Here is a 72,089-nt window from a genome sequence, read left to right as displayed (position 1 = left end):
GAGTATATATACAGTATATAGCCTGCAGTGATAACAATCCCCTTAAACAATCTCCTGTTGTTTTTGGTCTCTTAAGAGCAATTTGATTTGTAATTAGGACATGGAATGCTCAACTGTTGCATACGATCTAATCAAATGTAATGTTTATCCTTTGAAAGACAATTTATTCAGCATCATAACCAAAAAGTCAAAAGAAAAAAAAACAACTGAGATTAAAGTGGACCTATCATCAGGTAGATTTTTCATTTTGAAGTGAATCTCAAGGCATTAAAAAAAAAAATATGCATTACATCTCTGTAATACATACACATTTCTCCAAGTGTCATCCCTTTAAAGACCCTGAAAGCACAGAAATGCACATAGGGCCAGATTCACAGTGGAGATACGGCGGCGTATCTGCTGATACGCCGTCGTATCTCTGTTTCTATCTATGCGACTGATTCATAGAATCAGTTACGCATAGATAGCCATAAGATCCGACAGGTGTAATTGTTTTACACTGTCGGATCTTAAGATGCAATACCGCGGCCGCCGCTGGGGGGAGTTTGCGTCGTAAACCAGCGTCGGGTATGCAAATTAGGAGTTACGGCGATTCCCGACGGTTTTTCGCGTTCGCTACGTCGCCGCTAGTCTAGTTTCCCGTCGCAAAGTTAGTCTTTTTTTTGGTGCCTTAACTTTACACAGCAATCGTATTGCTGTATAAAGTATGGCCATCATTCCCGCGTCGAAATTTAAAAAATAACGTCGTTTGCGTAAGCCGTCCGGGAATACGGAATTACGCTACGTGCATCGCCGTTCGAAAAAATGACGTCACGGCGCGCAATGCACGGCGGGAGTTCGGAAACGGAGCATGCGCGGTAGGTCCGGCGCGGGAGCGCGCCTAATTTAAATGGCACACGCCTATTTAAATTGGCCCGCCTTACGCCGGAGGCCGCCGGCGTAGGTTTTCATCGCAAGTGCTTGGTGAATCAGGCACTTGCGATGAAAAATTGCGGCGGTGTAACGTATCTACGATACGTTACGCCGCCGCTGCCCTACGTGAATCTGGCCCTTAGCTTTTAGCTGTTTCACCTCCTTCCAGTCCAGGCAATGTTTTAATTTTTAGTTCTGTCACCCTTTGAATGACAATTACTTAGCCATGCAACACTGCACCCAAATATTTTTTTTTTTTTTTTTTTTTTAGACAGATAGATCTTTTTTTTGTTTAATCACTTTCTGTTATATAGTTTTGCAAATATTATTTTTCCATACATTTCGTCTACATTTGTTTACCATACTTTCTGTTATATAGTTTTGCAAATATAATTTTTTTCATAAATTTAGGCTACATTTCCTTGATGAACAAATAGGTGTAAATTATTTAGTCTGTATTAAAGTTATAGGCCCGGATTCAGATACATTGGCGCATTTTTAGGCAAGCGTAGCGTATCTCTTTTACGCTACGCCGACGCAAGTCAGAGAGGCAAGCATGGTATTCAGAAAGCAAATGCTCCCAACGATGCGCCGGCGTAACATAAATTAGTCGGCGTAAGCAGGCCTAAGTCAAAGTAGGAAGGAAGTGGGCGTGATCCATTTAGATCAGGGATATGCAATTAGCGGACCTCCAGCTGTTTCAGAACTACAAGTCCCATGAGGCATAGCAAGACTCTGACAGCCACAAGCATGACACCCAGAGGCAGAGGCATGATGGGACTTGTAGTTTTGCAACAGCTGGAGGTCCGCTAATTGCATATCCCTGATTTTGATGAAGCGTGACCCCATGCAAATGAAGGGCTGAATGAACGGCGCATGCGCCGTGACGTCAACGTATGTCCCGCGCCCCTCTGCCCATGCTCACAACTACGCCCGGCGTAACCCCTAAGATACGCTGGCCCACTGCCTACGCCCAGTGCATAAATACGCCCAGACATGCGCCCGTCAAGTGCAAAAGTACACAAGCATTTTTTTTACTGCTAGTACTTTTGTCTCTTGAGGTATGTCTGCACCAGGGACTACTAAGGACCGCAGGATGAAAAACTTCAGCCCTGAGGGCTATAATTATTGATACCCTCTCCAAATACGGCATGTGCCTCTATGGAGCACAGAGTCGCACGACCAGCAAGGTCCAAAGAGAAATTTTTTTGTTGGAGATCACCACGCAGGTGAATGCCCTTGGCGTGGCGGCTAGGAAACCCAAGCATATAGTTAAAAAAATAAACGATCTGCGGCGTCTGGTAAAAGAGAAGCTGGCGGCGATCAGGAGGCATGCCAGTGGCACAGGGGGTGGACCAGCCGCTATGTTCTCCCTGACTGCTGATGATCTGGTCATTGCCAGGTGCCTGGAGAGGGAGATGGTTGAGGGCCTGGAGGGCTTTGATTCAGTTGATCAGCCCTTGAGGACAGGTAAGTGTGTTTTATCTTCTTTCCAGTGTGTAGCATGTGTGGGGGGGGGGCAAGGGAACATGTGACACGTGGGTGGGTCCACCAACATGTGAATGTTTTGTGTCATCCACAGATGTGCTGGAGGGAGCTGTGCTGTCGGTGGCTGATGTGCGACCCACGCCATCCGTGGTGGAGAGTGCCCATACCTCACCTCTTGAGGAAGTAGAGGAGGAGCACGTTGGTATTGAGGATGCTTTATACCTTGTGGAGGAGACCCCCATACCTGGACCCTCCCAAACCTCCTCCCCCATCAGGGATAGCCCCTCAAGGGCCACCACCCCCATCAGGGTTAGCCCCTCAAGGGCCACCCCCTACAGCCGGCCCCAAGCCTCTCCTGCCCCCAGGAAGGCTACAAGAAAACAGGGGTGATCCAGAGGAATTGGAAGATCATCTGGCGAGGGACCAGGCCAGGCAGACTCTCCATATGGGTGCCCTAGTGGGTGATCTGCACCGTGTGGCAGAGAGCCTGGCCTCTTCTGCCCAGAGCCAGGCTGCCTGTACCCTAGCTGTGCAGCAGGCCCTCACCCAGCAGGCTGAACAGAATTCCGCCATCACTGACAGCCTGCAGGATGTGGTTGGAAACGGCACAGCATTTGTGACCTGTCTGGGGGAGCTGCAGGCCACCACATCAGGCCTTGTGACTGAGGTACGGAGCCTGGCAGCTTCCGTACAAGAGGAGGGGAGGCAGACAAGGCGCCACCTGTGCACCACCACCACCCGTTAGCTGCGGATGCAGGCTGCGACCAATATTTTCCTCCACCGCATAGCCCTAGAATTGGAGGGCAGCCAGGCAGCCAGGGAGAGACCGGGGGATGTTCCGCCACCAGACGCCCCACCCCCCCACCTGAGGCTCCCCCAGGCAACTGCTGCCCAGGAGCCTAGGCACCAGGCGTAGCCCACGACAGGGCAGATGATTTTTTCTTGTGCATCTTTTATGCTGAAGTGCTGAGTTTTTGGATTTATTTGTATACTCAGGTGATGAGTGTTTTTATTATTTACACTCAGGTTATGATTTCTTTTGTATAATACCTGCACACAGGGAGTAGTGCAGGCTACAGTGTGACTGGTGTGTGAATGTGGGGGTGACACTCCTGCCAGCAAAGGAGTGTCATCCTCGTCGGGGAGAAGTTATCCCCACGACCGTGTGAATGTGGTATGAATGGACAGCGACATAATTGGAGCCTTGGCACGGCGTTGCTGCTCCCAAGTCCTGCATTGTGGACTTGGGCTAATCCAATGTGATGTGGTGTGTGTGAGCTAGGGACCACAGTGGTGTGCATGCGTGCATTGTCTGTGTGCCATGATGAATGTGTGTGTTTAATGTGCAAAGATGCATTCCACGAGACAACTCCTGACTGCTGTTTCCTCAGCAGATGGGGTAGCCTTGGGCAGGGGGTGACTGTGTGGTTTGGGGGTCAGGTCACCACGTATGTCAATCTTCAGGCCCTTTCTCATGGCGTAGTTGTGTAAAATGCAACATGCACCGATGATCTGGCACACAAAGTTTGGGGAATACAACAGGGTCCCCCCGGACTTATCCAGGCATCGGAAACGGGACTTCAGGATGCCAAATGTGCGTTCAACCACTGCACAGGTACGTATGTGTGCAGCATTGTAGTTTATCTCTCCTCTGGTTTGGTGATTGCGGTATGGAGTCATGAGATGGGGCCCAAGTGCATATGCCGCGTCACCTGGAAGGGAAAAGACAGGAGGATGTTAGTCGTGCATGTGCCCCTCTTGATGTCTGCATCATGGGGTCGGACAGTCATGCCTGACACCCATGTCATTCACCAACCAGCCAGCTGTCACTGTACACATTCTGTTCGAATTCTGTTGGGATGGTGCTTTGACGGTATATGTAGCTGTCATGGCTGGCCCCTGGATGTTTGGCACGGACGTGCCATATGAGGCATTGGGCATCAGCTATCACCTGTACGTTGATGGAATGCCAATGCTTACGATTGCAGTATATGTGCTCTGTGGCACGGAGGGGCCGTAGTGCCACATGTGTGCAATCAATGGCCCCCACGGTGCGTGGGAATCCTGCAATTCTGAAGAAATCTGCCATCGCCTTCTGCCGCAGGTGCTCATGGGTGGGTTTGATGAAGTGGTGGGACATGCGTCTGAGGTTTGCGGGGACAACCTGGTGCACACATCTGCTCATGGTGGATTGTGACATCCCAGCCACTACTCCACTTGTTCTTTGAAAAGAAAGGAAATGCAGTGTTGCCAGTACCTTGACCAGTGGCTGCACTGCATGTACGCGGTGTGTCTTGCTGGTGATGTCATCATGCAGGGCTGTGGCTAATTCCAGGATGGCATCAGGGCTGAATCTGAAGATGCGATACACCTCTGATTCACCCATGCCAAAGACATCAATGCGCATGCGGAATATAGTCTCCCGTGCCCGTAGACACAGTAGTGCTATGACCACGGCTGCCCCTGGCATGTTGGCATACAGATGTGTTGTCCTGCAAGTGTTGTTGCTCAGCTCGTTTGTAATGGTGCTGCTGTAGCTGCTCTCAGCTGACCTGTGCAAGTCTGGTGCAAAGTTACCCCTGCTTTAATGAGGGGTAACTTTACTCCGGACATTGCACTTACCGCGCACTTAGCCTGCGCCGGCCAAAATGTACGTTACAGAATCGGCGTATCTCTCACTCATTTGCATATTTGAATAGGAAATCAATGGGAGCGGCAGATGCGTCCAGCGTAAATATGCGCCTAAGATACGCTGGCGTAAGAAATTTACATCGGTCGGAAGAAGCCTCTTTTTCCAGCGTATCTTGTATTTTGGGTACGGGGCACAGATACGACGGGCGCATATTTACACTTACGCGGCGTATATCGAGATACGTCGGCGTAAGTGCTTTCTGAATCGGGCCATAGAGTCTACAATTTTTGTTATTTACAGTATATTTGAAAATTGATCAATCCTTATATTTCGACTGCCTATGTCATATCTTGAGGCCATTAAATGTAAGGTCAGTACAAATACCCCCAAAATGAGGGGGTCCCTAAGCAGCTACGTCAGCTCAATGCTTTCGATGTGAACATAGCCTAAGCACAGCCCCATTCCCTACGGCTTACGTAAACAACGTAAAATTTGACGGCTGTTCCGACGTCCATACCTTAACATTGGTTCATATAGCAGGGGTAACTTTACGCCGGTCGTACGCCTTACGTAAACAGCATATATTAATGCGCCGGCCGTAGTACGTTCGTGAATCGGCGTATCTAGCTCATTTACATATTCTACGGAAAGCGCCCCTAGCGGCAAGCGTAAATATGCACCCTAGATACGACGGCGTACTAAGACTTACATCGGTCGGATGAAGCAGAAATTCAGGCGTATCTTGTTCCCTGAATACCGCGCATAGATACGACGGCGCATCCTTTAACTCCCCCTTACGCCGGCGATCAATAGATTGTTGCGTTTTTGCTCAGAAGTTGCTCTATTTCTTCTCTGTTCTGTTCACTTCCTGCTTGTCTGATTTTACTGACCTCCCTGTACATATAACCCCTCATGCACAAAACATGCCTCCTCCTGTACATGTTTCCCCCTCCCCCTGTACATGTTAGCCCCCTTACGCTACATAGCTGATTAGAGTGCTTCCAGAAAGAGGTCTGTTTCTTACCTGGCAGCAGTCACCCCAGCAGAGTGAGGGATCTGACTTTGTTAACACAGAGCAGCTGCAAGTTCAGTGCAGAATCACTGGGGCATAGGCGGATTTCAGGTGTGACCCTTGCGACCCCTGATGCTACACCTATGCCCAGAGGTCACACAATAACTATCCAGGATCACATGCGACCCTTGGGTTTCTCAGGTTAGGCCAGGTTGGGGTTTTGAAGCACAGTTAAGATTTTATTTTTGAAATGATTTATCCATAGGGAAAAAATGGAGGGGGGGGGGGACATGTCTTCACGAGAACATGAAATACATAAAAAAGCATTAGTCAGCCAAACAAAATTGCCACAGTGAGTCAGCAGACAATGTGCAATACTGAAGGTATTATGAGTAAAGAAGGCAATAAAATGGCAACAATAAGCCTGAAGAATTCGCTTGAAAACGGTACTACAGGCAAAGAGGCTGCCATCAGATTGTGGAAGATTGTTGACTCACTGTGGGTGGAGAGGATTTCCATTGTGCTGGTATATATGCATTCACCAAAGAATGATGGTATTTGCTCTTAGAGAGGGAGGCAAGTAGAGGGTTCCTGTTTGAGGAAGAGATCTTGAATACATTTATAGACACCCTACCAGAAGGTGTAGATCAACAGACAGGGCCAAAAGATGTGCAAGAGTGTTCCTCTAGCTGTTCCACATCGCAGGCAATCAGGACATACATTGGGAAAAACAGTATGCGGTATATCCCCTATGGGGCCCTATACGACCTGGTGAGTAGTTTAAACCCTGATTCCTGCAGTCGAGAGGAGGTGGAAGAAGAGAATAAATTCCCTTTTTCTCATGGTTTAGGTCTTTGGCTTAACCTTTTCTCCCCATGCCACCAGGAATGGTGGGCTGTAATTGTTTTGGGGAGAGATCAGTTTAGAGTAAGCAAAGGAAAGACCATTTCTGAGAGCACATTAAGATTTTTTATGCTGTCTGTGTTTGGTTGGATACATTTCCTCTCACTTCCTGAGAAAGGAAAAGACTTTGAGGACAGAGACATCGATATAAACAATTTGGTCAGGTAAAATGTGCTGTTAGCAACTGACAGCTCTCAAAGTGCCTAGGAGTTCCAGCATGTATGTCTTTCCTAAATATCAGTTAAAAAAACCTGGGAGCATTAGGAGTGCTGAATTTAATCGTTGCATCGATGCATCGTGATTTGGGGGTCCCCGATGCAGCATCGATGCATGTGACCCCATTAATCGATGTCGGGTGACGTCATCCCGACTTGCCCCGCCCCTCCCGGGAGAGCGCTCTGTGTATATTAAAATACCCGTTTTGTAATACATGCTGTTATAATCCATTAAGTGGCCACCGCTGCATGTGCTTTTTAAAATATACAGTGTTTCATACCTGCATTTCTGTCTGTATACAGTGTATATTCCGCTCATGTGACTGTTCGCTCCGGCCTGCCTCTCACCTCCCACGTCTCTCCTGATGTCAGCCCTCTCTTCTGATCTGCTAGCTAAAGTCGGTGGGCGGGGCTGAAAACTCCCACTGACGTCAGGAAAGAGGAGAACGAGAGACGAGAGGTGAGAGGCGGGCCGGACAGAGTCACATGAGTGAAATATACAGTTATACACAGACAGAATTGCAGGTATGAGAAGCTGCATATATTTTAAAAAACACATACAGCGGTGGCCACTTAATGGATTATAACGGCATGTATTACAAAACAGGTATTTTAACAGCAGTATGATTTCTCCTCCTACACATGCACTGTGTTGACATTTCCCCGGCTTCCAAGTTTGCACATTCCATTGTGTTAAACTCCTAGTGTGCTGAAATGTGCAAACTTGGAAGCCCAGGGAAATTTCAACACAGGGATAGCACAGGGAACTTCACAGGGCTGTTTGCTGTGGATTCTAATCCCTCCTGGCCTCCCACCAGCCACATGCGTGAATTCCTGTACCCTGTAGTGCACCGGATTAGTGCACTTTTTAAAGCGGAGTTCCACCGTTTTTTCGTTTATTAGAAGTCAGCAGCTACAAAAAGTGTAGCTGCTGACTTTTATTAAACAGACCCTTACCTGTCCCACGGTCCAGCGATGCGGCCGCACGGAGCCCCGTACCTTTCCCCGCTCCTCTCCTCGACGTCGTCATATCTACTGTGGGCACCCGGCCATGATAGCTTGCGGCTCCACGACCAGTCGCACACTGCCATTGGCCAGCCAATCTTAAGGGACCTGTGTTGTGTCCCAGAAGATCGCTGGCAGGGAGGAGTCACCTAAGGCGAAAGGAGGAGTCACCTAAGTGGCCGGGACAGAAAGTCTCACTAGAAAGAGGACACAATATTTTTTAATCACGAAATTCATCGTAATTTAAAAATGAAAAGAAAAGAAATACAAAGCAGTGCATTCTCTCTTACAAAGTCACAGATTAACAGTCCTACATGTTTCACCTAGAATAGTCCCTTAAGAAGACCTAATCTAGGCGAAACATGTAGGACTGTAAATCTGTGACTTTGTAGGAGAGAATGCACTGCATTGTTATTTATTTTCTCTTCCATTTTTTAATTATACAATGAATTTCGTGAATAAAAAATATTGTTTTTTTTATGAATCTTTATTTCTTTAAATATTGTTAAATTTTCAAAAATAGCACCCCTAAAAATCACAATTCTCTTTCCCGAATTGGGGTTTTTCCATACTCCTGCTGACTTTCATCATCCAAATCATTGTAATAGCTCAAAAACAGCATTTTTTTTATTTGTCCGTAAACACACAGATCCACCCTCCCTGTCAGAGGTGATGAGACAGACCGATGTGTGTTCCCAGTACAGAGGAACACAGATCTAAGTCTCATACCCTTGTGAGTCCCTCCCCCCTACAGTTAGAAATCACTCAATAGGGAACATATTTAACCCCTTCAGCGCCCCTAGTGTTAACCCCTTTCCTGCCATTACATTTATACAGTAATCAGTGCAGTTTTTTTTAGCACTTATTGCTGTATAAATGTAAATGGTCCCAAAATGTGTGTCAAAAGTGTCGATATTGTCCGTCGCAATGTCACGGTCACAATAAAAATTGCAGATTTATAGCAGCCAATAGGGGCGCACACGCACACGTGCCCCCCCCGCTCGCCCCTGACACCGACGTGCATGCCCAGCGGGGCGACGATCACCGCCGGGGCCCCCCGTGATCGCCTTGTTACAGAGCGAGAACCGGGAGCTGTGTGTGTAAACACCTCCTGTCAGGGAGAGAAAATGCCTGATTGTCTGTTCATACAATGTATGAACAGCGATCAGTCATCCTTCCCCTAGTGAGTCCACCCCCCCTTCAGTTAGAACACACCCAGGGAACATACTTAAACCGCCCTTCCTCACCCCCTAGTGTTAACCCATTCCCTGCCAGTGGCCTTTTTATAGTAATCAATGCATTTTTATAGCACTGATCGCTATAAAAATGCCAATGGTCCCAAAAATGTGTCAAAAGTGTCCAAAGTGTCCATAATTTCACAGTACCGATAAAAATCGCTGATCGCCGCCATTACTAGTAAAAACAAAATATTAATAAAAATGCCATAAAACTATCCCCTATTTTGTAAACGCTATAACTTTTGCGCAAACCAATCAATAAACGCTTATTGCGTTTTTTTAACGAAAAATATGTAGAAGAATACATATTGACCTAAACTGAGGAAAAAAATTATAGCAAAAAGTAAAAAATATTCATTTTTTTCAAAATTGTCGCTCTATTTAAGTTTATAGCGCAAAAACTAAAAACCGCAGAGGTGATCAAATACCACCAAAAGAAAGCTCTATTTGTGGGAAAAAAGGACGCCAATTTTGTTTGGGAATGAACAAAAAATGTAGCGCTTAAAATAAAATGTGAGATACCAGGTGAGGCACCAACAATAGGAAGTGCATGTGAACATATCAAATGACATATAAATGGTCAAAAGTAAAATTCCATAGGCAAAAAAGTATAATCAAGTCTCTGGTGGGAACTTGCAGTGAACATCAATTGAACAATTGGTGAAAGATGTAGAGTGGACTGATGTCCAGTAATTGAAAAAACAACAGGTGGTCAAGTTGTCTGCAGAAATCTGTACAAATCGCAATCACATCAGATATATGGTAGGTGTAAATACGCTTACCAGATACGTTGGACTCTGATACTATACAGCAAAAGAGTCAAAAGGGCGTTGTGGTCATTTGGAAACCGGGACCACTAACCGGGTAGAGGATGGACGCTGTAGTTGGGACTCCAACCAGGATGGACACTGGGAACCAGCGATGTTTCAACGGCGTACTGTAGAACCGCAACAGCTTCCTGATGAAATCCTTAGGCCATATATCCAGGGGTGCACACATATCATACCCTATGCCCCTGTTGAACGCCTGCTGAAGAAGTGGATACCAGGGAGCTAGCTGCTGCCATAACAACGATATTCTACTTCAAAGAGCTGGCGTATAACGACGGCGGGCAGTCTATAAGTAGTTAAATTAATTACTTAAAGTTAACTGATTGCTTTTAAAAATGATTAAAAATTGAATTTAATCTATCATATAATGTTCCTCTACTTTCACTTTCGGTTTTAAAGGACATACATGAAGTTCCGGGTGAGAGGTGAGTCGGGAAGACTCACAGAACAAAAACAAAGAAATCCAGGGCAGTGTTTTGTTTTTAAAATTAATCTGATTGGTTCTGAGGAGTTTTAGACACACAGTAATGACAGCTTAGACCACCGTGAAAATCTCCCAGTATGATGGTTATAAGGAAACAGGCAACCAGGAAGTGTGGAGATCACAGCAGAATTACAGCTACTTCAAAGCAAAAACGAACAATGAGGACATGAAACCAGTACTGCAGTAAGGTAAAGGAAGCTATTTAGCTAAAAAAAAAAATTCCTTTAGTGACACTTTAAATCTCCATTCTCCATATACCGAAGAACAATGAATGGAACTCTATCAATTAACACACACACTCACAGCCCACTTTGTGCAACCCTTCATAAAATGCAAGCCACGTGTGAAGCCTGCAGGCGGCCTCCACAGATTTATCTCTTCTTGACACAGCAGATCAGTGACTAGAGAAGAGTCGGTCATGTAACTGGCTTATCTTCTATTTTTTTTTTTCTGTTTTATTCTTCATCTGTCCTGGACCTCAAATCTAGCAGAGGAAAATACGCATTTGCAAAACACATCTCGGTGCAGCTTTAAACAATCTTTTAATAGAAACCTCAGTGGCTTCTACATAAATTATGCAATTTCAAAACGACAATTAGCGAGACAATGAATTTAAAAATGTTTTTTTTATACTGAAAATATAAACAAAAATGTACCAGCTACCTAATTTATCAGGAGTGCATTCAAATAGATGAGAACACCACAGTTGAATGAATTCAGTAAGAATGTATTTATCACAAGTAGCAGGGCTTGAATGCTGGCAGTGAATTAACAAGAGTACTAGACAATGATTCCAATGTAAAGCGGCATAGTGAAAAGGGTGATTAGTCAGACTGGAAACCCTGACGCTTAAATTATCAGGACGGCTTAGTGCTCTGTTCTTATACAGAATACTTAAAAAAATGATGAGCAGAGGTAGTCTATCATTGTTTAGTATCACATATATTTGTTATGTCCATTATCCTAAGAAAATATATATACATATATGAATATACCGTATAAATACAGTATATATTTTGCTTGTTATCTAATTAATCCCTTTGGCACATTTTCAAATGGCCTACTGCATTCAAATTGATTGACAATTAAGATTAACAAAATGTTCTAGTTTGGGTGCATGTATTCTATTACATTATTTAAAAAGGCAATATAGAGAAAACATGTTCCTTTTAAAGTAAGCAGTAGTAATATACATTAGATTTTGAACTCTTGACAGACATGTAAAACATCATGAATGTTTTTTCCTATGCAACTAGTGTGTAAATCTGATTTTGGCTTAGTATCAACCTGTTGTAATACAAGTTTGGATGCCTGAAGCCCATTTAAATAAATGGGAGCTGAATCTATCAAATCAAAAATTAAAATTTTCTGGGCTAATCGGCAAAGAGTTGTAAATATAATTGATTTGGGTTGGGCACTGCCCTGGAGCACCAGTGCAAATTATTTATACTGTATCCCTTTTTCCTTGTAAATGTCACTTTAGCTGTAGCATATCCTACAGTAAGAATGAAAAAATGATTGCGTTCCCCTCAATACGCAAACCAGACCCCTTTGAGTCTAGTATGGATTTTAAGGGTATCCCCATGCAAAATATGTGAGGGTCCCCCTTAAAATCCATACCAGACCCACTTCTGAGCATAGAGCCTGGCTGGCCAGGAAAGGGAGGTGGAGTGATCGTGCACCCCCCTGGACCATACCAGAACAAGTGCCCTCAACATTGGAGGTGTGTTACCAAGGGGGAGCCCCCTGCAAAATCACCTTGTCCCCATGTTGATAAAGACAAGGGCCTCTTCCCCACAACTCTGACCTGCTGATTGTGGTGTTTTTATCAGAATCTGAAAGTAAATGAGCAAGGGTTACATAATGCCCCTTCTCGGTCATAAGAAAAAAAATGTAATCTAGAAATAAAGACACCCAAACATTTGAAAAGTCTTATATTAAAAAATAGACATCCCCCAGAAGTCCTCTGCTGTAAATCCATCATCAATCATGGTGCCTGCCACCAGCTGAGTTATCGAAATAAAAAGTCTGATAGACCAGGCATACATGATACATACAATGATAACAATGGTACTCCTACCAAATGGCAACTCCTTGAGCTATCGTCGGCTATATAAGGGAAGGGGCTGTATCAGGAACATCATGTCAGCTGTCAGAAAGATTGTGCCAGATGTAAGGCTCGTGCTGAATATACACACAATGGGATATGCATAGATGTAGGGGAATTTTTATTTATTTTGTGTTGCTGTAAGTCAGGGATATGCAATTAGCGGACCTCCAGGTGTTGCAAAACTACCAGTTCCATCATGCCTCTGCCTCTGGGTGTCATGTTTGTGGCTGTCAGAGTCTTGCTATGCCTCATGGGACTTGTAGTTCTGCAGCAGCAGGAGGTCCGCTAATTGCATATCCCTACTGTAAGTGCTTGTTCACATTAGATGCATTTAGGCTATACTGGCAGCAGTGGCAGCTATTTTCAGTGCAGTCCAAATGCATAGACAAGGCAAAATGCCTTGTTTCCTATGTTCAAGGGGATACATCCAAGAGGCACTTAAATTCATATTGATATAAAGCTTAAATCAAAAGTAGGAGCGCCAGAGCAAAGTCATCAGATGTTTTTTCACCTAAATGCATAGATTGCATTAAGGTGAAAAAATGTTTTTCTTTACAACTCCTTTAATTTCAGGGGAAAAGCATGTTCCCTTATCACTACGATGAATGATACTGTGTGGAAATTACATTTCAAATAAACTTTGATGAAAAAAAATGAACAGTGCAATGTGCCAGGGTCAACGCATTGGCACTGTCTCCCAACACACACCAGTGGCCGTGCAAACAGCAAACCTGGTGTTAACAAGCTTTTAAATATATTCCCACATTTCCTGTCTGGTAAAATTGTTGTCACTGGGACAGTAAGTGAGGGGAAATCTCTCCAAATGGAGCCCCAAATAGTGGTAACCCTAACACAGGTTCCAATCTTTCCCAACAAAACCAAAAAAGGTTTGGGCTCAATATACCATTTTATCTCTGCAGATATGACAGAATTGGGTTTTACAACTTAGTAATTCAGTACTATGCATTGTAAACATTCTTCTAGAGAAAATGCTTTTATTTTCTATTAGTCCATTGATTTATCTTTTCAGCCTATTCAATGAGATGAGACAGGATAATGATGCTCAGTTTGAAACGCTTATACAGTAGCTATAAAGTAGTTCAAGTCAATTTGCAGAAGCAAAAACCATATATTGAGAGGCTCAACAGATGACACCAGAAGGCTGGCTGTGCCAGGAGTAGGAAAGATTTCCAGTCTGTGGAGAGCTCCACTTATAATGGAGGTTTTTGTAAACACTAAAAACGTTCTAAAGGTTCATTTTAATTTTTACTTGGCTTCTCCTGAGAGCTGCCTTGACTTCTTTATTTTTTAAGCTATAGATCAGTGGATTAAGCATCGGAACACAAGCTGTGTTAAAAAGAGCAAACATTTTTTTGCCATCCAAGGTGCTGCTTAGGTTTGGTGTCAGATATTGGCTAAATAATGTAGTGTACAGCAGTGTGACAACTGTTAGGTGGGAGGAACATGTGTAGAAAGCCTTTTGTCGGCCAGTACTAGAAGGAATCTTCAATATTGCAACTATAATGAAAACATAAGAAACACATGTGAGAAGGAATGGGGTGACAATCATGGGACCCAATCCTTCTGCTAAGAACAGGATTTCCAATAGTCTAGTGTCATTGCAAGAAATCTGCATCAAAGGGACAATGTCACAAAAGAAGTGGTTGACTTCAATAGTTCTATAGCAAGAATAACTGCATACTACCCAGGCTGGGGGAATGACTTCCAAAAATGCAAACAACCAGCAGAAAGCAGCCAACAAAACATATGTTCTTGGATTCATAATAATGTGATAATGCAGAGGTTTACAGATGGCCACATATCGATCATAACTCATAGCTGTAAGTGTGACCAGCTCAGCACACTGCAAGGCACCAAACATATACATCTGTGCCATGCAGGCCACAAAGGAGACCACCTTGTAACCAGTGATAAAATTCATGAGTATCTTATGAAGCGTCACTGTAGTGCACATGATGTCTACTATAGACAAGTTTCCTAGGAAGAAGTACATTGGCTTATGGAGCTGGGAGTCCCGGCAAGCAATAAGAATGGTTAGGTTACCACACAGGGTGATGAGATAAATGACAAGAACCACAAGGAAGATGGGAAGCTGAAGGTGAGGGTCATCTGATATCCCTTTAATGATGAAATAGTCAATAAATGTTTGATTTATGTACATTTTTCAAAGGCTTGGAATCTGAGAATAGAATACACAATCTTTAGTATATGATGCTGTTTTCTTATTTACTAGTACAATATTTATATAACTTTAGGAAGAGCATGACCAAAGTTATTCTTTGTCTAGCTCCAGGTCACTTTTCAGAACACATGATGTAATGTGGGATATGATGATATGCCATACCCAGGGCTTTTTTTCAGGGGGAACTTGGGGGAACTCAGTTCCACCACCTTTGGCTCAGACCCTTTGGTGACTGCTCACCACAATCACTTATAAACACAGAAGTTACAGCTCTTCACTCTGTGTGTAACCCCCCCCCCCCCTGAACTCTGCACTCTGTATGTAATGCAGTCCTGGTATTTAATGCCCCTTTAAGACCCCTCTACTGTTTGTGAAATCTGAACGGGGTTGTGGTTGACTTCCTGCACCTATTTTCTGAGAAAAAAAGCTCTGGCCATACCAAGAGCTGTGTTTCTAGGCTTGTTCAACTCGAGTAGGTTGATATCAATGAAACATAACCACTCTCCTGCTTCTAACCCTTCTTGTATGACTGATCAGCGTTTCCAACTACTACAGAGAGGTTTTAGCAACTTTCCATTGGATTGTAGTTGTAGCAGCATTTTAACTACTGTATCACATAGAGGTGAACATACAGCCTTTGCAAACCTGTAAATCTATAAAGGAGCCTTAAGAGTGAGGCCTATTAGAAGGGAGTATCAGGGTTGACTGCATAGACCTGATCAGTGCTGGGACAAGGACATTTGGTGCCCAGGGCGAAGATGGCAAACTGCGCCCCCCCCCCCCCGTTTTTAAGAAACAATCAATGTTGTTTCAAAACAAGAATATACTTAAAGCAATAGAACAAAGCACACTGGCAGCAATTGATGGACAGGATAGCGGAAATTGATGGGCACACTGGCGGCAATTGATGGGCACACTGGCAGCACACTGGCGGCAATTGATGGGGCAAACTGGCAACAATTGATGGTTACAGACTGTGCCCATCACACGCAGCCACTGTGCCCATCACACGCAGCCACTGTGCCCATCACACGCAGCCACTGCGTGCAGGAGCGCACTTGACAATCAGCTTACAATTTGTACAGTGCCACTGCCGCTGCCCGCCGCTGCCCGCGCTGACTACTTTGCCACAAGTGTACTGGTCTGGCAGCCGCGGCTGCCTGTGTGTCAGAACTGCGCCTCCCTCCTATACAAAATGGTACCGCCCAGGGCACTCACCCCTTCTGCCCCTGCCTTGTACCGGCCCTGGACCTGATGGCTATGGTATGGAAATTAGACCTCTGATACTGGTAATGTTACAGTAAATGACACTAATAGTGGTATTGGACACTGTTTAAAAAAAACAAAAAACTGAGATCCCTTTCACACCTCTGCACTTTAGGTTCACATTCCAGCATTTAAACCCACATATAATAATATATGCTGCTCTTTTTATCACTACTTATAATAGGCCAGTTCTTGTGTATCTTATCAAATACCACCATTAAAGCTACACTGTTGCTGTTTCAATGAAACTCGTCTTTTATCACATCAAAAGTTATCGTGTGTAAAATTCACAGTTTGTGCATTATTTGATACATGTAACTACACAAAAAAAGAATCTTACATACAGAAAACATGTTCAACCTTTAAAAATACAATACAAAACAAATGCTTTCTCATGCAATTCAACTTTTCTTAATATTTTCAATTATCAGACATTTTTGGGTACAATTTATCAAGGTTAGCTATGTCATGCATTTACTCTTCACTTTAGTCTAATAGTTTGCATGCCTGTTGCTGAGAACACAGTGGGGGATGTTTACTAAAACTGGTGCACTCAGAATCTTTTGCAGCTGAACATGGTAGCCAATAAGCTTCTAAATTCAGCTTGTTCAATTAAGCTTTGGCAATAAAACCTGGAAGTTGATTGGTTTCTAGGCAAAGTTGCACTAGATTTTGCACTAGTCATGTTTAGTAAATAACCCCCAGTGCATGCTTACTCAGCTATGTGCGTAGAGTATGTACCTAGAAATTGTGCTTTTATTGTGCCTAACCTTGCACCATGCTATACTGTGAGAACCCTATGAAAATCTATTGCAAAAAAAATGCAGTGCAACAACAGAAAAGTAAATGAAAATGTGCTTTAGATAGAAAAAAAAAATCTTTAAATGGAAAATATAACCTGCATATGTGAATTCCCTCATTATTGTATATTCCATACTATTAGTAGCTACCAACCCATTAATCCTGATTATTATTTTTTGTAAATTTTGTAAATTTCTATAGATGTTGGTCCATGACCCTGTGGTTTTTATTTAAAACGATATAATCTTATGCAGTAGTGCCAACATGTTGTAGTGCGGTCAGAACATAATGGCCACTTTGTTATGCAGCAACAAATACGCATTTGGCGACCTACTTACCGATGTCAGCTTTTTGGGTGCTCTGGTATAAAAAAAGAACACAGTGCTGTTTCTGTGTATTTTGAATGCAGACTAGTCATTGTACAAAATACAGCTTAGTTCATCAAAGTACGCTTTCCATGATTCTGTCTATAAAACATTTAGAGACTCATTTGAATGCAATACATGGTGTACCCGAAACAAGCTCAAAATAAATAAATAAATACCTCAAAATCTAATGCTTAATGAGTATTAAAAATGTTATGTTGACTAGTCACCTCATTTAGTGAAACTAAGTTATTGTATAGAAAATTTGTTTTTTCCAAGGAGTCCTCTTCTCAAGTCAAATATCAGGCGCTATCATTGGTGAGCAGGTACATGAGATTGTCCTGCGGAGTGCAGCTTCTTGCAGATGTGAGCATTGTATATATAGACTGCAGTTATAATTAATCCCCCTAGCTCTGTTATTTTTAGTCTCATAAGGGCAATTTGATTGATAATTACCATGTGGAGTGTGCTACTGTTGCATGCCTTTATTTTAACAAAATAATATTTTTATCATTAATATAATAATAATAATAATAATAATAATAATAATAATAATAATAATATTTATCATTATTATTATAAAATGTTATATATCATTTGAAAGACAATTTAATCAGCATGAGGTACAAATAGTAGAAGTATGAATTGCTAATACTGCTAAGAAAAAAAGTGGAACATAAAGGGGTTGTAAAGGTAATTTTTTTCCCCCTAAATAGCTTCCTTTACCTTAGTGCAGTCCTCCTTCACTTACCTCATCCTTCGATTTTGCTTTTAAATGTCCTTATTTCTTCTGAGAAATCCTCACTTCCTGTTCTTCTGTCTGTAACTCCACACAGTAATGCAAGGCTTTCTCCCTGGTGTGGAGTGTCGTGCTCGCCCCCTCCCTTGGGGGGGGGGCGAGCAGGAGAGTAAGGACACCCACTAACACACAGCTCATTTCTCTATATGCAACGTAGAGCGTCCTGACTCTCCTGCTCGCCCCCTCAAGGGACCCCTCACGACACTCCACACCAGGGAGAAAGTCTTGCATTATTGTGTGGAGTTACATACAGAAGAACAGGAAGTGAGGATTTCTCAGAACAAATAAGGACATTTAAAAGCAGAATCGAAGGATGAGGTGAGTGAAGAAGGACTGCACTAAAGTAAAGGAAGGTATTTAGGATTTTTTTTTTTACCTTTACAACCCCTTTAATTTAAAAGCTTTGGACAGAGTGGGGACAGGTTAGAAAAATGGTGATCTAAATCTAGATGTAGGGTACTACAACTGTGGCCTCTCCCCAGGGGGGCAGACATAATATTCACTGTAAGCAATACAACAGAAGATTCCAGGCTCTATAGAAATACTACAGGAGACGGTCAGAGATTGTGAACACATTATTGGTGTGTTTGGAGCCTGGGGATATGCTCAGGAGATGATCAGAAACTAGGGACATACTGCAGGAGATGGTCAGTGACTGTGCACATGCTACATATTTGATTGGAGACTATGGAATTACTCCAGGAGATAGTCAGAGACTGGGGGCATGCTACAGGTGTGTATGCAGGGCTAACTAATAATAGTGCAAACCTGACTGGCCTAGGTGCTGGTGGTGATTAGGGAGAGGAGTCACCCTACTAGTGGTGAAACTGATCTCCCCTTAAAGAACACGTACCAGGTGACCCAGGACCCCATGTTCCACAGGCCCCCATGTTCCACAGGCTCTGGGTGTTCAACTAGGCTTCTGGAGCTCTAATATGAACCACAGCAAATTGCAGGACCTTGCATGAGAGTTGCTACCGGTGTATGAGGGTTGTTTTGGACTTGGATCAGGAAAATGGAGTGAGCAGATCTCAAACCAGCATTTGTGCAGTTACAAAGTACAGAATAAGATCTTAAAAACCCTGTTTACTTGTAGGGCCACAGCTTCAGGATATGGCCATGTGAGGCATGGATGAGCAAACATTTATGCTTGTAGACAGGGGCATGTTACATGGAACTGCTATAGATCACTGCTCTAAAAACCCTTTACAAATCAATAACTCCACTCAACATTCTGGCTTCTTGTGACCCAGAGGCTGAGGTGTAGCTTGAAGCTTGTGGGCCTGATGAAAAAGTTGACCTGAGCCCCCCACTACCACCCACCGCTTCCCCTCCATGCCAAAATACTCCCACTGCATGCCAAGATACTATAAGGAGTTAAGCAGCTGTATGCACTGCCCTTTTCTGCGCACATTGCACCCATACCTGTACACACTGCTACCCTGCAGACATTAGTCTTTGTAAGAAAAAAAAATGTAATCTAGAAATAAAGACACCCAAACATTTAAAAGGTCTTAAAATAAAAAAAAAATCCCCCAAAAGTCCCCTGCTGTAAATCCATCATCAAACATGGTGCCTGCCACCAGTTGACTTGCCCAAATAAAAAATCAGATGGATCAGGCACGCATGACAATAATGACAATGGTACTCCTACCAAATGACAACTCCTTGAGCTGTCATCAGCTATATAAGGGAAGGGGCTGTATCAGGAACATCATGTCAGCTGTCAGAAAGATTGTGCCAGATGTAAGGCTCATGCTAAATATACACACAATGGCATGCCCATGGACGTAGGGGAATGTCCACCACAGATACTGGTGCCTAAAGGACTATTTTAAACCTAGACCCTGCACTGGATCATTGCTGGATGATCTTTCAGCTTGTATCTCTGTTATTCTAAATCCTTAAATGCTGCTTGACTTTGTCATTGACCTGGCTTTTATGTGACCTGCCTTGGTATTACCCCTGCCTATCTATGTCTGCTCCCTATCCATGTTATAAACCTCAGCCTTAACTTTTGACCAAGATTTTGTCCATTGATTCTGTACATTGTTATCTGCATGTTGCCATCCTCTGCTCATCTTTGATCTTGATCCTGCTCGTGAGGTAGTACCTTCCTGCCTGACTGTTCATACTCGGTTTGTGACCCAACTCTAATTCCTTCTGGTCTGGTTGAAGTTGGGGTGCCCTCATCAATGCGCTTCTGCTTACCTAACACCAGTACTCCCAAGTGCAAGTATAAAGTTCCAGCTTCCTGGCACCTGAACCCTTCCATTGCCCTAGCAGTCCCCGTTTTAACTTCCAGGGGTGCTTGGACTGCTCGGACTCGGAATTGTGCAAGAGAATGCCCTTATCATCTCAAGCTCCTTGTACAGGTACGTGAGAGGTAAGGAAAGTAATGACATCCTCGACCAAATATGGCCATGGCCACATTTTATCAATGTCCTTGCCCAAATATAAGCAGTGACCACATTTGGGCAGTGATGTCACTGCTCTCCCTGCCCTTTGTCTATATGGTCAGGGATTCCCAGCCATGTAAGTCACTGTAAAGAAAGGAGGTGATCACTGGTGCTGCATATCCATGTGGTCCTATGGCGGTGAATTTTTCACGTCACTTATCCGTAATCAAAAATCAAGAACGAGTAATTGCACACACCTGTAAGCCCTTCACACAATTGAGTGACTACTAATGATGCTTAAATACTCCTCACGTATGGGTTCCCCATACCCATGATTAAGATCCAGGGGCGGAGTGAAACGCATTGGGGCATGGCCTGGTAGGAGTCCAGGCTCATGTTGCCACTCTGATTATCACCATAGGACCACAAGGAAGAGAAAGAAGGGATCACCTTCTTTCTCTCCCTTGAGTCACAGCAGGAGCTGGGATGTGCTCCATCCTTCACAAGCACTCCTAGCAGTGGATGTAGAACAAGCTACATACACACCCCACAAGATACTATGGGTCACATATAAGTAAATATGACCTCAGCAGTTTCTAATAACGCAGTGGATGCCAGCACCTGCTGCTTCCTTAGGAACTAGTGACAGTGGGAAGATATTATATATATGGAAGTGGTAGGAATAACTCTTCTATTTATGATTTTCACGTTTGGATAAACAGGGGGATAAACAGACAAAAGTTCAGGCATTTGTGTGAATGCCTGAAAAGTTTGGTCCAAACCATTGGCTCATCCCTACCAGAATGAATGCTGTATATTAAAAGAAATTACTGACACTTTTGTCAGCAGCTGGTGGTCATAAGTTGGCCCATCTTAAGCACAAGCACATTGACCCTTTGTATAACCTGTGTCTGACGTTTGCTCAGAATATAATTGTCATCTGTGGACCTCGACACAATGGTGTGGCTCTTGATTCTTACATTCTTTCTCTTCAGTCTCAACCTAAGATGGCTTTGGAACCTTTTGGTTTGAAGAAACTGCCAACCTAGTATTAGAGGCCCTGTACTATAATATTTACCCCCACACCATTGGATAAGAACATGGTGAATCCTGAATATCTTCATCTATCAATTTTTACAACAGGCTGGGGACAGGGAAGTGATGAGTAGATGACCTGACTTTTTTGTCAAATCACCAATTCGACTCTCTTATCTCTGTGTAAATCTCAGGACTGTATAAACAGAAACACAAATCCTTTGATAGGTAAAAATGCTTTCAAATACCTGTGCACTAAGCTGTTTTCTTGGAGATCAGCTTTAAAGCTACAAGAGTACAGGTGATATCAATGCTATCAGGCTTTATCAATACATATGAAGGAAGGACCACACATATTATAGAGAGATTTCCTTTTTCCACTCTTTTTGACAAGTCTCATTATGTCATTTGACAAGTGTCACTCAGTTTGGTTTCACAGAATTGATCCCTGTTTAATCAACTAGAAAATCTCCTTTGACATGAGGACACTTTCATAACAGCAAAACACCTCTGAATTTCATAAAGTCAAGGAAAAGTTACAATTATTAATACCCCAATTGTCTATGGATGATTGATACAATTTGAAGAGAACATTACATTTCCTGCTTTTCACCAGAGATAAAATTATTCAAGTAAAATATTTTTTTTTGGGGGGTGGGGTAAAAGTAGCTGGTCTTGCCTAGGGGGGAAAATATTCTAGCACCGGCTCTGGAAGTTTCACTTGCATTATTTGCATTTTTCTTAAACAGAAATATAAAAGGATTGGTAAGAGCATTTTCAATTTTATGTGTAAGGAACACACCAAGTTGGATTCTTTAGTGTAAACATTTACAATGATTTAACGATTATTGAATACCAAAAAGATTTGTTTACTTTATTCACATTTAAAGGACTATAATATTACCATTATTATCATTAATTTAATTAATTTAATTGAATGTATTAGAGATTGCAATTTAATGTATTTCTATGTATATAGTTCAAGGTGTGGTGGAAACATGGATTATTTTTAGCTCTGTATTTATGAAATATACAAGGTGTGTCCAGAATATAATGAGAATAATGTTAATATGCTCGAGAAGGCCTCTGTGAAGGGAGAAGCTGGCTGGGGTAACTTGAGGTGGGGCGTCATGTATAAGTTAGAACACTGATCAGTTTGCATTCCAGCCATGTTAGAGTCGAGACATTCTTTTTTGTGATAATCTGTTCAAGTGCCTCCTATTAAGAAAAAGGCAAGTTAATTTGGAACAGTGGTACGCTATAACATTTTGTGTGAAATGGGGTAAAAGTGCATCAAAACTTTGGAAATGGTAAGGAAAGCTTATGGAGAAGCTGCGCTATCATCTGCACAAATGTACCAATAGCACAAGGACTTCAAGGAAGGACAAGAAGGTTTTGGAGGTGAAAAATTATCAGGACACCCCTCTTCATCAAAAACAGAACAGAATGTGGATGCAGTGAGGTCTGTTCTTTGATTTTTTTGAGTTAAGTGATCATGGGAGATGAATCCTGTTTTTTTTAGTACAATCCAGAGACAAAGAAACAAAGTTCAGAATGGCACACACCCACATCGCCTCACCCCAAAAGAGGTGAAATTAGCAAATCAAGTCAAACTATGCAGACTCTGAGCGCCATTCCCCTTGAAGACTTTCAAGGATGCTATGAAGAATGGAAGAATCACTGGGAGCATTGTGTACACTCGCAAGGTGCATATTTTGAAGGAGACAATGTTTAATTGTAAAATATTTAAATGAAAGATTTTTTTTAATATCATTCTCATTCATTTTGTGGATACACCTCATAGGTATTTTATAATCTTGTGTCAAGTGAGCGTGACACAGTTTTAAAGTACCAACTGGGGATAAATAGATATAGATAAATAACAAAGTAAAAAAACATAGGAATAAAAAACATACCAATGTTTCTTGTCTGGGTGCTGTAACAGTACAACCACCACTGGCGATCAGGGATTTCGTTTGGAGTGACCTTGACTTATCTCCTTCCCCCTAACTAAATTCACAGTTAAAAAGATTGGAAAGGGAAGTATCTTTGCTCATTCACCTAGTTGTACACTCTCTGACCTCTTGTAGACCTCTCAGGTCTACAAGAATGCCCCTCTATCTTACTATAATATACCATGAAACTGAAAAGAAAAAAAAAAGAATAACAAAGGAAGGAAATACACAAACATACATTTTATTATCACTTATTTAATACACATAGCAGAATGAAAAAAAAATACTTTTTTTATTTTATTTAAACGTTGTGCCATTCAAAATTGAATGTAGCATAAAGAAAACTACCGGCAATGAGAAAACATTTTTTGCTAACAGAAAAATTCCAGATTCAAATATGAATTTAGTATGGACCCTGGAACAACAAAATTATTAATATTAACTGTGAAAACTTGAAACTGGTGGCAACTATTTTGCAACATTCAACAAAATAATTATCCATTGATTAGATATTTCACTAGTCCACATATGAGCTTATATATGAAGCCTAACATGTTATGTAATTAAGTTTAGAAAAATATATAGTTTTTTGTTTTAAAACAAATAGCAAATTTAAAACAAATTGGGGTTGGTTTACTAAAAGCAAATAGGCTGCCCACTTTGCAAGGGAATTTCCCATTAACTTGAATGTGGTAAAGATACATTTTGCAATGAATACCCAATCACATGCTTCTACATGATTGGATGGTGTAATTCAACAGAGCATCCCCTCATTCACTAAAAAACTCCCTTGCAAAGGGAATAGCCCATTCGCCTTTATTAAATTAACCCCGTTGTCTTCAAGGTATCAATCTGAATTTTCCTAAGCTTCGCCTAAGAGCTACTTTCACATCCTTATTTTTTAGGCTGTAGATGATTGGATTAAGCATTGGAACAGCAGCTGTGTTAAACAGAGCAAAAAGTTTTTTGGAGTCCAACGTGCTATTTATGTTTGGTGTCAGATATTGGCTTACAAGAGTTGTGTAGAGCAATATGACAACTGTGAGGTGAGATGAACATGTGTAGAAGGCCTTATGTCTGCCGTGATTGGTGTGTATCTTCATGACGGCAACAATAATAAAAATGTAAGAGATAAAAGTGAGAACAAATGGAGTAAAATTGAAGAGGAGCAAACCTTCTATAAAAAATAGCATTTCCAAAAATGAAGTGTCATTGCAGGAAATCTTCATCAAGGGGACAATGTCACAGAAGAAGTGGTTGATTTCAGTTGTTGAATAACAAGAAAAACTATATAGAATCCCAAGAGGGGGAGCAACCTGTAAAAACCCAACCAGCCAACAAGTAGATGCCAACAGAGCACATGTTTTACCATTCATAACCATGTGATACCGTAAAGGTTTACAAATTGCTACATAACGATCATAGCTCATGGCTGTTAATATCAAGAGTTCATGGCCTGTTAATGAACCAAACATGTACATTTGTGCCATGCAAGCAGGGTAAGAAACAGTTTTATCATGTGTAATAAAGCTAGTGAGAATCTTATGCAAAGTGATGGTGGAACATGAAATATCCACTACAGACAAGTTGCCCAGGAAATAGTACATTGGAGTCTGGAGATGTTGGTCCAGGCAGATAAGCAAAAAAATGGTCATGTTGCCAGCAAGTGTGATGAGATAAATGAACAGAACCAGGAAAAAGATAGTAAATTGAACCTCTGGAACATCTGAAATCCCTCTGATGATGAAATATTTGATTGATGTCTGGTTTACATACATATTCACACAATTCTAATTCCTGAAATAGAATCCATGTATGGATATGATAAATTATTTGGTATATCATTTAAAAAAAATATCAGAACTGAAATGATAGGCTTCTAGTTTTTTTTCTTGCTTTTTTTAAGTAAACTTACAAACAACATACTACATAATGTAATGTAAATCATTTATCCACTTCAGCTATCTTCATACCTTCTATGGACCAGCTCAGTTTTTACATTTCTGCCATAGGCCTGTTTATTCACAAATAACCTTGTCATTATAGAAAATATAGTATATTTATATATATTTTTTTTAGAATAAACACGTTTTTATTTTTTAATATCGCCTTGTAAAAATTATAAAAAAATGTATGCAATCTATATAAAAAAAAAAAAAACAAAACAAACTGTTTTCTATTTTGCATATACATTCATTTTTTTGCTTTAACTAACATCATATGCAGATTGAAGCTCATCCTTTTGATCTGCAGACGAACGAAGCAGAGTAACAATGTTACACCTATCTTGTGTCCGAACATTGTTTTTACACACTGTCAAAAAATCTTCTTTGAGGGGCGTGTCTGGACAAGAGTGGAATGTTCTGAAAGAGCTTCTCTTCCCCTGTCTGTATTAGCTGCTCTGCAGCGGCTCAGGTCCAGCAATATGGTGGCGATTCAGCAGGAACATTCACACTCTTCAGCGGAAGACACAAGCTCAAACTCCTCTACTGGCACAGCTATCTTCTGTACTTCACAACTTTCTCCACCAAATACTTTCCGAATTACTGCCTGAAGCTAAGAACTGTCAGCTCATCAAAGATAGAGCCCACTGCCTGCCTAAACCAGCTTTCCTTCCTAAAAAAAGTCCCACAGGATGTTTTGGCAGGCATTACTTTTTTATTAAAGAAAAACCAATGCGAACGGCTAAAATTATCTATCAATCTTGTCAAAATTTAAAAGGAATTTAAAAGGACAATGGTCAACCGGCAGCAATTTTTAACTCTGATGAAAGCCCTCAGGAACCAGAAACCTAGAGTACAGATGAGGTTATCCCAGCAAGTTAACTATCACTAGGCAGGAGGAATTGCATACAATTCATTCTCTGGAGGCAGGGCTGAAATTGGTTAAGCTTGATATTGTACCGTCCATAATTCACCCAGCTCAACTGGATTTTGTTAAAGAATGCCAGGCCCTGGACTACACTAAGGTGTATGTTAAATATCCTTAGATATGTTGATTTTCATAAAATCTCTACACTATTTCTAGCACTAGATGCAAAAAAAGCTTTTGATCAAGTGTATTGGGAGTTTCTTGAAGCCTCCTTGCGTAAATTTGGTTTTGCTGGCTCGGTCTTGTCTGCCATTATGGCTTTATATTCCGCCCCAAAAGCAAAAGTTTATACCTTAGGGATGCTCTCTCAAGAATTTTGTATTACAAATGGGACTCAACAGGGCTACCAATCATTTTTGTGCTAATGATGGAATCCCTAGCGCTCTCGAGCAGAACTGCTCCACGGGTAACTGTGGCTCCAATGGATCAAACAAAATCACCCTATTTGCAGACAACATGATCCTTATCTAAACAAACTGACCCACCTATTTAGGACATACTCACATCCTTTGGAGTTGTTTCCTTCTATAAAATAAATGCGGCCAAATCTCAAATCCTAGGCATTTACGTCCCTCGCACCCTTAAATAAACTATAATCTCCACATGCCCGTATTTATAGGCTACTAGCTCAATATGGATAAGATTCCTAAAGCCTCACGAACAGTGACTTTACATATTCTAATTTTGTGAGAAAGTCGAATACGAACATGTCTCCATTCTTTAATGAGGTTGTCCAATATCTCAATCTATTCTGTGCATATGAAAACATTTTTGCTCTAAAAAATCTTTCTCTACCTAAGTTCCTTGTTAAATGGGATCTATGGTTAAAATAGCCTTACTGCACTATTAATATCTTTTAAATTCTCACTTCTGCACTCTCAGGTTATCAATGTTGCGTTGCATAACTCCTCCCGTTCCCCTTCTCATTAGATTTTCTCAAGTGGTATGACCCATGTTTATTTAGTTTGATTTACACATGACAAGCTGCCTAATTAGATGTTAGTTGGGGATAATGTATCTATGTTCATATCTATACCTTGTCAGGCCTATACATTCGATTGCATATTATCTAGGCGGTGTTTGTTGTCTGTCCTTTTTTTTTTTTCTCTTTTTTGTAATGTGTGTTCCTTCTGTTGCTCTGTGACACTCAATCTTTAATAAAGAATCTTTAATTGAAATTAAAAAAAAAATCTGTTTTGTGACAGCAATTGCTGTAATAGCTACTGTATGCTACACATCAATTTAAAAATGACAGATGGAAATTGCTTGCATTTGTCAGGGAGCTACAGCGGAGCAGAAGAACAGAGCATATTACACATATCCTGTGTACTTCATTGAAGTTTATTGGGTGGGTGTGAATTGTGACATGCCCAATGTCCACAGCTGGTTAAACAGATATCTCCATGAAATATACCATGATTAGATGCAAACAGTGCTTTACATAAAAAGAAAAAAAGAAATGGGAAATATTACTATTTGCATAAGCATACATAGGACAGCCCTTTTCTATAGGGAGACACGACATTTTCACTTACTTTTTCAGACGGTTTTAAAGGTCCATGCTCAGATGGGACTTCAAAGAAAAATGTAAACTCATCCAACCTTTCATGTAATTGTTAGGTTCTATATGTGATCCAATTTCTGAATGCAGGTATATATAATGTGGCTTGTTATCTTAATTAATCCCATTGGAACACTTAAGAGCCACCTAGGACATTAATGCTAATTGCGCCGCATTTTCACATTATATGTATATACATGTTTATTACTACATTATGCTTATGACAGATGAGTACTATTAAAACAGATGTAGGTTCAGAGATATTTCATCATGTATGCTATGTTATGTGTACATGTGAAACCTAAAGTTATTCACTTACCTTAAGAGTTCACTATATACTTTCTAAAATAGTCACATCTTTCTTTCTCTCTTGAAGGCTGGCACCAGAATTGTTCAACCATCATCTAGGTCTAATCTGCAAAAAATGTAATGTTCAGGTCCACTTGGGCAAAATTATGGGAGAATCAATCACACAGGATGGTTTTTTTCAGATAATCCCTGTCATTTTGCAGAGATCAAGCCAGCCACAAACCTCACCCTGGCTTTTTTTGTGCCTCGGGAAAAAATAAACAGTGGTCATCATTACTGATCACAGACTTATATCTGTGCCTGCCTTTCAGTGCTAATGACAAATTATCTAACAGATAGATTATAGATAGCTGGCCTTGAAATTTAGACGCTGAAAATGTCCATACTTTTTTAATTATTATATACTAGGTTTTGTGTACAATGATTTTTTTTAAATATTACAAACTACTTTACAGTTTTCACTAGCTAAAATGAGAAAAGAGGAAGCATGAATTTAAATATTTTAAGTGTAAATAACCGTTTATCATCTTGAGGTTGGCTTGCAAAACGTCTCTCTTTTTTTCCTTCAAAGTAAAGCTTTGAAAAGTAGAATTTCAATAAGCAGCCACATTTTCTAGTAAAACTGCAAGGGGTCTTGATAACAGACCTCAATTTGCTTGACATTAACAGAACCGGAGAACTGCATGTCAGACAAGAAGAAGCTTATCTGATGCTATAGTAGTTCATTCCCACTGTTGACTAGTTTCTGTGACTACACCTCAATCATTGTAGTAGTATGGACATATACATACTGTATCTAGATCTGAGAGATCTTGTACAAAAGAGGTAGTTCCATCCACAATACACATTTATTGATAGGCTTACATAATATATACAAATTACAAACCAGTATTTACAACACAAGTGTAGGTCCCCTGGCTTACATGATATTTACAAAAATAGAACCATATTTACAATACAATATAAGATGTATAGGGTTAGATAACAATCAGGGCCGTCTTTACCATAGGGCAAACAGGGGCAACTGCCCAGGGCCCTGTCACTGTTGGGGGCCCAAAGCAGAGCCGCCCGTTAAGCCCCTGTGCTGCCCACAAATCAGGCTGAAAATCATCAGCGGCACGCAGCCAGTGCCAGACACTGCTTCCCTTCCCAGTGTTTTAAAATGTACAGCACCCCTGGCTTCCCTTTAGACGTGCACTTCTCCCTTCCTGCCACTGGGTGCTGCTTGTATATAAAAGTGAATTAGAATGTGATTTTATAACATCCCCAGTTTGCTCTTCCGGAGGCTGACTTCTTCATGTCCTGCTCCTCAAGGTATGTCACTGTTTGCTAATCTATATTGTAAATATAAGTTTTCTGTAGAGTGTGCCCAAAATCTTTATAATATTTGATGATTCACTGCAGGTCTGGTCAGTGTTTTAAAAAGTTCCTCTATTTTACACATGGCATGGCATGGGGGTCACAGCACCGTCTGTCCATTCTGCTTTAGCACCATGGGACCCCATGCCATGCCATGTGTAAAATAGAGGAACTCTTTAAATCACAGACCAGACCTGCAGTCCAAGCTGAGTAAGGCCTCAGAGCACATGGCATTACTGTCTGTATTTAACTGCTTGATGGGCTTATTTTGGGCCTGGCTGGTTTACATGTATGTGTTTTGGCGGCCCACATTTGCGCAGGCACAGCAGCCCATTCATTTGAATGGGCCGCCATGCCTGCGTTTCCTGCAAAGCAAAGTGCATGCCTCATGTAATAGGCTGCGCACACGGCACACCTATGCCCATCAAGCACTGAAATACAACACTGTCTGTCCATTCTGCTGTCTGCTGTGACTTATCTGCAGTTCCCGCACTGTCAAACTTGCTGCATTTTTAGATGTTTAGATCACGCTTTGAAAAACACAGTGCGTTTGTGTGTGCAAGAACTGCAGGTAAGTAGCATGGGGCAAAATCAGAATGGATTTCAAGGCAACTGTATTTTTAAAATGCTGAATGCACCTTTTTTCTGCAGGAAACAAAGGCATGGCAGCCCATTCAAATCAATGGGCTGCTGTGCCTGCACAAATGAGGGCCGCCAAAACACATACATGTGAACCAGCCAGGCCCAAAATAAGCTGCAGGGGGGCCCAAAAAAATGTTTGCCCAGGGCCCAAACCATATTAACCTCTTTCCCACCACGCTATAGACAAAACACGTCTACAGCGCGGTCGAGTTGTTCTGGGAGGACGTCCCTGGGACGTCCTCCCAGAATCCTCCTGGGAGAGCGGAAGCAGCAGCAGCTGCTGTGGGCTGGATCTGTGACAAATGCAGTCACAGATCCAGCCATCCATCCCTCCCTGTGCAATACTCTGCAATAACACCAATACTCTGCAATAACACCAATACTCTGCAATACCCCCAATACTCTGCAATACCCCCCATACTCTGCAATACCCCCAATACTCTGCAATACCCCCAATACTCTGCAATACCCCCCATACTCTGCAATACCCCCATACTCTGCAATACCACCAATACTCTGCAATACCACCAATACTCTGCAGACTGCAATACCCCCAATATTCTGCAATACCCCAATACTCCGCAATACCTGCTAATATGACAAAAAATAAAAAATGCAGAGGTGATCAAATACCACCAAAAGAAAGCTCTATTTGTGGGAAAAAAAGGACAACAATTTCAGATGGGCACAATGTTGTATGACTGAGTAATTATCATTCAAATTGTGAGAGCACCGAAAGCTGAAAATGTATCTGGTTAGGAAGGGGGTTTAAGTGCCCAGTGGTCAAGTGGTTAAAGACGGCCCTGATGACAATAAGATCCAAGTATAGAGTTAGACAGTGGCTAATATAATTCTCCCTAATTGGTCACTGTACCTAGTAAATGTATATTGGGCACAGCCTGATTGGATGAGTCAAAGAAGGCTGTTGTTTACTACACATGTGAGATGTGATCAGGGAAAACAAAAGGCCAACCTTTGAAGTTGAACTAATTACGTAACACCAATACAGCACTCAATACTTTAAATGTATTTCCTTCTAACTGAAATATATTTCTAAATGCAATATTATTTACAGGTGTTAATGGAAATTTCACATAAACCCATAACGCAATACCACCTTCAAAGTAATTCTATCAAATGCAAAACTAGATTTTAGTGCTGCAGAACATTCTGCCACCACATAATCTTAGTAGTAAAAAATCAATGGTTTCAGATTCTTGCTTTTAAAGAGACACTGTCAGCAATGTAAAAAAAATCTATTTTGCTAGGAAATCTTGCCTGCAGGAAGTCAATTTCCTACCAAAGCCAGCCTATCCTCCCTTCATCCTTGTCATAGCCTCCTCCATCTTTCCCCTTTTCTGGCCACATTTTAAACCATGATTTAAAAAACTACAAAAGCAGATACAAATGTATGCCAAACTATATGCCAAACCTTTGCTAACATAAATGTAAATATGAATGTCACCAGATCAGATACCACCAAATGAAAGCAGTATATCGCAGGAAGGAAGTTTAAGATCCAGCATTATTCATTGTCTTCTCTACTTTGTTGTCACTGCAATGAGCCAGCCCCGGGTTTTCCTATGCTAATGGGGTAGATGGCCTTGAAACCTTAGGTAGATATTTTCTGGTACCTGAGATTGATTAATTCTGGCTTTCTTATGACAGCACAAATACTGACTCCTATAGATCAAATAGGCACCAGAAGGAGGAAGGGGGAGGAGCAAATGAGAATACTGTACATAAGCGGCACTTGAGTCTACTGGGGTGACTGACACCACATACAAGATGGCAGCACCAACCAGCAGTCTCGTATCTTTTAAATGTCTACACAAGGGAGGCTTTTACAGGTAAATCAGATACTTAAAATGTGATTATGGGGGGGGGGGGGGCTGTGATGTAAGGGGGAATGCTGTGGACCCTGGTGTAAAGGGGAACACTGCTGTAAACGAGTCTCAGCTCACCAAACATGTATGTGTATTGAGGGAGGCTTTGTTAGTGGTTAAAATTCAATAAAGCATCATTAAGGAGCTTTTGAATACCAGTGCTTGCATAGCCAAATTTACTGTCACTCATTTAATTCCATTTTGGTATATTTCTAAATGTGTTTTATGATCTGTTATTCTATAAATAGTTGACACTCTGTAGCCTTCACCTATATCTCTTCTCATCAGGATGATCTCAAAATTATCTTCGCTACCGATGTCGCAGAAGACATGGTTGTAAGCAACTGAACACCTTCATCCATGCTCCTGCAAAAACAGTGCAAAATATTTGCAGAGGTGTCATTCGATCTACAGACACAACGAGCACTGTACGTTTCAGGTATACCACCTGTGTCAACACTTTCCACTGTGGTCATCATTGTACAGTAACGCAGTTAACAAGCGTTTCGCAATATGAGCACTGTATTTCCTCAAATCTTAACTCGGTTTGCGAGTGTTGTCTCGCGAAATGAGCAGGATCCAGACCAAAGTGGTGTGCAGTACCGCGTTTGGCCTGAGGTGGGGGGCATTGGAGCCGAACAGCGCCGATCGCAGCTGATCGTCGCAGTTCGGCAATGCACGGAAAGGCCCGAGGACAGCTTGGATGACCTTGGCATACCTCAGAAATGCTCAGGAACGGAGACTTTCCGAGGTTTGCTGGGGTCAGCCGAACTGTCCTCAAGCCTTTCCGGCCATTTCCGAGGCTCTCTGGCGCCCCCCGCCTCTGGCCGCATGCGGTATTGCATGACATTGAAGTCAATGCGGAACAAAGTGTTTTAGTTTCCATTGACTTCAATGGAGAAACTCCTGTTACATTAAATTGCAGCTTTTGAACAATATTGTCTGAAAACCATGTTTTTTCCCCCAGTATTTGCTAACACGTTCTTTAATCACTTCAGCCCCAGAAGAATTTAACCCCTTCCTGACCGGGCCATTTTTTTGCAATATGGCATTGAGTCAAATTAACTGACAATTGCGCGGTCGTGCGACATTGTACCCAAACAAAATTAAATTTTTCCCCCAGGAATAGAGCTTCCTTTTGGTGGTATTTGATCACCTCTGTGGTTTTTATTTTTGCACTATAAACAAAAAAATATATTTTGAAAAAAAAAACAATATTTTTTACTTTTTGCTATAATAAATATCCAATTCCAATCCAAAAAAAAAACAACAACAAATGTTTTCCTCAGTTTAGGCTGATATATATTCTTCTATATATTTTTGTTAAAAAAAATCACAATAAGCGTATATTGACTGGTGTCGCAAAAGTTATAGCGTCTACAAAATATGGGATAGATTTATGGTATTTAAAAAATATATATATTTTACTAGTAATGGTGGCGATCTGCCGGCAGGATACGTGCATCGGCTCTTCAGTGACGCCGCGTGCCTCCAGTGGCACGCAGGTGTCCCTGATTCCCCTTAAAGCGTCTGAGATAAAGCTACGGCGATTCGTGCAGGGGAGCCATTCTGCCACCGTCAAATGATGGCGGGCAGTCGGCAAAAGGTTAAAGAGGAAGTAAACCTCAATTTAAGGCAAAGTTATAATGTGCTAGTATGCATCGCATACTAGCACATTATGTGAAACTTACCTGCAAACAAAGCCCTCCACGGATGCGTTGTCACCGCTGGAGGCCACATCCATCTTCCTTCTAGGTCCGCGGACTGGCCAGAGTCGTGTGACATCACTCCCGTGGTTACGGCACAGGGCTCTTAAGGAACGGCACGGTTGGCTGTTCCTTCAGAGCACATGCTCCGATGATGTCATCAGCTGCATATACAGTAAATATCTCCTAAACAGTGCACACTTAGGAGATATTTACAGTACCTATAGGCAACACTGTATCCTGGCCTAGGCCAACAAGACCCAGGCCTAGGGCAGCACTTTACAGGGGGGCATCACGGAAAGAATCCCACCCGGCTTGTGCTACACTGTTAGTGTAACGCAAGCTGCTTCTAATTTTGACTGTCCTATCAGCCTGGACCACAAACCTTCCTCACTGTGCTATATCTTTTCTGCTGCATCATTGGCAGGGATATATTTTCTTAGTCCTCTCCATAAAATTATCAGAAATTTGTGCTTAAAGTAGAACTATAGGCAACACTTTTTTTTCATTTTGGATAGAGTAAGGGAGGGTTAAAGCCCCTGTCACTTTATTTTTTACCATCCCTGACCCATTGCAGAGATTTCCCTTGACTTCCTGCCCCATAACCAAACAGGAAGTGAGAGGAAATCTATGCAAATTAAGGGAATCCATTGCCCCCCGGTCCTAAGAACTAGTGTTCCCACGCAAAAATTTCAGGGTGGGTCTTAAACAGAAAGGGGTGTGACCTTGACTTATAATTATGAAGCTAATAATTAGGGGTCAATTTCATTGATAAACCCAATAAAAACCCTGCAGATAGACCGTAATTCAATGTGTTATGTGATGAGGGAAAGAAAAGATAAGCAAAGGTAGCATGTGTTAGGCAGGCTGAGGGAACATATACAGTACCAAGATACGACTGGTGAAGAGCCAAGGCACCAAACCCCTAAGTTTGAATTTTCCAAAAGAACTTATAGACATATAGGTGTATTTGGGACTTTCAGAGTACCAACAAAAATATGAGTAAATGATCTGAAATTAAAAGATCAATGCTTTTATTTGTACAAAACAGACTATGAAAGGCAGAGAGAGCACATATTCCCCATTAACAATCATATGTGATTACAGTATTTCAACACACATTGAATTAATTTTCCAACAGTTGTTCAAATATTAAAACCAATAATGTATTCATATGGCTGCCACCTCACCACTTATAATTGTTAACTCCACATAGAAGATTGATAGTTATAGAGCAGTATGGACACTCTGGATCATGATAAGTAGTAGGATTATGATGTTGTCAGCTTTGATGCATTTTGAATTTGGCTTCCTCTGGATTAATAAGGATAAACAGGGGTTTATAATAATGCATGTTAGGAACCACAAGGTAGGTGTACAGTGCCACAAACAGGGCAGGCCTAGGGGCCCTTAAAAAGTGACCCATCCAGGGAGGAATTTAGTGGGAGAGGAAAAGCAAGAGACATGGACAGTAGGCATTTATCTGTCCTTCATTGTAGAGTCATCAATATTCCAATAGTGTTCCCCTATAGCAGGAAAGAAGCCAGGGCAGCTGCACTTGTTCAACAAAAACAAAAGTGATTTCAGCCGCTCTCTAATTTTTTTTAGAGCCTATCGCCAGTCCAGCCTTACTACAGATTACTGAGATTGCACCACTTTCTTCAGCTTCACTCAGAAAAATAGGACATACATGTAACCGCAGGACATACAATATATTTTTAGGGGAGGCAAATACACTATACTGCCAAAGTATAAGTGTTGGACAATAAGGCCTGGCTCTCAGTCTCCACTCTAATTCATCCCAAAGGTGTTCTATCGGGTTGAGGTTAGGACTCCTTGCAGGCCAGTCAAGTTCCTCCATCCAAAATTTGCTTATCCATGTATTTATGGACCTTGCTTTGTGCATTGGTGCATAGACATGTTGGAACAGGAAGGGGCTATCCCCAACCTGTTCCCACAAAGTTGGTATCATGAACTTGTCCAAAATGTATTGTATGCTGACGCCTTAAATGTTTCCTTCACTGGAACTAAGGGCCAAGCCCAACCTCTGAAAAGCAACCCCACACCATTATACCCCCTCCGTGGCCCAATAGTTTTGGTAATATAGTGTGAATGAGAGAGTTTGGTGTGGAGGAACTTGACTGGCCTGCCCTTAACCCAATAGAACACCTTTGGGATGAATTAGAGTGGAGAGTGAGAGCCAGGCCTTCTTGTCCAATATCAGTGCCTGACCTCACAAAATGCGCTTCTGGAAGAATGGTCAAACATTCCCATAGACACACTCCTAAACCTTGTGGACAGCCTTCCCAAAAGAGTTGAAGCTGTTATAGCTGCAAAGGGTGGGCCAACTTTTTGCGATATAGTGTATATTATATGTTTTACAATACATGATTTTTTTTTACTGCTGTAAGTTTTTTCTAGTACTATATTTAGTACGCTTTGCCCTCACTTTGCTTATGCATATTTTTTGTGTCTGGACCTTGCCCTGAGCTGGAGTGTCAAAGTAAATTTTGTGTTTTATAGTTTGTCTGTAACCATTCTGAGTTTCGTGCTAGGGTTTTTTTTCCCTAAGTTCGGGACATTGAGTTTTCTCCAGTAGTTAGTGTGAGAGTTAATAATGCATAAGTTATGCATTGTATATTTATCCACTTTAGACAATTACTGAGGGTTTTTGTGCAGTGGTGTGGGCCGAGGAAATGTAATAAATGTTTGGTGCATACTTTCCAGAAGGGTCTTCCCTATTGGGTTTCGGCATGATGAGGAAGCCACTGGGAAAAGGGCTTTTCTCTTCTGACCTTTACCCAGCAGGGTGCTTGTTTTTACAGATCAGAGTAAATCCAGGCGCCTCAATAAAGGGTACATCCACAGGGAGCAGAAGGGAAGATGGATGATTGTATAAAAGTCTTCTTTGCTGAATAGTCTTCTTTGCTTAAGAGTGTTCTGAGAACTTGGAGGAAGGTGAAGATCTCACTGTCCATCATCTAAGTTACCGGTCAAGGGCCTATAATTCTAGTGAAAAGAGGAAGATCCATGACAGACAGTGACTGCTTTCACAGAAATATTGCAACCTGCTTGGCTGCTCCATGGCCAAGAACAATATTAACTGCTACTAAGATATCTGAGGGGGGGGGGTAAATCCTGTGCCCCTAACCCTCTCTCCAGAGTTTATTGAATAAGTAAAACTATAAATGAAAATAGTTACAAATGGAATAATACCCAAATCATTATATACTGTAAGTGTCTTATCTGACTAATCATACATTTTAACATTTGAAGCTCGATACCACATTCACACATTAAGCATGATGTTTACATATTCATAAAGTCTGAATATGTCCCATGTTCCTTACAGCTTCAATGATGCTTATTTTTTTTCCAAAGAAAAAGACATGCTTCTTTGCTTAGTGTAAAGCAAAATATATGGAAGAAATATTGGGAAACATTTAGGGGAATATTTTACTTCTATTCAACTTTCGTCCTAAAGCTACTTTTACATCTTTATTTTTTAAACTGTAGATCAGTGGATTGAGCAGAGGGATGGCAACTGCATTAAACAATGCAAACAGTTTCTTTGAATCCAGTGAGTTTGTTGAACTTGGTGTCAGGTATTGACTAGCAAGAATCGTATAGAGAAGGATGACTATTGTAAGGTGAGAGGAACAAGTGTAGAAGGCTTTACGTCTTCCAATGTTTGACTGGATCCTCAGTATGGCTGCTAATATAAAGATGTAAGGAATGAAGGTCAAAAGAAATGGGATGATAGTGAAAAGGAATAAACCTTCTATGAAGAATAATACATCCAAAATGGAAGTGTTACTACAAGTGATTTTCATCAAGGGGACAATGTCACAGAGGAAGTGATTGATTTCAACTGATGAGTAGCAAGAGAAACTAGATAATATTCCCACAAGAGGAGCAACAAGTAGGAAACCCAACACCCAACAGAGAGAGGCCAAAAAAGCACAATTTCTTTGGCTCATAATCAAATGGTAACTCAAAGGGTTACAGATGGCTACATAACGATCATAACTCATTGCAGTCAGTATAAATAGTTCATGTACTGTTAACGATCCAGACATGAAGGTTTGTAACATGCAACAAAAAAATGAAATCATTTTATCCCCAGTAACAAAGCTCATCAGGATCTTATGTAATGCAGCAGTAGTGCAAGTCATATCCACAATGGACAAATTAGCTAAAAAGAAGTACATGGGGGTGTGAAGATGGGAGTCCAAGCAGATCAAAAGAAGGATGGTCATGTTACCAACAAGAGTGATGAGATAAACCAAAAGAACTATGATGAAAATTGTAATTTGTATTTCAGGAACATCAGAAATTCCTTTAATGATAAAATAGTTGGTGATAGTGTGATTAACATACATCTGTATAGCTTTCTAGTACCTGAAATGAGAAGAAAGGAGACCTGCTTGTTTACTCATTTACATAACATCATATTTTATTTTGTGGATGTAATCAGCTCGACTGTGTGCTGTATTGTACCAATGGTAAATAAAGTGCCAAATTTTTATGTAAAAGTGTCATATTTGTGGCACAAAAATAAATGCACATTTGCTAATCTAAAATAAGACAGAGGAAATAACTTTATTACAAGTAAATAAGCTTGCCACTGTCATAGTGCAAGACTTCTTAACCTTAATGTACATTTATTATTATCATATTGGCATATGGCAATAAGATACAAAAAATGATAAAAATACAAGCAGACAAGCCCCACAAAAACATAAAAATTACACGTAATAAAATGCTATAATTTGTATGTTATGTATTTATGCACATTTGAATATATATACTGTATATATTTTTTAAATACATGTTAATTCAAATAAAAGATGCTAAATTTACATAAATCTTTAGGAAAATATTAGCATTTGATAAAATGTAATCCTTGAAGGAAATTTCCCTTCATTTACTTTAGAATTTGTTTTTAGCCTTGGTCTTCGCTTTCCCTTTCGCTTTTCAATTAACGCTGTTAAAAAATTGTTACTTTTAACACTTTGACTTTATTCAGTATTATGTACAGCCAATACAATTTCTTCAAATACTGACCGTTAGTTAACCACTTCCAAACCGCCGTACGTCTTTATACGGCCTAACTTTAAAGATGTATATCTCGGTAACGGCAGCAGCTGCTGCCACAACCGAGGTATCAATCTTTAGTGTCAGCGGTTCTGTTAACGATAACGGCGGTCTCCGCGGCGGATTCGCCGCGAGATCGCCGTTATCGGCGGCGGGAGACGGCCTCCCGCCGGTCTTCCGCGCCCTCCGCCGCTTACCGTAGCCGTCGGTAGCGGCGGAGGCGATCGGGACCGTTCGGCTGCTGACTGGGGACGAGACTGAAGGAAAAATCTCCTTCGCCCGTCCCCATAGCTCTGCTGGGCGGAAGTGACGTCAAAACGTCAGTCCCGCCCAGCCTCTTAAAGAAACATTTTTTTTTTTGTCATTTGAAAAAATGACAGTTTCACATTTTTTTTTTTTTTTTTGCATTTTAGTATAAATATGAGATGTGAGGTCTTTTTGACCCCAGATCTAATATTTAAGAGGACCTGTCATGCTTTTTTCTATTACAAGGGATGTTTACATTGTAATAGGAATAAAAGTGATCATTTTTTTTCCCAGTGTAAAAAATAATAAAATAAATAAAAATAAATAAGAAAAAAAAAAAACATTTTTTAAAGCGCCCCGTCGAGCTTGTGCGCCGAAGCGAACGCATACGCGAGTAGCGCCCGCATATGAAAACGGTGTTCAAACGACACAAGTGAGGTATCGCCGCGATCGTTAGAGCGAGAGCAATAATTATAGCCCTAGACCTACTTTCTAACTCAAACAATGCAACCTATAGAATTTTTTAAACGTCGCCTATCGAGATTTTTAAGGGTAAAAGTTTGACGCCATGCCACGAGCGGGCGCAATTTGTAAGCGCGACATGTTGGGTACCATTTTACTCGGCGTAACATTATCGTTCACAATATATAAAAAAATTGGGCCAAATTTATTGCTGTCTTATTTTTTAATTAAAAAAAGTGATTTTTTTTAAAAAAAAGTGCGCTTGTAGGACCGCTGCGCAAATATGGTGTGACAAAAAGTATTGCAATGATCGCCATTTTATTCTCTAGGGTGTTAGAAAAAAATAAATATATAATGTCTGTGGGTTTTAAGTAATTTTCTAGCAAAAAAAAACTGTTTTAGTCTTGTAAACACCAAATCTGAAAAACACCCAAAGTAGAGAAGTGGTTAAAGACTATTATAACTGTTGCACACCATGTATATGCTGATAATTGCTCCTGTCTTCCATTTTTTATTTAAGGTTACCTTTAGGGGCATGTTCAGCTGCATCTTTCACTTCTTTTCTGCAGAATAACAACTATTATTTAGCAATGTAGATTGGGCCAAACCCACATTACTGTGCATAGGAATACATTACTATACTTTATGATTCCAATTATTTTTATTTGTGCTCACATAGTGTATAAATTAAAGCCCTGTTCATTCATAAAGCTCAGTAAATTGAATATATACAGAAAAGAGCATCTAAGTGCAGCCCTATGGGCCATATGAGTCCTTTGCACTAATAATTTTGCATGTGTTGAAGTCCCAAAAAGCCCAACCCCAGCAACAACCTTCTATGTATTGTGTTTCATATAAAGGGACCTTATAGTGAGATTTTGCTTTACTAGCTGTGTAATTAATAAGACAAGGAGTGACGGAAAGTCTATTTAATTGGGATTTAGAGAGTGGGAAAAGCCATTGTCTAAATCCTCAGTTTCAGAAACTCCACTGGTGAGATCTGCTCTCCGTGCAGCCATTTGATTTCCCTCTTTTTGTTTAAATCATAGGTTTCAATCTGCAATGTAACTATAAAGTCTATCTGAATCCAGAAAACTAAAATATAATAGCTTGCCAGTTCTAGATGTGTTGCCTCTATTGACTTTATTTTCACCTGTTGATCCTTCCAGTAACATACTTCTTGTCCAACACACTCAATACACTAGATCTTTGGAGGAGCAGTGCTGACCGTAGGCTGCTTTCATTATTTGAACTAAAAACACATCCCTCTCTCTCTTCATCTCCAATACAAGGGACAAGGGGTTCTGTAGTTCTCAAAAGATGGCTGTGAAAGGTGATAACATGAGATATCTGGAATTGTGGCAAGCCCAACAAAGCTTTTCAAGGGGAATAATAAAGACATGTGTAAAGTCCAATTCATCAAACCTTACCGCACAGACATCCCTGGGTAACCTTCGTGGAGGGTGGCTGCATGGCTAGCGGTACTGTACAAAATCCAGTAATGAAGGGAAAACCAGTGCACCCAAAAGTAGACTCTAGTATTTATTGAAGTTCCATAGAAACAAAAAAGTTTGTCCCTGTCTTGGTGTGTTTTTTTTCTGATAGGAGACTTCAGTAAATCCTGCTTCAGAATCTACTTCTCGGTGTGCTGTTTTTCTTTTCAACTGGATGTTTAAAGTCTGGGTGACAATCTTGGCTACCTCCATAGATACAGTGGAGGACTGAGCAAAGTCACCCAGGCTCAAAACATGTATGTTGTTGCTATTGCTAATGCAGCTATTACACCTAAGGACTGGTAAGCTATAATATATTTTATTTTTCCTTTGTTTATATACTCTTTGAGAAATCCATCATAAAAAATTTAATCCCCCAAAATTTTATAACATTATTAAATTATTGTTTTACAGTCAATTTGTTTAAAATGATTTAGTTAGTACATCTCAGCAGTGGTCATGTCCTACCTAGCTCAGCCCATGTCTCCTCTGTGGTAACACTGGTCTTAGCCACTTCAGGAGAAGCTGGTTCCTGCGGACCCTGGAAATTGACGGAGACCCAAAAAACCCACCCTACCTCACATTTCTGGCAATTGATTGACTAAATAAAAATGGTTGATTTAAAAAAAAGGTATTTAGTTCATAAATTAAAAATTGGCTTACAGCGTGTACGGTATTCCTATATTTCTTCTAGGAAGCTAAAGCAATTGCTTAGCACTAATGATATATATTGCCTCTTACCTCTCCAACCAAAATATTTTCTTGTTCTCAGCATATGGTCTTTCATCTCAAAAAGAACTCCATATAGCCAGATAACAGTTGTGGCCGTAGTGTTGTCTACATTCACTCATTGTATTGTATTTAATACCCAGCAAGGGATATTTATATATATATACTGGGTATTTTGGATAGTCAATATAATTAAGTCCCCTGGCAATTGATAGTGACAGACGTGGTTAATGTACTGCTCTTATTAGTTAATGATCATTACTTCATTACAGGTGTCACATGCACTAAAATAATGAACTGTTAAAGATACAAGAGTGACTACAAAGATGATTAATGCAACTTCAAATGTTAGACCTTAGCTCTAAAAAACAAACAAAAAACAGAACAAAGTTTACACTTCTATTAGAGTTTTGTCCTTTTGTTTAGTTATCTTTTAACCAACTGACAAAGCTACTTTTTAGAAATTGTTGAAGAGGAGACAGACCTCTTCACCACTAAGGATATCAAGATTGAGATTCATTATCAGGTTCACTTTATTGATGCACTTTTGAGTTGAAGGGGTTGCCCCCTCCCTTCGGATGTAGTCCCAAGGGAGGGGGCGAGCACGCTGACTAACCCCCAGCCAGAAAGGCTCGGATGATGGGGCAAGCTTACTGAGGAGAAACAGGAAGTGAGAAATTCAGACAAAGAAAAAAACATTTAGAAGGGAAATCGAAGGAAAACATAAGTGAACCAACAATGCACTAGCTTAAAGGAACCTATTTAGAAAAAAAAAAAAAAAAAAACCTTTACAGCCCCTTTGATATTGATAACTGTGAATTTCTGAAGCCAATGACATGTCCAGCTACCACCTTGTCACATATGACACAACATGAAAGGATTATGGGCCCTAGCAGCTACCTCTAGCCCAAAAAAAAGACTCCCATTTGAGACTGGGTGACAGGTTGACATAGCTCTGTTAATGTTTATCTGTTTTTGAGATTTGTGTTGTTTATAAACCTTTGAGCCTCAGAAATGCATGTATTGTTTGCCACTGCATTCATTCATTCACTTCTAGTACCTATAGTTCCCTATTCCATATACTGTATATATTTATAGGTTCATTTTAAAAATACATCTACAGTATCTCACATTTTTGTAAATATTTTATTATATCTTTTCATGTCAAGAAATGACACTTTGCTACAATGTAAAGTAGTAAGTGTGTACAGCTTGTATAACAGTGTAAATGTACTGTCCCCCCCAAAAAACTCAACACAGCCATTAATGTCTAAACCGCTGGCAACAAAAGTGAGTACACCCCCTGCACTGCCTTAACCCTCTTGGGCATAGAGTTCACCAGAGCTTCAAAGGTTGTTACTGGAGTCCTCTTCCACTCCTCCATGACGACATCACGTAGCTGGTGGATAATAGAGACCTTGTACTCCTCCACCTTCCTTTTGAGGATGCCCCACAAATGCTCAATAGGGTTTAGGTCTGGAGACATGCTTGACCGGTCCATCACCTTTACCCTCTGCTTGTTTAGTGAGGCAGTGGTCATCTTGGAGGTGTGTTTGGGGTCATTATCATGTTGGAATACTGCCCTGTGGCCCAGTCTCCAAAGGGTGGGGATCATGCTCTGCTTCAGTATGTCACAGTACATGTTGGCATTCATGGTTCCCTCAGTGAACTGTAGCTCCCAGTGACGGCAGCACTCATGCAGCGCCAGACCATGACACTCCCACCACCATGCTTGACTGTAGGCAAGACACACTTGTCTTTGTACTCCTCCCCTGGTTGCCGCCACACACGCTTGATGCCATCTGAACCAAATAAGTTTATCTTGATCTCATCAGACCAAAGGACATGGTTCCAGCAATCCATGTCCTTAGTCTGCTTGTTTTCAGCAAACTGTTTGCTGGCTTTCTTGTGAATCATCTTTATATGATGGGACAACAGGCATGCAGACCAATTGGATGCAGGGAGCGGCATATGGTCTGAGCACTGCCAGGCTGACCCCCACTCCTTCAACCTCATCAGCACTCGTACCCTTATTTCCCAAAGTCAACCTCTGGATATGACGCTGAGCATGTGCATTCAACTTCTTTGGTCGACCATGGCAAGGCCTGTTCTGAGTGGAGCCTGTCCTGTTAAACCACTGTATGGTCTTGGCCACCGTGCTGCAGTTCAGTTTCAGGGTCTCTGCAATCTTCTTATAGCCTAGGCCATCTTTATGTAGAGCAACAATTCATTTTATTTTCAGATGCTCAGAGAGTTCTTTGCCATTTGGATTAGCGGCATAGATGGGAAGTGTGATTTTAATGGGGGATTTTACTTATCTAGGCATAGAAGGGGCGGAAGGAACCATGCATTCATTTAATGTACGCCATTTCCTAAATGTCTTGCAGGACATTTACATGGTAAATGCACCAACAAGAAGCGTTACTAGACCTACTGATTATCAGCAATACAGACCTGATCACGGATGTGGAAATACGGGGCAATTTACGAAACAGCGACCACAGGTCAATTTGTTTCAGTATAAATCACACAAATAGGAAACATAAGTGGAATACAAAGACACTGAATTTCAAAAGAACCAACTTCCCTAATATATGATCCTTCCTAGAAGATACTAAATGGGATAAAATCTTCAAAACAAAGAACACAGATGGAAAATGGGTATGCTTTAAAAGCATATTAAATAAGTGTATTAGCCAGTACATCCCAATGGGAAATAAATATAAAAGAGCTAATAAAACTCCTGGGTGGCTTAACTCCAACTTAAAAATGCATATAAATACAAAAGAGAAGGCCTTCAAAACATACAAGGCTGAGGGATCATCACCAACATTCCAACTTTACAAGAATGCAACAAGAAATGTACAGGTGCAATCCAGGTGGCTAAGATAGTGTCATGGATATGCAGTAATGTTTGTCTGTCAGCTTACCTCCTCCATGTGTTTACCTTAGAGGCCAGTCACTCTCACCTGGCTGCTTAAATAATCTCTCCTCTAGCAAGACTCCACCACAGGCCCTATCAGGGAACACTATATTAACCTGTGCTCTGCAAGCCAGCCGTGCTGATCAATGTTGTTTGTTAAGCATTGTGTGTTTGGGTTCCTGCTTGCCGTGTGCTACGTTTATCTCTGTGTACCAATCTTGGCTTGTCCCTGACTATTCCTGTTTGCTTGTGACCCTGACCTTTGGCCTGTCCTTCATTTATCCTGTCTGCTTGTTGCCCTGACCTTGGCTTACCCCTTATTATGTCTTGTATCCTGAGTGACTGCTTCCCCTCTATCCTCTATGCCCTACAGAGCGTAAGCTAGGGGACTCTGGGGGCCGCAACCTGGATTCAGTTGCAGCTAAGGCCATCCTCACCACTAGAGGCTCTGGTGAATACCTGCTGAATCTTAGACTCTGTCCCCAGGGGAATCTTAGGCTCAGCTTCCTGTGGGATCCCTGTTTGTGCTCCAGTGGACCTGCCTCCCATATCCACTCTGTGTTCCATCCGCAGCAGTCCGCCATAGGGTTCACTACCTTGTGGTGCACTCCTGACTCCAACAGGGTGCATCTGTCATCTGGCCACAGATGACCTGATAGATAGAACACGAAAGGCACATGGTGGAGGAGAGTAAAAAAAATCCCAAGAAATTATTTAAGTATTTAAATAGTAGGAAAGGGATGTCAGATCATATTGGTCCCATAAAGAATGATGAAGGGAAATTGGGTTAAGGATGGAGAGATGGCGAAGGTATTAAATGTATTCTTCTACTCGGTCTTTATGAGGGAAATGGGGGACTTCAGTATCCAAAACTGCAATGTTTATCCTCATGACACTATTCTCATGCTGTTAAATATTATTTAAAAAAATGTAATTATATGCCTATATATATATATATATATATATATATATATATATATATATATACAGTATACATATATATATATATATATATATATACACTAGACTGCATATATATATGAATACACCACCTGAATAGATTATACACTGAATATATAGTCTATGCTAAATGCAGAGTATATATATATATATATATATATATATATATATATATATATATATATTATACAGACTATATATATATATATATATATATATATATATATATATATATCAAATACCCTGCAACTAACCTGCCTGCCTAATCTAGATCAATCTATCTATGTCCACAGTCACACACTATACACGGCTGCTATGTAAGCAGCCTTATATAGTGTGGGGTGTAGATTGAGTCCCCCTGAGCCATGATTGGCCAAAGGCACCCTGCCTTTGGCCAATTATGGCTCTCTTTGCAGAGCGTGCTGTGATTGGCCAAAGCATTAAGGTCAGGTGCATGCTTTGGCCAATCATCAGACACTAATGCACTGCAATCTCACAGTGCGTTTTGTGGCTCTGGAATTTCCCACAAACACCCCATATTGTTCGCTGTTCTGCCCCCCTCGAGGGAAATGCACTCCTGACATCTGATCCCAAGCAGCAAGGGCTTTCCCTTGCTCAACTTAAAAGGTCTCAATATGCCTGAGAAGCGGTCATGGCTCCTATATCAGCTATGGAAGATTAAGACTTATAAAGTCTTCATGAATGAAACACATATCAAACCAGCCAGAACCCCCACAAATTTGTGCTATCCAAACACATACCACAGCACCCCTCCAGATGTTAAAGCGGAGTTCCACCCAAAAGTGGAGCTTTGGGTGGAAGCTGCTGACTTTTAATTTTTGAAGTGATGGGCGGACCTCCGCTTTAAAAGAGCATTTTAATTCACTAAACAGGTCTCATGGCATCATATGGCCACAATCTCAAACAAGAGTGGTACTATAAGTACCCAATAGTCATAAACTTAGTCTGTCTGGAGAGCTCCTCACCCTCGGGAGTGAAGTTATACATTTTCCTCATACACACATTAAAGCTACTTGAGAAAATAGTTTTTTTCCCACATCAAGTTTTACCTAAAACCTTGGTGTCCTCTATTCTTGCATTCGAATAAATATTCCAATCGCACACCTTCCTGGGGAAACGGCTCATAAATACAAAAATGGGTGCTGAAGCGATCACCAGCTGGGTACTGGAACAATCAACCACATGAACATATTTGCCAGCACACCACGGATCGTATATAACGTCCAAAAGTTTTATTGCACAGAAAACATCACAAGAAGTGCAACGTTTCGAGGCCACACAGGACCTCTTCGTCAGGCAAATAACTCTATTCTTGCATGACATTTTCAGCTCATGCCCCTATCTCCATAACTATTGATCTAGCCTCCCAACAATAAAATCCTAGGACCTGGAGACTGAACACCAATCTTCTCTAGGATGCTCTTGAAGAGTGAGAACTCCAACGGGATGTAAAGCACATGTTTTAAACCAATAGAAACTCAGTCCATAATCACCCTGACAGGAAGATTCGCTCCCCCGATATCACCCTTGACACCCCTGGAAGGTTTTCCCTGGTTTCCCCCGGGGGAGGAAAGAGGTAGTTTAAGGTAGTTTAAGGTGCTGGGGTAGGGAGGGGAAAGGGAACTGTGCAGGAGTGGCACCACAAGGGAACTTCTTCCATTGGGGGGTTTAATAAAGAATATGGGGGAGGTAGTAATGGCGGAATGGAAATATGGTCAGTTGAGGGACTGGTTTAATAAATGGAAACATCAGATGAGACCCGCAAATCCATTGAACACCTTTGAGGAGTGGTGTGTTAATTTATCAGAGCCGGGTCATATGTTATCTTGAATGTATAAGTTGGTGTTGAGTGCTCATGGTCATACAACTCCCTACTACATTTGTGAGTGGGAAAAGGAATTGGGCCATCATTTCACGACAGAACAAGTGGATAGATTGATGGAGACAACACACCATTCCTCAATTAGTTGTTGTTTCTCTCGTCTTCTTTTTGGAGATTGGAGTATAATGTGTGTATGTGAGCATTTCCCGTTACCCAAGAGTGCTCTGGAGGGAGGAAATAGAATGAAAGGGTAAAACAGGAGGATAGATCAGAGAACTCCAAGGGGAAAGGGGAACGAGTGCTACATGTTAAAAGGATTTTTCAGGGTAAATTGTAAGCATTGTATTTGTCTGTCTCTGTTTAATGCTCTTTTTTTTATATATATTCGATTGTAAAACGAGATCTGTTATAATAAAGGAAAAAAAAGTGATTATAAAAAAAGTCCATAATCCCCTCATGGTGTGGAAAGTGCACAAACGCTTTTTTAGGGGCCTAGTAATCAAACATAGGCATGGGATCAAAAAAGAAAGGAAACAACAACTCTTTTTAGCTAAACACAAGCATGACCAGTCAGTGCCGGATGAACAGGATTTTTAGATTGTAAGCTCCTCGAGGAAAGGGACTGATGTGAATGTACAATATAGATACGAAGAGCTGCATTAATTGTCGGTGCCATGAACAGCATACCTATAATAAATGAAAAAAATGGAAATGAGAGGGGGAGAATATTTAATTACAGACTTCCACAAGGAAGTGAGAGGCCACTTCCTTACCCGCTTTTTAAAGGGACAGTGTCACTCTCTCTTTTTGGATATAGTTTGGGAACTTGCCATTTGATCTTACTAGTGCTGTGCATCCCAACACAGGAACTCTGGGCCCCAAAAATGAAAATTAAACTATATAGTGGAAAGGATTTGGAAAGACTGAAGACTTTTCAGCTTGCAGTATTGCCCTTTTATTTAGAACTCCCCTAGATTCATGGTTCGGATTCAAAGACACTGGTTCTCCCATTGTTTGTGGTTTTGCCCAAATTCATTTATATGCTACTGTTTATTACTGTTTCCATTTTGCTGTGGTAAGGTTCTGTAATTCCTAATTAAAGCATTCAGAGATTTAGCTAACAGTGCAGAAAATATTTACAGAAATTATTTACAAACTACACTAAGAGGCAGTAAAATAAAAGTGTATGAAAATAAAAAATACATTCTGCTTGTTTTTTGGTTCAGTACAGTGTATCATGTACAGAGTAAGTTCAATCTGATATGACAGAGTCACTGGGCCAGATCCTCAAAAGGGATACGCCGGCGTATCTACTGATACGCCGTCGTATCCCTGTTTCTATCTTTGGAACTGTTCCACAGAATCAGTTTCCAAGAGATAGACAGAAGATCCGGCAGGTGTAATAGTTTTACACTGCCGGATCTTAAGATGCAGTACCGCGACCGCCGCTGGGGGCATTCATCGCCGAAATTACGCGTTGGGTATGCTAATGAGGAGTTACGTCGATCCTCAAAGCCTTTTCGCGTTCGCTACATCGCCGCTATGTTAGTTTCCCGTCGCTTAGTTACACTTTTGTAAACCAGCCCTAATTTTACACAGCAGGCGTACTGCTGTGTAAAGTATGGCCGTCTTTCCCGCGTCGAATTTTTAAATTTTACGTCGATTGCGTAAGCCGCACGGGAATACGGAACTACGATACGCACCGCGCCGATCAAAAAATGACGTCACGTTGCGCAAAGCACGTCGGGAAAATTGCGTCACAAGCATGCGCAGTACGTCCGGCGCGGGAGCGCACCTAATTTAAATGGGACTCGCCCCATTAGATTAGGAACGCCTTGCGCCGGACGGATTTGAGTTACACCGCCGCAAATTTCCAGGTAAGTGTGTTGTGGATCGATACCTAACTTAGGAAATTTGCGTCGGTGTAACTTAAATCAGTTAAATTACGTTGCGCTGCGGGGCTGTGGATCTGGCCCACTGTTCCTCCCAAAAGACTCCAAGTATTCCATCATAATTTTGATGGTAAAATGAAAGCTCAGCGTTACCAAATGCAACAGCTCTTCATGTCGGAGAAGAATGTTGAAGGTGTACACACCCTTAATGATCTAAACACACCTGTCCATATTAAATACGGCTGTATTTCCTTATGGCAAGATTTCACAATCTGACAACCAGCATATCATTTAGCAGAATGAAACTACAATTTATTAAATACCAAGCATGACATATATCTGAATTATGTTTGTCTTAGAAGGCCTAAAGTGCCCTATTAGTCTTCTGGACCTATAGGCATGCGTGATGTCTAACTGGCTGGTATCTTCTTATACAATACATATGTTTAGTCACTTTTAATGAAGGCAACTCCATCACAATAGGAGAACTTAAATATAAATTAAAGCTGGTAGATAAGATAAATGAAAGTTTAGTTTTAGGAAATATGCACTGCCCAAACTGCTCTTTAGACTTTTTATGTCAGGGCCTTGTCTTTTGAGGCCTTGACTAGTGGAGGTTTATGACTCCCTGCATTTCTTCTAGATATATTACATTAGAACGGTTCCTTGTCAAATGCGTCACCTTCCATGGATGCCTACCACTGAGATTTAAATCTGACCTTTGTTACCAACTTGCATATTCTGGGGAAAATTAGGGTGTCACTGTGTTCAGTACTACTTCAAAAATTTTCCATATAGTATGGGGTTTATCAGACCTCATTATCATCACCATCGTCATCATCAATTCTCAGATTGATGTCCCTAGATTCAGTACAAGTGGATCAATACTGAAACCTGTTTAAGTGTTGTAAATAGGTGTCTCTCGATGTACAACTGACCACATACAAGTGTTTATGATTTACAGGGTTCTCCATATTATCTTTGTGTCAATAGATATAGATCAAATGATAAGACATGTGCAATTATATAGTATAGGAAAGCATATGAAACAATAATGAGATACAGCCAAAGGGCCCATGTGTAACAATAACAAGATACAGCCAAAGGGAGGGCCCATGAGAAATATTTTACAATCTAGAGGAATAAGTCAATAAATATGTAGCATCCTGGTGTTTAGGCAAGGTTTCTAACAAATTTTGCTTACCAGGTAGTAATTGTCCTGGCTACTTGTTAGAAAATCCACTGATAACTCTCTAATTCTGGAATTGCTGCATTCTTTCTCTTTTGTCACTAGGTGGCACTGTGGCTGGTGGCATTAGATCAACAAGGGCATAGCAAGGTCAGATTATGAATGGATGGGGTTTCTCTGCCAATTGGCAGGGGTTTCTTTAGTCCATTGGCCTGCTGAGAGAGCCTATTTATTTGGGTGGAGTCAGGTTATTGGGGTTCTGTGCCACCTGGATGGCTGTCTAGGTTGACATGTGTTATGTTGCTAGGCCGGAAGCCAGAGGCCTATCCCATGGACACCTGGTTGCTAGGCTGCCTGAGGCCTATCCAGGAGCAGGAGAAGCAGCATAGGGTTGGGACTGCAGGATTGGAGTCCAACCGAGTTGCAAAGGTTCAGCCGGATGGGGAATCAGTTGTGATCGTAGGTAAAGAGGAAGCAGTCGCCACTAAGGGACCATCCACCTTATTACTGGAGAGTACTGTGAGTAAGCTTGAGCAAGTACCAGAACAGTCTTCTCACCAGCCAGGGACGGTGAAGAAGTGGGAAAGTTTTAGCGAGTGCCAAGCCAGGGACCCAGCAGGTTAGCGGGGGTGACGCTTGAGGAGTATACAGCGTGTTAGCTGTGGAATAACTCAGGAGATCTGGTGACGACTGGGATCTGGAAGTCTAGTGAGAGACTGGGAGCTCAGTGAGTGAAGACCTACAGTAGAAAACTGTAAGATAAGAGAACTATTCTGTATTTCCAAGAGTTATGTACAACTACCTTTAGTGACTGTTACAAGCAGTGCCGGGACCAGGTCATCCAGCGCCCAGGGCAAAGTCCCAAACTGCGCCCCCCCGTGACGTGCAAGCTTAGGGGATCCTACGCCCAGCAGTCACTTGTTAAATCACTGCTGCTGTCACTACTCCTGTCAGCCTTGAAACAGAAACAAGGCGCCCCCATCTCTACAGCAAACTATTGCACCCAGGGCAACTTTCCCTTTCGCCCACCCCTTGTCCTGGCCCTGCTGACATCACACCCACCTAGAGTGGTCTGCTGTAACACCACTGACCACCTGGTATACTGCCACCTACAGGACACTTGACAAATGTGCTCATATGTTCATTTTACATGTGAGTGCAATATATAATTTTCATTTTTATTCAGTTTTAATAAATTCTACACTCAGGTAATGGCGCTCTCTCTCCCTCTTTATTTATTTTTTGGTGTTTACATGTTCTGCTGATGGGAACTGTCCCAGATCCTGCAGGAAGGAGAGACTGCTGACACTAGCATCATATGAACTTTTTATGTTTTTATGGACCTTCCCTATGGACTCATAGTTGTAATATAATAATGTTTCCTTGTTTGTGTTATATAATGTAAATTTGTGCGCTAGAACCGTTTTGTGTCTGGGTGTGTACTTTACATAGCTGACAATATTCGGGTAATGAGTGCAATTTTTACATTTTAACAAAGGTACTTACTGGTGAACTAAGGTGTATTCAGACTTCCTGTGCATGTCACTTGTTATTCTCTTGCAGGCTAAGGCATTATGTTATTTCTTAGAAGAAAACCAAGATGAATTTGACTTGACTTATGGTGCTTAAACTAACTACAGATGAAATTACATATAAACTTTAAGCAATTTTTAATTGAGTTTTCTTGCTTCAACATGCATTACTAAAACTTGTACAGTACAGTATACTGATTTCCTCTTCCAGGGGCTCACATCTTAGTACTGACTTGCCCAATGTATTGGGCAATCTGAGATTTACTGTGGCAAGAAACACAAGAGGGTGCTCTTTGCATATGCCCTAAGTGAATGAACTGGGGTGCGGTCAAGACCTTGAATCGTACTACTCCAAAATCACTTGTGCATATGATTATATTCTTGTGGCGGATGTAGTCTACCAGTTGTATCTGCAATTCTGCTTACTTTAATACACAAGAACAAGCACTGTCACACACTGTTTCCAGGTTCCAGCTAGAGCCAGGCTCATCGACTTCTCTAGGTTGCAGCGCCGCCGCTAGCACAGTTCTCTGCGCTCCTCTGAGTGATCCCACCCGCCCCCGGCTGTGAGTGATGGGCCAGGACTAACGCGGCTCCTTCATAGGGGGAGTGCACAGTGAAGCATAGCATGCTGACAGGGAAGGGAGGTGAAGGACTTGTTGTGCCGACACTGCCGAGTGCATGATCGCCCTCAGCACACTTACAGACAGTTTTACAGGTACAGGCAGCAACGCTGGCTAGTGTGTATAGAGTGACACCTGCAAGTGCGCCCCCCTCCTCCAGCAAATTGTACCGCCCAGGGCATCCGCCCCTTCCGCCCCTGCCTTGTACCGGCCCTGGTTACAAGTTCAGTTGCCATAGGAGACAGCGGTCCTACCTATACAGATGTGGCATCCGGCTGGAGGCCTTTCCCTATATAGCTGTCTACCTATAGTGTCTCGGAGTCTGCCAGTTAACATTGAATCTACCTAAGGGTGTCCTGGCTCTCCCACAGTTCTTGTTAAAAGACAATAAATCTCTTATTCGCATTCAAAAAGTGACTGGCGCCCATTATTTCATCTTACATGCCATCTCCCTAACTCTTGAGGTCACCATCAGGCCCCTAGAGGTCTGGGAGGTCGCTACAAATATATTATACAATGTGACATTATGTGGCTTGTCAGATAATAAATGAGGTAGCAGTGCTAGATAAGTAGCTGAAAAGATTAGGAGAGATTATGTACAGTGCTTGCCTGAAAAGGTTAGTTTAAAGTGCAGGTCTAGTCATCTCTTTTACCTGGTTTTGGATAATGTGGGGAAGGTTTAGAACCTATCTGGGGCACAGTTAGAGAGATTTATTCTCTCTTCCTGTCCTGCTGACATTTTTCCAGACAGGAAGTGAGAAGACTCTGCAATAGAGTAATACATTTTTTTTAATTAACATTACTATTTTTTATTTTTTTTGCTGGAGTAGGATCAGGATAAAACCCCTGTCACTCTCCCAGTCTGATAAAACCATTGTCAGCAGGTCTAGAAATGATGTTAAATCTTTCTAACAGAGTACTGGTTGTCAGTAAAAACCTTGAAAAGGAAAGGAAAAGGCTGCACTCCAATAAAACGATCCAACGTGATTTTATTGTTCCATCACACATGACAGCCACCAAAACAAATCCACAAGACCCAGGAGGTGACACGTTCCACACTGACATTAGTGCTTCTTACAACCTTACAAGAGTTTTAATCCTTTCTCGTGCTATCCAAAACTAGAAAAGAAAAGCTTTTGTCTTGATACAGTTGCAATAAAAAGTATGTGAACCTTTTTGGAATGATATCGATTTCTGCACAAATTGGTCATAAATGTGATCTGATCTTCATCTAAGTTACAACAATAGACAATCGCAGTCTGCTTAAACTAATAACACACACAGAGTTAAATGTTACCATGTTTTTATTGAACACACCATGTAAACATTCACAGTGCAGGTGTAAAGAGTATGTGAACCCTTGGATTTAATAACTGGTTGAACCTCATTTGGCAGCAATAACTTCAACCAAACGTTTCCTGTAGTTGCAGATCAGACGTGCACAACGGTCAGGAGTAATTCTTGACCATTCCTCTTTACAGAACTGTTTCAGTTCAGCAATATTCTTGGGATGTCTGGTGTGAATCGCCTTCTTGAGGTCATGCCACAGCATCTCAATCGGGTTGAGGTCAGAACTCTGACTGGGCCACTCCAGAAGGCGTATTTTCTTCTGTTTAAGCCATTCTGTTGTTGATTTACTTCTATGCTTTGGGTCGTTGTCCTGTTGCAACACCCACCTTCTGTTGAGCTTCAGCTAGTGGACAGATGGCGTTAAGTTCTCCTGCAAAATGTCTTGATAAACTTGGGAATTCATTTTTCCTTTGATAATAGCAATCTGTCCAGGCCCTGATGCAGCAAAGCAGCCCCAAACCATGATGCCCCCACCACCATACTTCACAGTTGGGATGAGGTTTTGATGTTGGTGTGCTGTGCCTCTTTTTCTCCACATAGTGTTGTGTATTATTTCCAAACAACTCAACTTTGGTTTCATCTGTCCACAGAATATTTTGCCAGTACTGCTGTGGAACATCCAGGTGCTCTTGTGCAAACTGTAAACGTGCAGCAATGTTTTTTTTGGACAACAGTGGCTTCCTCTGTGGTATCGTCCCATGAAATCCATTCTTGTTTAGTGTTTTACGTATCGTAGATTTGCTAACAGGGATGTTAGCATATGCCAGAGACTTTTGTAAGTCATTAGCTGACACTCTAGGATTCTTCTTCACCTCGTTGAGAAGTCTGCGCACTTGCAGTCATCTTTACAGGACAGTCACTCCTAGGGAGAGTAGCAGCTTTATAGACAATTTGTCTTACCGTGGACTGATGAACAGTCATGCCGCGTACAGATGGTCGTTTTATGTGATGAAAAAAAACGACGTTTTTGAAACTTCATTTTTAAAAACGACGTAGCATACACACCATTGTTTTTTCAAAATGCTCTAGCAAAGCACGGTTACGTTCAGCACGTACGATGGCACTCTGTTCCATTCAAGCTCGCTTCATAACTTGCTTCTGAGCATGCGCGGGTTTAAAAACGTTGTTTTAAACGTTGTTTTGCCCACACACTATCATTTTAAATGACACAAAAAACTGCGTTTTTAAAAACGACACAAAAAATTTAAGCATGTTCGATTTTTTTTCGTTTTTCGAAGACATAAAACTATGTTTTCCCCACACAAGGTCATTTTAAATTACATTTTTAAAAATGTAGTTTTTTTTCATCACAAAAAGTGATGGTGTGTACGCGGCATAAGGCTTTTGGAGATACTTTTATAACCCTTTCCAGGTTTATGCAAGTCAACAATTCTTAATAGTAGGTCTTCTGAGAGCTCTTCTGTGCGAGGCATCGTTCACATCAGGCAATGCTTATTGTGAAAAGCAAACCCAGAACTGGTGTGTGTTTTTTATAGGGCAGAGCAGCTGTAACCAACATCTCCCATCTCATCTCATTGATTGGAGTGAGGTGTCAGCCAACAGAAGTCAAATTAGCTCTTGGAGATGTCATTAGTCTAGGGGTTCATATACTTTTTCCACCTGCACTGTGAATGTTTACATTGTCTGTTCAAAAAACATGGTAACATTTAATTTTTGGTGTGTTATTAGTTTAAGCAGACTGTGATTGTCTATTGTTGTGACTTAGATGAAGATCAGATCACATTTTATTACCAATTTGTGCAGAAATCCATATCATTGCAAAAGGGTTCACATACTTTTTATTGCAACTGTATATATTTTAAAGATGTGTTTAATTGAACATCCGTTAATGCGGGCAGTGTTGATAAAAAGGGAATGATTTCTAAGGGATACTCTATCCTTTCACAATCCACCCATGATGCCTCCACACTTTTATGTAAAAAGGGATGGGAGAAAGATTTGGAGCCTATTGATGGGGAAACTTGGGATCGCTGTCTAACTTCTACTCCCCAAGTATCAGTTTCAGCCTCACAAAAACTTTCCCATCTTAACTTATTACTCAGGGCACTTGTCTAACTGTATAAATGGTGTAAACACAACATTATGCCCGAAATGTGAAAGAGATGATGGAGACATGCTGCACATGATCTGGAGGTGCCCTAAATTATTCCGGTATTGGTCAGAGGTTATTTCCATGATCTCACAAGTTTTTCAGTTGTGAATTGGGAACAATCCCATTGTATGATTGCTGGGTGCCTTGGAGTAAGTAACATTTACTTCTTAGAGCCATACAGCCATACTAAGATTATTGTATGTGGCTCGTAAGTTGATAGCACGGTATTGGATGTCACCTTGGGTGCCCAGTAGGAAACGATGGGTGGACCAAGTAAATTATATGCTGATTAGGGAAAAATTCATCTATCAGCATAGGAATGTACTTTGCTAGTTTTATAACATGTGGCAACCGTAGCTAGATACACCAGGTCTGCTGATCAGGAAAAGAGTTCTCCTGGTTTAAAATTAATAAGGCAATTTCTGGACATGATAAGCTTTAATGATAAGGAACTGTATTTTATGAACAAGTTAGTACCTAAGACCACACATTTCAGGAATTAGTTCATGATATCTAGTTGTTTAGGAGTTTTTATCTGTGTTTTATTCACTAAACAAACATCGGTACAGTGCTCTTGCATGTATGTAACTGAAGAGATTTATATTTGCTGTTTATAGGCTACTCTTATGTAGTGCATTGTACTAGACTGTTCTTATGTTGGCATGTATCTAATGTGAATGTCTGTTTAATCTTTTTCTTTAATAAAAATCTTCCTTGATTAAAAAAAGATGTGTTTAAAGGGAATATATACAAGGGTTCTTCAAAACGTTTTCACTCTTTTTTAACTCTATTTAATAATATTTTTTCCAGTGTCATACCAACTTTTTAATGCCATAAGTAAAACTCCTCCCACTCTCACCATTTCCAAACTAACTGGAGGAAAGTTCAAAATTAATTTTTGAAAATTTTCCTGAAAGGGTAGTTGATGCTTTGAATAAACTTCCAGTAGAGGTAGTGAGTGAGTGAACAGTAAATGGTTTGAAACATGATTGGGACAAACAAAGATCTATAATTAATGAAAAAAGTTAATGAAAAAAATAAAACCAAAAAAAATAAACAATAAAAAAAAATTAGATAGGCAGACTCAATGGACTACCGCAACGTTTCTATATTTCTATGTTTCCAACAAAAATATAAAAGTGTGAAAACTTTTTGAAGACTCCTCGTTTATTGGTTTAGTATATTCTTTCTTTTCATTTTCATTTTTTTTAATATGTACAGAAATGGGTCATATAAAACACCTACAGCTAACACGTAGCATGCACAAGGCTACTCTCCATTATTTTAACACACAAGTTTACTGTTATGCAGTGAATAACTTTAATAGCATATATCTCTTGCTATTCAGTTAGGCCTTGTTCACTTGGGTGTATCAACGAGTGATCCTTGTGAGGGCTGTGTTTATTTGCATGGGGATGTACAGGTGTTCCAAGAATCTCTGTGCGGGCGGTCCCATTGATGTCAACTGGGATGCAGCAGCTGCACAGACACAGCTGCTCCTCCCAACTTGACATCAGTGCAGGTGCAAGTGCATGGCTCTGAATGCAACCAGTGCATGTCCGTGGCCATGCACTCACATAGATGTCAAATTGGGAGAAGCAGCTATGTCAGCGTAGCTGCTGCAGCCTAATTGACATCAATTAGACTGCCTGAATGGGGATGCCACAGGACACCTGCGCATCCCTGTCTTACTTATAAAATACACACACTTAATGTAAAAAGGGACAGAAGCCCTTAATTGTGTTAGTTCAAGTGCACCTATATGGATTTCCCATAAAACAGAGGCAGTCAAAATGTGCAGAGCAGAGGTTGCACTTATGGTGTTACCTGGGAACTAGTAATTAGTAAGGAAATGTATGAAGGCAATTGGTTGGAGTAGGCTTTGTGGGTTATAGTTAAAAATTCAAACCAATTTTATTCTTTATGCTACCCAGCTCCCTTTTAAAAGATGATTTCACATCTTTGTTTTTTAAACTGTACAAAATTGGATTCAACATGGGGACAATAGCAGTATTAAATAAAGAGAAAAGCTTGGTGGATCCAAAGCTATTGTTTAGTATCAGATATTGTAAAATCAGTGTTGTATAAAGCAAAATGACAACAGTGAGGTGAGATGAACATGTGTAGAAGGCTTTACGTCTTCCAATATTAGAAGGTATTTTTATTATGGCGTTGATTATCAGAAAGTAAGAAATGAAGGTCAGACAAAATGGAGTTAAGAAGAACATAATTATCCCTTGTATAAAGGACAATGCTTCCAAAACAGAGATGTCACTGCAAGCTATTTTCATAACTGGAAGGAGATCACAAAAGAAGTGATCAATTTCATTAGATGAATAACAAGAGATGCTAACTAACATGACAGAATAAGGAATAACCTGTATAAAACCTAACAGCCAACAGAATGAAGCTAGAACACTGCAGGTTTTAAAGTTCATGATCATGTAATAGTTTAAAGGTTTACAAATGGCCATGTATCGATCACAGCTCATAGCTGTCAAAATAAATAATTCATGACCAGATAATGATCCAAAAAAGAAACTTTGTGTCATACATGCAGAAAAGCCCATATTATTATCCTTTGTGACAAAGTTTACTAAGATCCTATGTAGCGTGACAGTTGAAATTGAAATATCCACTGCGGACAGGTTGGCCAAGAAGAAGTACATGGGTGTGTGAAGGCAATTATCCAGGTAGATCAGAAGAAATATGGTAATATTGCCACCTAGAGTGATGACATATATGAGGAGAACCAGGAGGAAGATTGAAACCTGCAGTTCAGGTGCTATTGAGATTCCTTTTATAACAAAATATGTAACTCCGGTATGGTTTACAACCATTTCTATGAGCAAACTTGGAAATATTTAAAGATGATGTGACCAGATTCCAAAGGCAAACTCCTCCTTAGAATTTTCATTGATTGGAGCTCCAGTTTTTATGCATTTCTCCTTTTTTGCGCCCTGTTCATGGAAATTAGTGGAACAGGGTCTTCAGATCTGAAAGAGAGACCACATTAAACCCATCACATTCATTGAACATAACATTATATGTCTGTGTTTTCTCAATTAATCAGATGTGAACAACCTACGTTACTTCTAATCAGGAATCCTAGAGTGACTCTAGATGCTAATTTAAAAAAAAATAGTTCTTCTTCTCTCCTCAACCTTCTCCTAAAGATCACTTCAATTTTTTGTGTTTGGAGATTTTCACTATTTCTGTCAGGGATCGGATGGGAGACTGAATTGATGAGGTCGGCCTCTCTTATATCTCCTGTCCTGGCTCCGCTGAAGGTGAAACAGAGGAAGCCAAAGGACAGGAGGGACACGAGTGCCTGGAGCCGGGGCTCCCGGGAGAACAGCTTGGCAGGGTTCAGCGGCCTGGAGTAGTCCGTGATGAGTTGCGCATGAACAGGTGAAAGCCAGGCAGGTAACCGAGGGTTAACAGGGACCAGGGGCATAGACAGGAGCAAGGTCTCAGGGATAGCCAGGTTCGTCAGCAAGCGGGCAGTGAGGTACCGAATCGCAGACAGAGCCAGAGTCAGGAACGGAGCCGGGTCAGAATACTGGGAAAACATACAGGATCAAGTAGGATTACAGAAACAAGCTGAAGATCAGTCAGCAAGGGCACAAGAGCCCAGACACCCTTTAAATAGGCTGTCTGGCACCAAACTGAATTAGGCTCGTACGTGTGCGCGCGTGCCCGTATCTGTGCGCATGCGTGCCCGCAATTGCGAGCCCTGGCGCGCATGCGCGCATCTGTGAGCCATTCTATGGCAAAGACTATGCTCTTGCGCACGTCTATGTGCAAAGCGTCTTACGGGAATTCCCTGACAATTTCAAAATGCATATTACATGCTGACTTCATGCAGTTGCTAACATTAAAGTTGCATATGGTTGCTTAGTAATATTCAATACTTTTACAAGGTGTTTATCTAAACAAGATTTTTTTCAAACCAATTCATTATATCCCAATCGTCAGTTGAGCATTTTTGCAAAAAAGGGATTGATCCCCTATATGTTTGAAAAATTGTATTTACGTTTTTTTATACTACCAGTGTTGTTTATGATATCTGATGATGGATGGAAAAAAGGTCTTATAGATACCAATTGTATTTTTTTTCTTCTGAGTTTACAGTGTTGTTTCTTTTACTTCACTATACCTCTGGCTATGTTTTAACCCCCCTGGCAGTGTTCCCGAGTCTGACTCAGGGTTAAGTTTTCGTGCTGCGATCGGTAACCCCGAGTCAGACTCTGGCTTGCCTTGCAGCATCCATAGGCAGGGTTTACTTACCTTGTCCCTGGATACAGCGATGCCATCGCTCGATTCACACAGTGTCTCTGTGTGCCACCGATCTCCGTTCCCTGCGACGTTACGATGCACGTGAGAGGAGAACGGCGCCAAATTCAAAAATGTAAACAAACATATTACATACAGTATACTTTAATCTTATAGATTACAGTACTGTATGTAAAAAATACACACCCCCCTTGTCCCTAGTGGTCTGCCCAGTGTCCTACATGTTCTTTTATATAATAAAAACTGTTCTTTCTGCAAGGAAACTGTAGATTGTCCATAGCAACCAAAAATGTCCCTTTATGTCAAAAATGGTTTTAGAGCAGCTAGAAAACAGCGATAATAAATTACAATCACTTGCAGAATTGTGCGATAGCGATTTGTGGGGAAATTCGTCATAAAAAAAAAAAAGTAATGACAGCGACAATTCTGCAACTGAGCAAATTTCAGTGATTTTGAGTTGATTACATTATTGAATATGTTTTATTATAATTATATTATTACTTATGTATTTATTATATTATAATTTATAATTTTGTTTTTAAAAAAAATTCATACCCGGGATGCCTACTAGACTCTTGTTTGGTCAGATTTAAGTGAGTTATTCCTAAGAATTGCAGGCCTACAATATAAAACGCCAAATTTCCTTGCAAATAATGGTACCGCTTTCAGAACCTTTTTTCTGAAAGAATCATACTGCCAGGGAGGTAATTAAAATGATAAATACATAATTAAAAAATATTATTCTTTCTATTTATGTATGCATTCTTAGCTAAAGAAATACCCTTTATTGCTTTCAGTCACATCCCAAATCTCCTAATTCATTTTTTATGCTGCTTTGATCTGGCTCCATAGCCCCACTGTATGTAGTTACATAGTTACATAGTTATTCTGGTTAAAAAAAGACACTGGTCCATCTAGTTCCACCATGAAAAGGAAACAAAAATCCTTAGAAACATTTATAAAAAATCATACAATCCTATTCACACAAATCTTATACCCACAGTTGGTCCAGAGGAAGGCAAAAAAAAAACAGCAAAGCATGATACAATTTGTTCCAGCATTGAAAACAATTCTTTCCTGATCCGACACAAGACAATTAGATATTCCACAGGTCAACTTTACCTTTAAATGTTAGTATCCTGTTATATTATTATAACATTTAGGAAAGAATCCAGGTGTTTTTTAAAGCAAACTACTGAGTTGGCCAGAACTAGCTCTTCAGGGAGTCTATTCCATGTTGGAACATAGCCACTCTACTTTTGCTCCTAACTGAGATGGACTATGGACTACAAACTATGGAATTTGTATTATTCTTTCAGTTTTTCAGGTGCACCTGATTGAAAAGTCTCTGCATTCCTAGGGAAAGGCAGGTGTAAACAGACCTGTATCCATTTACACCAGCCTACCTCTGGGTCCGATCGGGTCCACTAAAAAAATGGAAGAAGAACCATAGAGTAGATCGGAGGTAGTCAAGTGTAAATGGACAAGGGGGTCCGTTTACTCCCAGCCACCCACTCTGGTCCACTCAGACTCAGGCTCAGCTTATAGATCCCCTGCTGATCAGAATAGAATCTGCCCCATATGAAAGGATATTCATTTTCTGTGTTGTGGAAGGCTGTACAGGACAATGGCTACGGATGACCAGGTACAGTGTAGGAGGCTTTGTTTAAAGTGTTACTAAACCCAGGACCCTGCATCCACTATATCTGGCCTCCCACAGTACACAGAAAATGGAAATGCAATTATTTTAGTAAATATAAACTGCTTAAAACATTTTCTCATCAGCAGGAAAAAGCTGTCTTATTACTTCTATCAGTGTCTGGTTTAAGCTTGTAGGGGGAGTTTTCATTCTCCTCTGATTGTTCTATGAGGCTGCAGGACCCTCTGTCTGGACAGTGTTGATTGGCCCTGTGCTGATCACATGAACCCTCCCAAGAAAAACAAAAACCTCTTTAGCAATACACACCAACTGAGTATGTGCAGAGTGCCCTCAAGGTTCTATTCTATCAGCAGATGAATTGGGGACAGTGGAAAAAGGGTGTGTGGGGGGTCAGAGAAGAGAGGATCGAACACCCTTTTTACAGAATGCGCAGGATTTACCCCGTAGGTTCCATAGTAAGTATAACAAGCATGCTTTACTACATATACAGACTGATTTTACTGTTGTGCAGTATCTGAGGAGAGTCCCTTCCCTGGGTTAATGAAGAGTTTAAAGGGCACTGGCAGCAAATTTGCACCATTTAGAGCAGCCTTTCTCAACTAGGATTCCTCCAGAGGTTGCAAGGGGTTCCTTAATCATGAGCAACCTTTCAGAACAGTCAGTAACAAATGACAGCAATGGTCTTTTAAGCTATCTGCAAGGAGAGATTCTTCCAAAAAACACAATTAACATTCTTCTCAATTACTATCACACTCATTTACTTGTAATTATTAGCAGGGGTTACTTGAGACCAGAAAGTTACTTCAAGGGTTCCTCCATATTAAAAAGGTTGAGAGAGGCTGCTTTAGAGGCATATATCACAAAGTACTTGGTAGATCTTTGCTGTTATTACAATGCTGGATTACTTCAGACCAGCAGACACAGACCCAACCCCTGCCAACTTATTGGAATTATCAGTGTCAGCAAGATATATTCACCAAAGGTGTATCCATAGGAATTGTTTCCACTAAGGCAAAGAAAGTTTGCATGCATTTCTAAATAAAAAATAATTACCAGTAAGTAGTAATACTATACTCTGTGCTGTATATATTTGTAATTTCCTTTTTCAAAGTACGTGCATGTGTGCCATTACATGTGCCTGCACAGGTAGAACTGGTCAAACATCTTTGAGATTAAGCCAAAACATGTGTACATGTGTGTGTATATATATATATATATTATGAGCTTGTTGTGTAATTAATTCCCTTGAGACTAGCTAGGCTTGCCAGAGTTCACAAACTCATTACTCTTAATTAATTAGTTGCTTATACAGATAAACATAAACAGATGGCTTTCACGTAGATTTGTCAAATATATAGTGTAGAATTTTAGTGTAATACTGAGCTCCTTTTTGTCTTAAAGTGACACTAAACTCTGGTTTAAAAAATATATATTCAAAATGTCTTCTTAAAGGGTAACTCCACTTTTGTGGGAACAAAATATCAAATAAAAACATTGATATAGCATATACTGAACAATTGCTATACAAGTCATACTGTAATCAAATATTATTAAAAATTACCTTTTGTTTTCAATCTGCAACGCTGTAATTGTCTGTAAAATACAATTCAATATGGCAACCTGGAGGCGTTCTGTACACAGATGGTGTACAGAATGCTCCCCCCCCATATATGTCATTTCTTTTTTGTGTGATTGGCTTAGTGATTTTCCCAGAAATTTGGATTAAGATACAAATCAGATTTTGGGCATCCCCTGCAACAAAAATATAATTTTTGAGAAAAATCACATCTAAAGGGATTACTCGTTAGAACCCTGTAAGTGCAGCAGCTGGTTGATAATTATAAAATCACTCCCATTGGATCCACTTTCCACAAAGACACAGAGAAACAAACAGCAATTTCTTCAGAATACCCAAAGGTAGGAATCTGCAACAAAGTTTGGTAAAATTCCTGCAATGTACATAAATCACTCAGAGGGGAATTTTTTTTTCCCCAGCAAAAATTGAGTTACTATTTAATTCAAAAAGTACCTTCTATTGCTATCAGCCTCTTCCAAATCTCCAAAATGTATTTTTTTTTGCTGCTCTGATCTTACTTCCTATTAGAGGAAGGCTATGTTCAAACTACTCTATAAATATGGGCTAAAAAGAATATACTAAAAATGCAACAAATCTTCTGAATATAATAAATAGTGTAGCACAACATGTGTTCCAACAGACGATTACAGTCCATGTGAAGAAAGTGTATAATGAATAGCATGTAAGTCCATGTGTAAAGTGCATGTGAAATAGTATCCACGGATGACTCTGATGATCCAAAAAATCAGTCTTTAACACGACAGGACAGTTGAAAATATAAACAAGATGGGGAGAGGGGGAGAGAGATGGGTAAGGGAGTCCCAATCTGCAGATGTAAGTAGGTAACACAGAAACAATCCTTGTGTCCTCCCCCGACAGTACCAGCCTCTCACCTCATAGATGAACCCCAATGGGTCTAATCGTGCATCAAGCAATGGGTATCCAGCAGACTGTGATTCCTCTTTTGCTTGATGAATCCTGGACAAAGGACCACTGCAGTTATCTCTCCGGTCTTCCCAATGATTTCCTAGAAAGTACAGCCTCCAGCTCCACACATTTTAGAAATGAGAAAGAAGGAAAATCTCCATGGTGTAGTAATTAAAAAAATATATGATTCCTTTTTTTGTTTGTTTAAAAAGTATTAGATGACAATAAAATGGCAAAAAAAGCCAAACAGGTAAAACAGCATCAGAAATGCAGGGACTTCTGGTCATGGGCATAACCGTAAGTGACGTCACTAAGCTCCTCTTACCGACGCGTTTTTGTGTGAAAACAAGCAATATACTGTTTACCAGTTGGGGAAATGGGAGGCTATTTTTTATAATAGGGTGTGCATTGGGCTTAAAAAGTTGTACGACGACTTTTATTTGGTACAATGCCTTATTAAACACCCTGCTTATTTTTTGTTGACAAACAAACATAAATGATTAAAGTATATCTAAACCCAACCCTGGTAGCACTCTCCCTGTCCCTGGGTGGTAAAGTTCCATTAACTTTATCTATGGAAAGAACCATGGTTGTCACAGAGGATGCTTTCCTGATATGGACTACAAACATATTTTCCTCTCTTCATCACCTTTACATGGGAATTAGCTTGGAACGAAGATACATAGTTAGTGCTTTCAGTTCATCTAATGGGAAGTGACAAAAGGAGGGTAATGCTAAGATAGTAAAAGACCTAGGGCATTCCAAGCACAGTAGTAATGCTGTGGAGAATAGTGGGTGTGGTTGAATTGTTATAGCAGTGGGAGCGGTTTAACAGGGCATAATTATATAAAACAAAAGCCTTCTTGTAAAAAAAATGATGACTCTTCTCGCTGAGCTACCTGAGATGTTGGACAGTGTCCTTTCTGATCCATTGGGCAACCTCGCCTTGCCTTCTGATGAACCTTGAACTCTTTGCTCCTCCCATGAACTTCCTGATTTAAGCCATGTCTCTGCACTTCCTGTTTGCAGATTATTGTGCTCTCTTTAGCCAGTATCTCGCTCCGTCTTCCCTGCAGCCATCCATATTGGGCTACCACTTGTTATCGACCCTTGGCTTGTTCCTTGACAATGCTTCTGCCTGATCCCAACCTGCAATCACTCGTTACTGACCTTTGGCTTGTTTTACTGAGTATGCTACTGTTTGATCTTTAGTGCAAACGTGGTTACTGCCCCCACCTGTAACCACAGTATCCAAGGGGAATGATGTCAGAAATCCAGTCCCACAGAGAAAATGGAAGAAAGTGGAAAGTACAGGGAATCGAACAGTAATCCACCACCACCACACTGGATTCTTCCTCGTGCGCACGCGTAGGTAAAAAAGGGGGGACCCCCTTACCAGAAATGTTGGACCTCAGATGATAAGGTCAAAGGAGCTTTTGCAGATGTACCTCTGCAGGGTTTGAAAGGATCAGCCAGATATCAGGATCGCTGCTGGACCCCTCCTGATCTCCTCTTCTCAGTTCCCAAAAGGACCAATGTAAGAGTAGCACTCTCTCCAGAGTGGGCAAATCCACAAACGGTGTACAAATTTGAAATAAGAAGCAGCAATAGTGCATTAACTTAAAAAAAAAAGGCTGGATTGTTTATTAAACAGAGAGAAAAAACGATACAGCAAGACACAATGTAAAAGCAGCCGGCATAAGCTTTAAAAAAATCATATGCCCGTGCTTTCCGGGGTCACGTGGGAACGCGGTGATGTGGTGACATCGTTACGTAGCACGGCCCTGACCAGTTTCGTCAGAAATTACATTTTCAAAGGGCACGGGCGACGTATCAACATCACCATTCATATACACTTAGAGGCTTAACCAAGCCTCGTTTTCATTCCGCAAGCCCTAATTGGAAATCGGAACCAGACCTCATTTGTGAAACAAAGGCTGAGGAGGAGGAAGTACTTAACAGAAATACCTCATCCATGACCTGCCTACCAATAAGCTAGAAGACTTTGTCGCTCCGTAGCAGCTGACCAAAGCCACAAGGGGTGACATAACAGAACCAAAGCGACAAAGTCTTCTAGCTTATTGGTAGGCAGGTCATGGATGAGGTATTTCTGTTAAGTACTTCCTCCTCCTCAGCCTTTGTTTCACAAATGAGGTCTGGTTCCGGTTTCCAATTAGGGCTTGCGGAATGAAAATGAGGCTTGGTTAAGCCTCTAGGGGCCGGATTCAGAAACGAGATACGATGGCGTATCTCCTGATACGCCGTCGTATCTCTGAGTGCGGGCGGTCGTATCTATGCGCCTGATTCAGAGAATCAGTTACGCATAGATATCCCTAAGATCCGACTGGTGTAAGTGTCTTACACCGTCGTATCTTAGGCTGCATATTCACGCTGGCCGCTAGGTGGCACTTCCGTATAGTTACGCGAGGAATATGCAAATTAGGTATTTACGCCGATTCAGAAACGTACGTCCAGCCGGCGCATTTTTTTACATTGTTTAAGTTAGGCTTTTTTTGGCGTATAGTTACCCCTGCTATATGAGGCGTAGCTAATATTAAGTATGGCCGTCGTTCCCGTGCCGAGTTTTGAAATTTTACGTCGTTTGCGTAAGTCGTTCGCGAATAGGGCTGTACGTCATTTACGTTCACGTCTAATCCAATACGTCCTTGCGGCATACTTTGGAGCAATGCACACTGGGATATTTTACGGACGGCGCATGTTCAAAAAAAAACTTCAAAAACGCGGGGTCAAGCGAAATTTAAATAAAACATGCCCCCAACATCCCAATTTGAATTAGGCGGGCTTACGCCGCCACACATACATTACGCCGCCGTAACTAAGGGTGCAAGTTCTTTCTGAATACAGAACTTGCGCCTAAAGTTACAGCGGCGTAACGTATCGGAGATATGTTACGCCGGAAGAAAGATGCGTTCATCTTTCTAAATCCGGCCCTAAGTGTATATGAATGGTGGTCGATACGTCACCCGTGCCCTTTGAAAACGTCATTTCTGACGAAACTGGTCAAGGCAGTGCTACGTAACGACGTCACCACATTTCCACGTGACCCCGGAAGCGCGGGTGTAAGATTTTTTTAAAGCTTATGCCAGCTGTTTTTACATTGTGTCTTGCTGTATTGTTTTTTCTCTCTGTTTAATAAACGATCCAGACTTTTTTTAGAAAGTTAATGCACTATTGCTGCTTTTTATTTCTAATTTGTGTACTTTAATTAATTGATTTATGTATATTTAGATGTAAACTCCTATTATTCTTACATTTTGTCACATGATTATCACATGTTTTTTTGCTGCAGCTTATCCCCTTTTCTTTCAATATTTGTTGATCACTTATACACCATTAGCGCAGTTTTACCCCACTTTTTTTCCACCTGTAACCGGTCACTGCAGCAAGGAGCATTGGAAAGGCAATGCATATAAAAAAACAAAGACATTTCCAAGCTCAACACACCAACCAGCCTGAAACCAACCGCATTGACCTGTCCAACAGTATGCGTTGAAAACAGGGGTTTAGTTGCACACATTTGCAAATACATGCATAAGTCACAGTGCCCCGGTGTTCTGTCGAGAAATGCCCCCGTCGAAAAATGCCCCTGATGGGTCTGCACATGTGCAGTAACAAACACTGACAAGGCACCCCATTTTCTGTGGACCTAAACTCTAATTTCTGTGTGTCTCCAACAATGGAAGCACATGCATTTAGATGGACTGGTGTGGGGCAGATAAACCTGAAGGGAGCCCACCCTTTCCTAAAGATACAGGGGCACAATAAACACCCAGCCCATAGCAATATGGCAGCAAAGGTGCTCCAAGTCAAAATCCCTATAGAACAGTTTTACCTGTGTAGCGCTGGTCTCCCAATGAGTCGGGCGCTATTGTAAATTTAGGGGTGTCTAAGCCTATAGTTGGGCTCAGCCTCCGTTAATTCTATTTAAATTTGCCTATGTTCTGGCTGTGGCTGTGCTCGGTAGAAGTTTCCCCTTGTCGCTTATGAGTGGCGTTGCCACTTCAGGCCCGTGTTGGAACTCAGGCAAACCATAATGTGTTGAGTGACCCTTCTCGGAAGCAGCCCAGTGGGAGTGGTGCCCCGCTGTGCATGCTGGGAAGGGGTACTTAAGGGCAGACGCCTTTTTTCGGGGTCCTTCACCTCGTGGCCCTCCTGGCACGAGGTGGGTGTGCGTGATTTCAGTCTCGAGACCATGTTGGTCTGAGGCTGTGTTCCTATCAAGTAGGCTCAGCTATGCTGGCTGGGGCCTGTGGTTCTACAGGGGATCCCAAGCTGTCCATCCAAGTGGAGGAGGCTTCTTAGCGAAGTAACCGGGGGAGGACCTGCCCTGGAGGAGACAAGCAAGGCAAGCTGATGTCTCAGGATAGGCCTGGTGACCTCGTTAAGGAAACGGGATCCGCTACGTAAACTGTCTTTTAGTTCGCAGGATTGGCTTAAAGGCACTTTGGGTATGAGCCGGGAGGTTCGGGAGTTTAAATCCTGTGGCAGAGGATTCCTGACTATCCATTCTGTGTTCTCGGACAGACTGTGGCAGAGACTGTTTCTATACTGTCCATGCATCATTACGGCTGCTAGGCCATGTGAAAGGGGTCTATCCGGGGGAACAATACTCACTCAGGAGTGAGTAGTGAATACTGGAACTTTGAATACTTTTTGTGCATTCTGTGCCGCGTACCTGAACCTTCCCCTTCTCTCTATACTCTCTACTTCATTTACAAGTTTTATGCAGCAAAAATAAAGCCTACATTTAAAGGTTTTACATCTTGTGTGGACATTGCAATTTCTACAAACTTCCTCCCCTGGACAACGAACTTAGAGGTAACGTGCAAAACCCAAAATCTAAACCAGCAGCTCTGTCGGGTGGTAGTGCTACACCTGCTTTTAACTGCTTCCACTACTTTATGTGGCTTTTTTATATCTTAATTTATTATTAGTAAAATTAGTTGCACAGATAATGCATGTCAAGTGTTCCATTACTGAAATTGTGTTGTCCAGCTACTATTTTTAAACCAGGTATAGACTAAAAGTTGCCACAAGGTAAACTTAAACAAGAAAATAAATAATTGTAAATTGTATATTAGATCAACAATATGCCTCTTAGAGCCCATGCACACAGGGGCAACACGACTTCCAGCACAACTTTGGGAGGCAACTTGGACACGACTTGAGGATGAATCATCAGGCAACTTCAAGTTGCCTCCAGGACAGTACAAGGCAACTTCAAGTCGCCTCCAGGACAGGAGGCTTTCCAGTGGCCAATCAAACAACAATCAGCTTAAAAGTCGGATTGAAGTAGTACAGGAACCTTTTTTGAAGTCGGAGCGACTGCAGTAGTGTGCATTGAGACGGCTCCATTCACTTACATTGATTTTCTCATGCAGGGGCGACTTGGGGTGACTTGAAGTCGGATCCAAAGTCGTCCCTGTGTGAATGGGCTCTTATAGGACCACGATTATTTTAAACGAATGCCGTGATACACAATAAAGTAACTTTCCACCTACAATGGCTTGCTGGAAGCAAAGCAAGAAGGTATGCCTGTATTTTTTATTTATTTTTTATATTGGCAACTATGCCACAATTTTATGGATGAAATAAGACACTGCAATTGAAGTCTATAGGGCCACCAATGAGTATTCCATTAACAACCTCAGTAAAGGCATGTACCCCCTCATCATTGGGCCATTTTTCATTTTTCAGCGCTGTGATATTTAGGTATGAGCTTCGTGTTCGAGACAAACCCATGTTCGACTCGAACATCGTATGTTCGACCATTCGTCGAATTACGAACGCTATGGGCTGTTTGCGCCAAATTTGAGTGGTGCGTCACGGCCCATAATTCACTGCGGCATCGCAGTGCATTGCTGGCTGATGATTGGCCAAGCATGCACTATGACCCGCATGCTTGGCCAAGCACAGCTTGCAAAAAACGGAGAGCCATAATTTGCCAAAGCCAGTGTGGCTTTGGCCAATAATGGCTCAGTTGGTTTAGTACATGGGTCTTCAAACTACGGCCCTCCAGTTGTTCAGGAACTACAATTCCCATCATGCCTAGTCATGTCTGTGAATGTCAGTGTGTTACAATGCCTCATGGGATGTGTAGTTCTACAACAGCTGGAGGGCCGTAGTTTGAGGATCCCTGGTTTAGTACATGCCCCACACTATATAAGGCCGCCTGGAAGTCGGCCTTGTGTAGTGTGTTGCGGTGGTTTACAGAGAGAGAGAGAGTGTGTCACTTTTTGGAGTTAGATAGAGCAGGCAGGCAGGCAGGCTAGTCAGTTAGAGTTACAGTGTGTAGAGGATATATATGCATCCCAGGTGTTGTATATATATTTATACACTGTATTGAGTTTAGCTAGATAGATCCGCTCTTCCTAATATACTGACAGGCAGGAAGGTGATTGTGCTAGCTGCATTTTTTCAAGTGGTGTACTGTGTGTGTCCTCTGCACAGTGTGCACCTAAAGCTACGTGGTGTGTATACTGTCTGTGTCCTCTGCACAGTGTGCACCTAAAGCTACATAAAGCTGGTGTTCTCATATTAATTCGTACAGGCAGAGATCTGCTCATATTAATACCACAGGCAGGGGATCATTCTGCAAGTATTTTTACATGGTGTATTGTCTGTGTCCTCTGCACAGTGTGCACCTAAAGCTACATGCTGTGTGTACTGTTTGTGTCCTTTGCACAGTGTGCACCTAAAGCTACGTAAAACTGGTGTTCTCATATAAATTCCTACAGGCAGAGATCTGCTCATATTAACACCACAGGCAGGGGATCATTCTGCAAGTATTTTAACGTGGTGTACTGTCTGTATCCTCTGCACAGTGTGCACCTAAAGCTACGTAAAGCTGGTGTTCTCATATTAATTCCTACAGGCAGAGATCTGCTCATATTAATACCACAGGCAGGGGATCATTCTTCAAGTATTTTCATGTGGTGTACTGTCTGTGTCCTCTGCACAGTGTGCACCTAAAGCTATGTAAAGTTGGTGTTCTCATATTAATTCCTACAGGCAGATATCTGCTCATATTAATACCACAGGCAGGGGATCATTCTGCAAGTATTTTCACGTGGTGTACTGTCTGTGTCCTCTGCACAGTGTGCACCTAAAGCTACGTCAATAGATTTGCTGGTGTTTCTCATATTAATTCCTACAGGCAGGGATCTGCTCA

General features: G+C 41.2%; 4 protein-coding genes across 4 annotated transcripts; all 4 read right to left on the bottom strand.

The window, feature by feature from the left end:
* Positions 1–13,891: 13,891 nt before the first annotated feature.
* Positions 13,892–15,055, bottom strand: LOC120914432 (olfactory receptor 151-like). The gene has a single exon (XM_040325128.1). The coding sequence runs from the start codon at positions 15,009–15,011 to the stop codon at positions 14,076–14,078; it is 936 nt and encodes a 311-aa protein (XP_040181062.1). The 5' UTR covers positions 15,012–15,055; the 3' UTR covers positions 13,892–14,075.
* Positions 15,056–24,006: 8,951 nt separating this feature from the next.
* Positions 24,007–28,221, bottom strand: LOC120914431 (olfactory receptor 6C74-like). The gene is made up of 2 exons (XM_040325127.1): positions 28,059–28,221; positions 24,007–25,449 (listed from the first exon to the last, which is right to left on the bottom strand). The coding sequence occupies exon 2, from the start codon at positions 25,428–25,430 to the stop codon at positions 24,492–24,494; it is 939 nt and encodes a 312-aa protein (XP_040181061.1). The 5' UTR covers positions 25,431–25,449; positions 28,059–28,221; the 3' UTR covers positions 24,007–24,491.
* Positions 28,222–37,151: 8,930 nt separating this feature from the next.
* Positions 37,152–38,368, bottom strand: LOC120914536 (olfactory receptor 151-like). The gene has a single exon (XM_040325213.1). The coding sequence runs from the start codon at positions 38,366–38,368 to the stop codon at positions 37,430–37,432; it is 939 nt and encodes a 312-aa protein (XP_040181147.1). The 3' UTR covers positions 37,152–37,429.
* Positions 38,369–58,313: 19,945 nt separating this feature from the next.
* On the bottom strand, positions 58,314–59,279 carry LOC120914430 (olfactory receptor 6C3-like). The gene has a single exon (XM_040325125.1). The coding sequence runs from the start codon at positions 59,276–59,278 to the stop codon at positions 58,334–58,336; it is 945 nt and encodes a 314-aa protein (XP_040181059.1). The 5' UTR covers position 59,279; the 3' UTR covers positions 58,314–58,333.
* Positions 59,280–72,089: the final 12,810 nt, after the last annotated feature.

The sequence above is a fragment of the Rana temporaria genome, chromosome 9, assembly GCF_905171775.1.
Source record: "Rana temporaria chromosome 9, aRanTem1.1, whole genome shotgun sequence".
Lineage (NCBI taxonomy): Eukaryota > Metazoa > Chordata > Amphibia > Anura > Ranidae > Rana > Rana temporaria.
This window is presented reverse-complemented; position numbering and strand designations above follow the sequence as displayed.

Coding starts and splice junctions, on each gene's coding strand:
- LOC120914432 (XM_040325128.1), bottom strand. CDS start 15,011: ATGTACATAAATCAAACATTTATTGACTATTTCATCATTAAAGGGATA.
- LOC120914431 (XM_040325127.1), bottom strand. CDS start 25,430: ATGTATGTAAACCAGACATCAATCAAATATTTCATCATCAGAGGGATT.
- LOC120914536 (XM_040325213.1), bottom strand. CDS start 38,368: ATGTATGTTAATCACACTATCACCAACTATTTTATCATTAAAGGAATT.
- LOC120914430 (XM_040325125.1), bottom strand. CDS start 59,278: ATGGTTGTAAACCATACCGGAGTTACATATTTTGTTATAAAAGGAATC.